The sequence below is a fragment of the Aptenodytes patagonicus genome, chromosome 12 (assembly GCF_965638725.1).
Source record: "Aptenodytes patagonicus chromosome 12, bAptPat1.pri.cur, whole genome shotgun sequence".
Taxonomy (NCBI): Eukaryota; Metazoa; Chordata; class Aves; order Sphenisciformes; family Spheniscidae; genus Aptenodytes; species Aptenodytes patagonicus.
Genome location: NC_134960.1, coordinates 7,773,283 through 7,845,371, shown reverse-complemented (window position 1 = coordinate 7,845,371; position 72,089 = coordinate 7,773,283).

Sequence of the window (72,089 nt, the reverse complement as noted above, 5' to 3'; positions counted from 1 at the left end):
AGGAGTCATATGTCACATTAAAAGGCTAAGAGAAATCTAGCAGAAGGAAATTAAAGCCCTTTTTTTTTTTTACTTTAATGAGAAAATTCAACAATCATGATTTTTTCTGCTGTAGTTTGTGTTTCCTATCAACTTATTTAAGGAAAGTCATGTTAGGCTATCTTACTTCCAGGTTATACTTAATTTGGATAATTCCGAGCATGCTAGTGATTACTTTAGGCAATTTAGCATCTAACTTGAATGATCAGTCCAGCTAGGATCCCTGCAGAGTTTAATGCGAAGAGAGTCATACTCCTTCAGGTGACAATTCACTGAAAACACCCAACCTTCCTGTCCTTAGTTCTCTCAGACAACGTTTTTTCTCTGCTAACTGGTTTTGAAGACTAGGCTCCAAGGCCTTCCCAAAAGTTCCCCCTCTGACACTAGAATTGTTCTTGCATAGTTCATCGGGAAATAACCATGCAACATCAGAAACATGCAGTAAAAATACTCCTACTGCCCACATTACTCTGATTTCCACAGCACGCAGTTAAATATAAACCAGCATTTCTGAAGTAACATTGTGGGTGCTGTCCCCAAGATATTCTTCCATCAATAAGGACACATGATCATAAATTAAATGAAGTACGCTCCATGGCAACCATAATGAACAACATCACTTCAAATGCTGCCAAAATGGCAACACCTCAAATTTAATATTGCAATACGTTATCTGTTAATTAAGGAGCAAGGGCTAGTTTCAAAGGGGAACCACTAAGGTTTTAAAAATATGCCAAAGATAATGTATTCCATGCATTGCTAATTATGTAGGCATCTTTTAAAACAAGCCAGAATTAAATATGTATCGGATCCACCCCCAGTATAAGGGAATAATTGAATTTCTTACAAAATTTCGGCACAATAAGAGGCATTGCATGGACTGCACGTTCTGTGCTACATTACACACTGTGGTGGAAATGGGCTTCCATGCTGCAGTTGACTCAATGGGAAGGCTGCTGCCAATTAACACTCTTAATACATGTTAATTTAAGATTTCCCTTTTCCAACTAATTGATATCTGATTAAACTCAGAATAGTTTTTTTAAAGTGTTCATTAAATAGCTAAAATTTCCCCACAAGTTTTGTGTTTTATATAAGGCCACAATCACAAAATATGTAGCTCATGTAATTTCCAAATCATTATAGAGTAATTGGACTTATCAGTTACATGCTAATTAAACTTCAGCTGAATGCTCTTTCTGCAATCAATTGACATCGGATAGATGCATGGTACCCATCTCATTACGTTTAAATGGAATAGCTAAGGCATTTAAAATATAGCGTGGCAGGCAGAGCATAAAAGCATGTGTATTCTGTTATGCAGACAGCACCTGCAGCTCTTACAGCTATAACAGAGACAAAAATCCAGCAAAATACCCAGAGCAACCAGACATCAGAGCAGGCTTCAAAATGGTTCCCAAAGTCTGGATTAACACAGGTATTTTGCCTGCACTGTGCTCTGTTCTTCCCTTATTATATTGTCACTAATAATGAACTTGACAGGGTTTATAGCTACTTTAGTGTACCCACATTCCACCAAAGTTCACAGTGTCCCAAGAACATGATTTACATTCACTGGCAGATTGTACATACATCAGAATATGGGGCAATCTATTTTTGGAGACCTACTAAACTAGCTGTTGTCTGCATGCTGCTCCTGCCACCCAATAGTTTAGAACTCGTAATTTCCACGGGAAATAAATCATTCATGAAGAAAAGAAACAAGGGAGGAAGCACTGATGCTTCCAAATTTGGATGTGCTTTCCTCACCTGGTGACATATTTTGACAGTATGATAAGGACAGGAAGATTTGGTGATGATGGGGAAAAAAAAAGACTTATGTCCACTATGAGATTCACTGGCTTTTGACCGGGACTAACATGATTGGATGAAGGAATTTTGGGGACACAAGGTGATGGCAATTGTAAATGTTCTTCGTAGTTAATGAGAAGGAGATAAAAACCATGAGAAAACATCAGCTGTTTTAATGACTTTTTCAAGCTTTCTATCTGCTAGCACTTCTTTTCTCTGGGACTGTGCTTAGTATCACTTCTCTCTGCTGGATTTGGTTTTGGTGGCTGGAATCAATAAAAATTCAAAGCAATTATCTTTCAGGGAAAGGGAAGGGAAAAGAAAAAGAAATGTAAGCAGCCTCCCCTTTTTGGTGCTCTCAGGGAGTCAAGTCTTTACTCCTCTCTCTTGAAGGAGAAAAAACCTGCTGAGCTGCATGGGAGGTTTGCCTGAATACAAATTGTGGGATTTGATCCTAAAGCTTATTAAATGGGCTGGAGTAGAGCTCTGCTGTGTCCCAGATGCACAGCTGCGAGCAACGCTGCCGCTCCCCCCAGCCCACGGATCAGTCGAACTCCAATCTGGGAACATCGGGCAGCACGCGGTGTGCACCCAGAGCACGTCCTCTGTTCCTCGCCGTGGGAGCCTGCACCAAAATAAGCAGATAAAACCTAGGAAACATATAGATTTCTAACCCACAGGGACCAAGGCAGTGCCCAGAGGGGTTTTCTTGGGTTTTTTTTTTTTTGTTTAGTTTTTATAGAACACAGATTTCTACAAATAAATACTCTGTAGATACTGATTTCTCAAGCTGATATTCCTCTAGTGCTAATTTACAAGCATTTTCTGAGTTCAGAGGTGAAAGCCAAGCTTGAGTTTTACTTTTTTAATGAAAGCCTGAGAATTAGTAGGAAGATCTGGAAAAGATGTCACAGTCAATTATTAATGTGATGCTCTTAAAATACAATTAAACATGGACGAGTATTTGCACTCATTGCAAACAAGTCATCTTAAAATAGTTAATCTGTCTGTTCAAGAGAAAGCTCATTTCTATGACCTATGTGAATAAAATCCTTTAAAAAAATCATCTCTTCCTTTAAAAAAACAACCAACAAAACTAAAGCATGCCTGCAGTTATCATCAACTTCCAGCACAAGGAAGATAATTATTTGCTTGAGATCTAAAAAGCTAAGAGCTTTATGTTTCTTATTAATGCCATAAGACTAATTGTTGAGTCTTACAATGCTGTAACAACAATTACCCTACCTCTCTTTGGGTTTAAAAAAATTCTCCAGACTTTTTGCCTCCAGAACAGCATATCTAAACAAATCCTCTAAAGTCAGCAAGGGTCCAGAGCGGTGGCATCTCTTTGAAAGAAACCACAAGTGTGGAGACTCCGTCTGGAGAAGCTGCTGGTTACGTTTCGGTGCTGCTTTGCCTCTCTGTGACCTTTGGATGTCGGTGGCTTGGGCAGTCCTCGCTCCCAGCTGTTGGGTAGTTGGGTTTAATTGAAGAAATTCTTCTTCTTCAAGCGTACAGAGAAGGTCAGGTAGAAATCTCCTACCCTTCCCCCTTCCTCGCAGCGTCGGTTGCAGAACCAGGGTTATGGAAATTAAGGGAGTCCTTGAGTTTTAAATTGCATCACACTGCTTAAAATTAACATTCACATCCCTGACATACACATCACTGCGGTAGGAACTCCTTTCCTTTTGTTTATATGTTTAAGTGGAAAACAAGATTAGAGCTGACATATACCTTATTATATGATTACCTCTGATTTGGGTGGCAAATCTGCGAAGAGCTACAAAAACAGATAGAATCATATATCACTATTATTATACATGTATTTTCTTTTTATTTTTATTTCAAAATTATTCCCTTAATGGCACACTGATTTTATTTGTGTATTGAATTTGTTTTAATTGTCCCTTGTTTTAATCTTTCAGGAACTATAGCCTTTTAAATCCCTGTGTTTCACTGAGAAGCTCCAAGAATGTCATCCGCTTACAGCTATTGTATGCAATAAGATGTATTGCTGCTATTATTGCAATTATTAGGGGTGTATGTTATGGCGTGAATGTCATTTGATGTATCTTATGGGAACAAAAAAGCAAAATGAAAGCAAGCCTTTTCCCTTTCTGGCACTTTGCCTTTTCCCCGTTTCTTTTCATATAATTTTTCATTCTTTTCAATAATTGATTGTTTTTATTTGGAGGAGGGGAAGATGACATCCCCAGTAACACTGTCATCTTGGACCATTCCATCAAGAGGAACGTGACTCACTTCAAGCCAGCTGGGACCTGGCTAAGTGGGAAGTGGCAAATATTTTAATTTTGAGCTATATAAATCAGTATTTCCTTGGCCTTTTCTATATGTGTGGCATACTTACTTCCTCATGCAACCCTTTGCACTTTTGTATTTGGCAATTAAACCCAACTACAACTGTCTTTAGCAGAGGGGAATTTAGCAAAGCCCCATAAAGAGAAGGTTGACTGACATTTTTCCTGATAAATTGTCATTTTCAATTGTCATACAACAATTGGGACAGAAATTCTCTGCTACAGTTCAGCTTTTACATAAAGCTTCAGCTCAGGCTGTTCACCCCTTTTGGAAGTTAAAAACAGGTAAAATATATTGTTGCAGTCAAGGTAAAATAAACATTAGAACCTTTTCATTGAATATTTTTTCCTTTCTTTCCTCCTGAGGACCATTTTGCAGCTTTCTGTAACAGGTTCCAATACAAATATACATCTTAAATACTGCTTTATACACTGCTTTATACAACTGCATGCGGTTTCCATTGTTATTTAATAAATTGTTCTTTCTAATATGAATTGTCCTGCATTCCCCTAACTTCATTTTCACTTGATACTGTGCTGCTCAGAAATCTGGTTTTGCTAGAATTTTCTAGCATGAGTTAGTTTATAGATTTCTAGCATGAATTTGGGATGAATTTAGGTAATTCTGAGTTGTCCAGCTTTTTAAGGCAGCCCATATGGCCACAAGCAACAGCACGGATTCTCGTTCCAGCCCAGAACGGCTATTTCTCTCTATTCCTACTGATGAGCTTCCTATGACAATTACAAATTACTTCCTTTATCCTTCCTCCTTCCCCCCACCAAGTATAATTTTTACTGCTACACAGTGTATAAAACTGACAATTGTCACAGGATTTAAATTAAAGGTTGTTGCCAACGTTTCACCCTCAAATGAATGTAGCTTTTAATAAATTATATCAAGTCTAGGAGAGGTACCATCGTGATTCACTTTGGAACATCTTGAGTGCTGGGGTATGCCAACAGAAATAATTAACTTCAACAAGGCTCTCTATTAAGATGCAGCATGCACTATTAGAGGAGTTGCAGTTTTGAACAAATGGTTCAACATGTTGGTGTCAAGCGGAAGCGTTCTCCCTCCTCCACCAGCTTGGCAGCCGTTAGACTTCATTATGAGGAGCAAAACATAAAAGTATGCAGACAGGTGCACAGCAGCATTAAGGACTCCATAACAAGGCAGAGCAACAGCTTAGTTTTGCTGTTAAGAGAACAGAGACAGAAAAAGATCATCCAGAGCCATGAAAATGATTCAGGGTGAGCATTAGTTAATAATAATAATAATAAATTTGATAATAAATTTAATGAAAATACTAGCAATTCACAGTATGAGCGCTGCCTCCAAAAAGAAGGGAATTGCCAAAATATACATAGTGATTTGTGTCTGTTGTCTCACATAAGCCTGTGAGGATGTTTAAAAGGAAATTGTGTCTTGAATTGGCAAAGCAACAACTCTGTTTCCCAGCTTAAAAAAAAAAATAATTAAGAGTTTGGCTATTGATATCTAATGCTTAAAGACCTTGATGCTAAATATGTATTCAGAGGCTTAATTCCCACTGAAATCAAACTACCAAAGTCAATCTCAAAGTGTCTCCTGTTTTGGAAGTGAAAAAAAAAAAAACCCTCTGGAAATGTATGGACAGACGCTTAAAACACTCACAAATCACTTAGAAAAAATTCTTGGCATTAATTGGAATTAGGCTTGTTCTTATAAACGAGATTCATCAGAGGGCTTAACACTATTACACTTCAACAGTTAAGCAAGAAGGGACATGGAAGTACTTAGGATGTGTATTAATGATTCAGGCAAGCATTTCCTTGGTGTATATTCCCCAGTGTCTTGAGGAGCAGGCACCGAAGTGGCCTGAAGGACCCTGGCAGTACTCCATGGGAGGGAGCCACACCAGAAGTGCACGTGGTGCACGTACGAGGCAAGATGGGAGAGCCTTCCTCCAAATCATCCATCCCAGAACAAGTCAAAACATCCATTATTTGTATACGCATCCTTGTGAGATGCACGAGACCTCCACAGAGAGCCCAGAAAGTGGTATTAGAAAAGAAACTCTCCTCTCCAGCAACAGCTACGTATACTGAAGTCACACCTGGATATTACAGGAATAGGGGGGAATCAGGGTGCTGTCGTGCTGGGCAGGTGGCAAACAAACTTGAAACTATCTCCACCACGGCCCTAAGCTACATGTGCCACTAACTGGACTGGACACATTTGGACAAAAAAGTTCTTCCTTTCAGCCTGTTTAGTGAGTACCAAACCATAGCATTTCTCTAAGGTTAGTGGGACACTATAAAGCCGACAATCGGCAGTTTTTCATCTGAAATCAGGCAATTGGTCATGCAGGGCACAGGGGCAAAGACCAAACCGGGATGCCTTCTGCTGCCCAGGGGAACATGAATAATAAGATACTAATGATGTTAAGTGCCATGTTTATTTTCCCATTGCAAAGTGACGCTTGCCCATGAAGAATTGCCTTTCTTTAAATAAAGCACCTTTCAAACAAGTTCATTACAAAACCATCTGAACGCCCCTGACAGTCAAGCTGGTGTGTGAGACAATGTCAAATTACTCATCGTGAATAAATTACCAGATTAATATAGTCTCCCTTTTCTCTCTCTTTTTTTTTTCTTCATCATTTGCTCATGTGTTAAATGTAACTCCAGTGAATTTGCCGATTCTCATTGACTAAGTAACCCACATGAATTTTTTTTGAGGTGTATTACTGGAGTACTTTGAGGCTGTGGGTGCAACGAGGGCCTCAGCAAAGGACTGTATAAAAACTATGAACAGAGAATGGGAACAAATCCCCAGCCCCACTAACCCTATAAACTAAATTTCCAAGACAAAAACCATGCCAGGAAGGGAACTGTAAGGTGAGCGATACTTTTGGTTGAGTCAGTGACTAAACCAAAACTAGATTCAGGTCTTCTGGAAGCTGCTAGACTAATAGTACAGGCTAGGAGCAAATTAGGGATGGTAAAAATGGGAGGCGAATAAAGAACCATGACAACATGGATGACTTATTATGCTAGCATTTGAGGACCAGCAGTGAAGAGAAAATCAGGTTGCAGCTAGATTATACTGACTATCTGATTCTCATTCTCCAGATTTTTTGCAAATTCCAATGAGGTGTTGCTCACAGGGGGTATGAGATTTTTCTGTTGCATCCTTTTTACTGAAATGCTCTAAATAAGAGAGTGAAGAAAGATGAAAAGTGTGCCATTAGTGGATAACAAAGGAATAGCTGCGAAAATTATAGCCAATACACCAACCTCCAGTATTCACAAAAATGCAGCAGCAAGAAAGACATGAACAGCAGCAAATGAAAGAAGGGTTGCACACATGCCCCAAAGCTGGTTTTCAAGCAATTTTCACTATATCCTATTCACAGCATTTGGCTTGTTGCCTCTGGGTTTTTCTGTTTCTATTTGTTTTCCTTAAATGAGCAATTAGTCAAATCTGAGTTAATGAAGATTGCTTAGTCATCCAAGGTCTGTAAAACTTTGCCAGGAGTCAGCATCTTTGCAACCTTTGAGATTGAGGGAGTCTGGCACGACAGGATTTGCTGATGGCTTCTCCCATCATCGGAAATCCCATTTATCAGCTCATTTCAGGCATCTTTTGAAATGCAGGAGAGATGAAGAGGGAAGACATTGTCCTGTCAGGGTAGTTCATATCAGTTCCTTTAGACTAAAGATTGAGAGACTTAATCATCTCTGTTTGAGATGACAGTGAAATATCATACTCTCAAATCAATAATGATTGGTGGGGATAGATTAAGAGTATGTCTGAGAAAGGGCTGTTGCTCTCTATATGGCAATTTGGAATTGGGGTTAAGTCCACAGGGAATTATCACACGTCTGGGATAAAAACTGAAAGTGCTGCTCTGATCAATAGGAGTTTGATGGCCTTGAACATTTTCAGGGAAAAAAAAAAAACACCTTTTTCCTCCTATAAGCTCCAACTGCAGAAGGACTGAGACATGCTGGAGAGGGCACGTTTTGAAGTGAAAAGGCAAATGTGGCATCCTGCTCACACCAGCTATTGCTAGTCTTCAGCATGGAAAGGAATCTCCCAGGGAAAGAAGGAAATCCACACGTATTAGACTTCACAGACGTGCAGCAATCAGTTTGTGCAGCAGAACTTCAATGATAGATTTATTATAATAACAGTATCTTTTGACACACATACTCTCAAATAAAGCAAAGGCTTAAGTCTGCCTTGATATCCAAGCCAAAGTTAGCATTAAATATTTTAATTAATATTTTCATTCATATTTAAAAAAAACCAAAACACTTTTGGAGGAAAATGGAGAATGAAAAAATTCCTCCAAACTCTATGAGACTGTCTTCTCTCAGATGTTAGTAACATGGATCAGCTGGCATTTCATTTGGCAAATGTGACTGAACGATCAGACCCCAGAACTGAACGCATGGACCTCTACATAGGAATTAAGAACTAAATTCTCAGACTGAAGGCTATAGCAGATTCCTATTTTTAGTGCATTATTCATGGAGATGTACAACCAAGACACGTGGATTATAGGATTACATGCTTACATCCTCTCTCCTGGGGAGACAGTCTGAACTAAAGTTGATGTAATGTGCCACCTCCTCCTTTCCATTCCACTCTTCAGTCTCTCCATGTCTCCATCTGTTCTGAGGCCATATATTAAGTCACCTTTTGTAGTGCCTCCTCTTGCATAAAGCCTTTCATAAGCTGAAATGTATCTTAAGAAATCAATTAGCTCAAGCAAATTAACCATGTGGTCTTACACCTACCTTCTGCATTTACTCCTACCGTCTCCATTTATCTCCTAACTTTTCATGAGGCCAGTGTCTCTTTCCTGCCGTGCAATCACCGATCTCCCGAAACAATTTTGGAAATCCTGTATCACAGGCCAGGATGATGCAGAATGTAGTCAGGGACTTTTCAATTCTGTGAAAAGGAGAACCTTTCTACTTTGGAGGCCTAAACAGATTGTGGTCTATCCTCAGTGTCTGGCAGTTCAAATACCTCCATCACACAGGTTAGCAGTTAACCTATTTTGGGGCCAGATTCCAAAACAATACCAAGTACTAATTTACTTTTTAGTTCTGGGATATTTTCCTCCACATCAAGGAAGAGTTAAATATTTTTGTACTCTATGTCCTAAGGACTAGTAAATTTGTACAAGAATAAAGTTCTTTCCTTCTGATTTCTCCTTTTCGATGTACAGTGCTAAAGCAGCTCCGTTCTAGGATTCTCTCTCCCTGACTGGGATCATCTGTGCTGGACACTATCTAAAGCAGCAAGGTTTTGATGTAAAAAACATGCCTCTTACCTCTTTTTGTTAGCCAGAGGCATGGTGATTACAGATTAATCATAGGTTGTTAAATATACCAACTAATACCTGTAATGAACAGACAATCAATGTGCAATCTGCATTTTCAAGAAAAACAAGAGTCAGTGTCAGCCCTGTGGTAATTCATGGTAGAGGTTTCTTTGTCTTTTTTCTCCCCACCCCCCCTTGTTTTATCAGGGAATAGGAAGAAAACAAGCACAAGCTTCCAGCTTTATACTCAGAACAGTGCATTTTCCATCTCTCCTCTTTTACAGTTACCTGAGCCTAAGAGTTTAGCAAGGTCTTACCTCCTACCAACAGAGTCTTTTCAATTATTTTGCAAAATAATGTCCAAAATCTGCAGACCTCTCAATTTGCAGCAACAAACGTGCCCATTTCTAGGTTCACCTAACACTGTCAAACAACCACAAATATTAGGAGCTACTATTCTCATAGCAGCTAATTTATTGGTTATGTGTCATCCTTATGGGCTATGCCATCCACAAATACATCTTGGAGGGCAAACTGAATTTAACCTGATTTCATACACAAGGAGATATTTGCTGAAGAGGGATACAGTCCCTAATCCACTGGCTTTAGTTGTATACAGCAAGTGACTCTTTCCAGTACATTTTTTGGCAAGTCTTTGCTGTGTGAGCCATTTCTAGAAACCCAGACCATTTCTTATAGAAGCTGCTCTCTAAAAACTGCAAGGGCCAAGGGATGATGAGGTACTACGGGCATTGTAAGGGACCTTTGGGAAAACACAAATCAAGCCTTTCTTCAGCCACCAGACACACGTACAACCATAAAACTGAGACAACATTTTAAAATGTTACCCCGTCAACAGGGAACGCAAAGTTAGAAGAGTTCTTTCACAAGTCAGCTCCTTCAGATTCACTGGTTTCGACTTTTATTTATTTCTTTTTTTGCTATCCTGTTGCAGCTGGATACAAGCCTCGTAGTTAAAGCATTCTCTGGGGCAGCAGTACCAAAAAAAATTAACTGAGCAAAGCTGCTATCCAGTGGACAGGAGATGGATAGCAATGTGTTCTGCTCATCTGCTAAGCACCCTCTGAGGCTGGGATAACAGCAGCAGGACTAAACTGGCCTCTTCTCCAGCGGCAGGTGTTTGCAGAGCTTTTGCGAGTTTTGGGAAATGAAATGTATTTTCTGAGAGCTCACAATGAAATCATACAAAGAAAGGCTCTTATTATACTGTCATCCTATATATCACACCAGGTTTAGCAATGGAGCACTTCTCTTGTGCCTCCAGAACAGCAATATTTTTCTGATGCATCTTATATTTTAAAATGCCCTCCTTAATCATAGCTTCACATAAGAAGTAAATCTCCAAAATTCATACATAGTGCAATTTAAAAGTGTCAAGCCAATGGTGCCCAAAATTCCGATACAAGCAGACTCTAGAGCTAATGAATAGCTCTACCCTCTCATCAAGCCACAGGAACTGTGGTTGTCATGCAGCTGAAATGCAGGTGAACGCGTTCCTGTTTTTCTCCCATCTCACAGGACACTCCAGCCCACCCTCCCAAAAAAACAAAAAACCCAAAGAGACAAGGGGGAACACAGAGCAGGCTCCCACACCCTAGATGAAAAGAAGCGAGGGGAGCCAGCAGCAGACCCAGTGTAGTTGGTCTGCTACGTCCGATTTGGGACAGGATTTGGGACCTCTCTGTTAAAAAAAAGTACTTGCAGCAGCTGGAAGCAAAGATGCTTTGAAAAAGAAAATGGTTTTCTTCTCCCAAGACCTGGTCCCAGATCTCCTGGTTTTATTTGATCTACCCAAATAAAAAGGCATTGCTGATATACCATGAAATGCAGATGAATGATAGAGGTTTGTTCACAATTCCTAATAATAAGGATGAGTTCCTTTCTGGCATTAAGTGATATTAAACTAAACCATAAAAGCTTTAGCCCCTATTTTCTCAGTATATTACCTTTGATTATTTCATTTTCACTTCTGAATCACAAGCCCAAAGGAATTATCATCCCAGCACAGTGCTAGGCTCTAATCCAGCGTCTCATTTCTAGCAGAAGCAAGAAACAGAGAAAGATGCAAAATCTCAGCTGCAAGCTCTTCTGAGCTCTTCCTCCAGAGGTTTCCACTGAGCCCTCAAAGCTATGGAGGGGTCTGCCTGAAGCCTAGTAATTTATAATCCTGCCTACACACTGTTTTTATTGTCATCATACCTTGAATATTTTTATTTGTATCTATTCACTGTTCATGTCAAAAGTTCTTAAGTTCTTCCTCATTTTTGAGATTTGGAGAGAGGACTTTTGAATATCAAAAGGCTCAGAAATTTAAAGACACTTCTGTCAATCTTGGCAGGCCCAGTAAAATTGAGAAAGAAAATTAGAGTTTTATACTTCCTTTACTGGAGAAGGAGGAAAGAGGATGAAGGATAAAGATTTCTTCTTGTTGGAGCTTCCTTTGAGGTAGCTAATTCATGCATTTGCAGGAAAATTGAAAAGCTTACTTTCAACAGTTTGCTACAGCAACCCTTTGCCTCTCTCCTTTTCCCTCAAGTAGGAAATCTGGAAATACAAACACAGAAAATGCTTAGTGAAACTTTCAAAAGGTAGAAGGGGTCTTGTGGTGAGAAACAAAGTTTATGACACCGTTTGAAGTCTCACTGGAAAGCACTCCTTCCTCTGCTGGGCAGAAAAAGCTTTTAAGACGCCTGTGTTAGCATGGCAGCTAGAGCCTTGTATAAAAAACAACCATGTTTTTTCATGAGCATATCTGCTTCTTGCACAGAGAGGAAATAAAATAGAGGGGCACTAAGCCACTGGAGAGTGCAAGGCGGTTAATGGAGGATGTCCTAAGGAGAAAGCATGCACGAACATATCACTGAAACGACTGAGTATCTGTAAACTTCCTCACTTCCAGCTTCCGTAACAGCTAAACGTGCCAGAATCCACAATGCGCGTGTCCTCACCACACCCTGGAAATCACTATTGACACCTGGCAGATGAGAAACCCAAGCCCACATATGCTGAGGGCTAGATTTTTCAAAAAGGTAAAATCACAGCAGGGAACTGAAGGCAGTCCCTTGCATCCTAAGCGTATTTTTTCTCGTGTACCAGTCAGTCATTTTGTGAGCTCTGATTTATTCCTATTAGAAAAACAAAACACAGCAAAAGAAAGCCCAAACCAAGCATTCATCTCATATTGATCCAAATTCTTTCACTTAACTGATAATTTCACTCCTTCAGAGAAAATGCGTTTCTGTCCAGGCTTCAGCTACAATGCTCCAAGAGATGTATTCTAAACATATATTCTAAAAGTTGTCATATGCCTCCGCCTCTTCTATTTAGAGAAAATGGAAAAAGCAAAAAAGCTAATAGAAGAGGAGCTGAGTATTTCAGAAATTTGTATTCTGCTTCTGCAAACCCAAGGGAATTCAACAATTCAGCTAAAAATGGGTAGTCATTTGTTTTTGGTGTTCTTCATTTGCAAATCTCTGGAATATTTTGAGCTTTAATCATATCTCTAAAAGGAGACATTTTCTGCATTGTGATTCACTGGATCACAAGGGCATCGTCTACACTTGGACAAAGGCTTTTCATGATGGAAGTCTCTAACCAGTATCATCGCCTAAAATATGCATGTGCTCTTAGGTGAGTGGAGCACAACACACTATTATAGTCACCATGATTTCAGGTTAGGATATCAGTTAATTGCCATACATATTATTTTACTTCCTACATTATGTCAGGAAAGTATATAGAAAGGTGTTAACAACATCTGGGGCTGTATTAATAAGCTTAAAGTCTGGGGGGAGGCAGAGCCTCCAGCATCACTAATGGAATTTTAAAAGCAACCCATGAAGTATGTGTCTTCAGTGTGCTAAAGATGATCAAGATGAACAACCTTCTATGCTGGAATTTTCCTTTTTTAAAAAAAAAAAAATTACTCAAATGGCTGAGTAATTTCTTCACTGAATTTTTTCAATTTCATGGATATCTCAAATGTATACACATCAATCGTAAATAACGGTAGGTTCAGTATGCAAAAAGAAAGAGGATGGGAAAACTGAGAATTCAAAGTTATTAATTCCTAAAAGAAAGTACTGAATAAAGAATTATACGTTCCAAAAAGATAAAGCAAAAAAACCCCTATGGAATCCTCCAAGTCCTGGTGGAGTCCTTGAAGAATAAAGATAAAAGATACAGACAAAGAATAGTCCCATTCTTTGGATTATGTTAACTAAATCATGGTTCCATGTTTGAATCTGAAAATTTACTTGAAATGGAACATTAATTTCTCTAATAAAATAACGAGAAGAAACTGAAACAATATTATAGTCAATGACATTCTCTCCTGACCACACAGGTACATTTCCTTCTTTTCTTTTCATTCCTGTAAGGAGCACAAGCTTTCTGCAAAGTAAATCAAAACTGCCAGTTCCTTTGAGTGACTGGGAAGGAAGGGTACAATGGAAAGAAGAAGAATATGCTGACTATATTGTATTCAATATTCAATCCAAAATTTACTGGAAGAGGATTTCCAGTGCTCCTCACTTACATGAACTACTCTAAGAAAAAAGAATTTAGGGTGAGCAAGTTGATTTTATTGGAGTCTTTTCCAGTGCATTACACTGTAATAGAATGCTCATTCATTTACAGAGAAACACGTTTCCTGGGCTCAGTTTCAAAGGAGGTCGTGCTTCCAATAATTAAATTGTGTACAGAAGGCAGTCACTTAAATTCCACACTGTTAATTTTATGCAAAACAGAACCCTATTGATTTCCTGCACTTTCCCAGCCTTCAGCTGAAGTTACATGCATCCCATCAAGAATATGAAACAGATTTTTCCATTAACTGGAAGTCTAAAGAATGGTGCATGATGTTTGAGCCTACAATATGCCCGTGTATTAGAAGAAGCAAGGAGAAAACAGGAATGGGGCTGTTTACTACAGATCTTATGCTTCCAGCCATAGAGTTTATTCGGTAATCTGCTTGGGAACTCACCCTGGCATATTTCTCCTTACTCAGTCTATGCAATTCCCTCAAAGTGTTCAGCAATGCAAACATTGCCAAATATAAGTCTTCATTCTTTTTTCTTGCGTGGAAATTTTAATGATCTCTAGAGCCATTTCTTCTAACTCATCTCTCTCTCTCTCGGTAATATGTTGTCACTACCACTAGAATGAAGTGCCACTACACAAATGGCCAGCTGAAGAACGTACAAGATGTTACGTGATTAGAAGAAACAAGCACACTGGCTGCAGCAGTCTCCCAGGTGTTCAGGACTGCAGACCCTATTGTGACCGGCGCTTTGGGTCTGTACCCCATTCTGTGACATGCCAAGGCAATGGAAAAAACCAGTGCAAGAAGACCAGATTACTCTGCCTCCCCCTGCAGAGTTCAGCAGTGATAGCTCCCGGATGATTAGGATGGAGCTTGTTTGCACAGTAAAGTCCGCTCAAGTCAAGGGAAATATTTCAGTTATTTGAAGTGGGTTGTAGATTGGAGTTATAATCGAAGCTCCCTTTCTCGGTGTTATTGCAACATGAATGCTGACCCATTGCAGCAACCATGAGCAGAGCCCTTACTAACTGCAATTATTTAAAATTATTGAAATGCATCACCCCATGGAAGTAATTTCTCTTCTCTTCTAGGACATCATTTATTTGTAAATCATTCATGGTGGGTCTCTGTGTTGCAAACATCACAAATGAGTTCTGTTTCTCATAATACAGTCATCTGACAGCTATTCAAAATGGAAAATAAAAATTTAAGGTTAGAAGAACCAATGTAATTATCTCCTTCCTTTCCCCAAACTCAAACAAATGTGAACAGTAAAGAATACTGAAATAAATGTTTTAAAACACATCTTTTTCTCCTAAGAAAAGCACAAGGTATTTGTTCAGTTATACACAAATTCCATGAGAGGTTACACATGCTTCACAAGAGATTACCTTTGCAGCCAGAGCTGCAATGCAACAAATTTGCTAAATCACATTTCAGGCATTTCAAATGGAAAACCTGCAGAGACTGTCCAACTTCTGTAGCAATTCAGAAATGATGCCATGAACAGATCAGCTTTCTAATGGAGAAGACAGGGGCCTATGCCATATATACACACACAAATCTGACTGAAAAAGCGTCTTAAATCACATGCTCTTTTATGGGTATGTTTAAGAATGAAGACAGTTCATCTGCCATGAAATAACCTGTGAGCTGAATCGGGTGGGACACGTCGTCAGGGTCAAGTAAAAGTTATTCTTTTACCAATCTCAGGTTAAAACACAGGAAGCAGAGTTTTTTTGGGGTCTTTTTGTTGTTGTTTTTAAGGGCAGCTATAAAAAGCCTAGACAAATGTTGTCTCCCTGCAATATCTGATGATATAGCAAGGACTGAATGTGCAATCCTACATTTGACTCTTGTCTTTGAAAAAAGTTGTTTTTTCTTCCTCATGGGCTGATTAGAGTGATACCATTATACTTCAAATCCAATCTATACAATCAGCGTCAGCAAGAAGACTTGTTTAACTTACCAAAATCTCTTTAGGCTACCCAGAAGTGACTTGATTACAATGCATAAATATATTCAGAGGGAGAAGATATCAAGTGGTAAATGACTATTCAATATATCATAAAGGCACAGTAACAACCACTGGATGAAAGATAAAGCCTGACTCATTCGAATTACAGTAGGGTACTAATTATTTAATGACTACAAGGAAAACTGCTGGCATAGGCTGGCTAGGGAGTTTGTTACCATCACCTTTGTAGATATTAATAAGGACTGATTGGACCAACATCCAGCAGCAATTGTTTAGGAGGAGCTGTTTCTGCCTTGGGGTAGGAAGGAGGGCTTGTGTTACCCTCCTGACATCCCTTCCAGCCCTCCTTTCTGTTATGAAATCAGCAGAGAAAGCTGTAGGACTCCCAGTAATGGTAATGGCCAGCAGCATGCAGAAAGGTCAGAGCAGCATGCCTGCTCACCTCAAAATCCACTATATTTGCATAACTGGAATAAGATCAGTGCTAGCCTCTTTGAACTCTATAGCCAGCAGGATTTGATAAATAACAGGAAAGACATTAAAAAATAGGAAGAGTGTTTTCCCAGAAACACTGCAAGATGTTTTTAGATAGTGACAACTGCAAGACAAGGCTGGAGAATCGGTGCCCTTGGATTTTGTCTGTTGCTGGGCCTGGGGGAGCATCTCTAGAAAGCTGAATTTCAGGAATTGAGCTTGAACTTCTAGCTCCTGTTCATTTCTGTGAACAAAAATCAGGATGATGAATGGAAAGTGGCTACTCTCACGTTGACAAGCCCTGCTGAAAGCACACCCTGCTGTAGAGAAAATGCTGGAACCGGTGTTCAGTTTGTATGCAAAACTTGCATCTTCTGTCCAAAGAGAGCAGACTATAAGGATGCTATTGCTCATGACCTCTGTGAAGGGTACCTGGTTTCTATGTAAAATGGCAATTCAGACATAAAGGCAAGTTTCAATAGTCCCAAATATACATTCTTCTTCCTCAACTGTTCATGACCAGAAAATAATACCACAGGTGACTGCACTCCTCCACTATCCATCTTGACCTCCATTTGACACGCTCAGCCACTTACAGATTCTTTCACAGCAGTCACTATAAATCCATCCCATTGGGAAAGTGAGGAATAAATCATGTAACTTCATCTCTTCCCATTCAAATATTCATTTGCATTATTTATAGATAATGAGATTACAGAGACTTCTTTCCTCCTCTCATGCGTGCTGTCCTGTCAAAATTGGTGCTGCTCTAGTTAGTGCTCTTCATTTATTGCACTGGAACTGAAGATCAACATTTCTCCTTTTAGTCTGCATTCTCTAGGGTGAAGACTTGAATATGGAAAATGAAAGAATCACTAGTCATAACCTTAAAATGGGATTAATTTCATCTGTACTTAAAATACTGAGAAATCTTTTGCAATGCTGGGAGTGAAATTACTGATCCTGATGAGACATTGGACAAAAGCACAGCTCAAAATGCTCTGTCTGCTTCAATGTCTTGGGGCTGCAAGCTCTGCTGTGCATTGCAAGCTCTTGGCTAAGCCGAAGTAAAAAAAAAAAAACAACAAAAAACCAAAACACCAAAACAAACCAACCCTGTGCTTTAAAAACCCACAGAACAGCATTGCAAGCATTACTGAAAAAGGGTAGAATCACAAAAAAAAAAAAAGTTGATGATACTTTAGATACTAGAACAGGTTTTCTGAGCACGAGGTGTATGTGGAGTTCTGAGCTCCACTGAAAACCTAGTCTGTGTTTGTCCATGTTTACTGGGATCTCATTGTTCAGTTAAGCACCTGCCTTATTCCTTTAAACCTCAGGTCACTTTTTCGATACAGGGAAGCAGTATCTAATTTGGTCCACAGAGAGCAGATTTATAGCAAGTTTCATAGACTTCAAAGTTCAAGGCAGAGTCAGGAGTTGAACCAAGGTATACCACAACTGAGCTCACGGCCAATCACCAGTCCCATCTTCACACCCTTGAGGACCAATAAATTTTGAAATCTTCAAAATATCTGACCCCAGTGGAAGAAATAGAATTGAAAGTCCAAGCCCGAACTTTGAAAAACAAAAAACCCACACAAAACCCTAGAAGTGATGTGTGAGGTTGTTTAGCAAGTCGCTTACTTCAGGGAAAAAGACACAGAGAAAATACGGCTTGTCAAATATTGCAAACTTGGAAATCTAGATTGAAAACACGAGGTTGTATGTGACCCAGAGCCGGTGTGCAGTCCATCCAGATTCAGTCATGTGGCAGTGGGCCACTTGCCTGATTAGCACCTGATACCCCCAATTTTAACGCTCGCTCACCCCCCAGGTTCCTAACAGCAGTGGTTTCAATCTTTTTCACAATGCGCCACTCTCTCATCTTATGCTAGATGTTTCAAAGTCTTACCTAGCTTCCAGCAACGTTATACCAGCAGTAATAGTGAGAGGTGGGCGAATCTCCTTTCTAGTATCATTTCTCCCACGTAACAATTTAAACTGTGCTTTCAAGAACTGTGTGTGTCGGTGAAAACTCAAGTCACAGGAGTACCAGCCAAGAGGAAGCTGAAGCGGGATGCTCAGGTGCAGAACTAAATTCATTTTTAAAAGGCTGAGCAAGTATTTTAGGGAATAGTTTTATGAATTTACCCAGACTCTACAAAGACTGTCAAGATTTGCAGTAGAATTTAGTTTGAAAATAATGAACTGAAATATCAGCCCTGCCTAAAGTGTTCTCCTAAACCCCCTTATCCAATAACTTCCTCCAGGCTCCTCACTTTTCTCCCAATAGCTGCAGAAAACATTCTGTATAAAAAGCGCATACATGGACAGAATCCATGACTTGCAGAGATTAGGAATTACTTTTTTAAAGCCTTGCAACCCTCCACATTCATGGCAGAGTATATGAAAAAATAACATTCCTTGCAATGACTGTGCTACTGCTCATGAAAAACATCTTTCCTGATCACTGACATGGCAGATATGCAGCTGACATCTGCTCAGCAGTTTAAGATTGCTTTGCTGACACATAAAATTGAATTTCACTGTGAAATCAAGATGATATCATTGGCTATTATAATAAGTTGTTAAAGCCCATGGTAATACTTTTCCGTCTTTTTCAGTCAAGTGGTTATCTTTTTGCTCTCCTCTTTCCCTCCAAGTCACTAGTTGTGAGTTTATCTTCTCAACAAAACACTCATAGAAAAAGTATTTTTGTTGTGTTTTTAAACTGCTGTTGCTTTCAATAAAACTAATTAACATCTTGCAGTAAACCAGTTCCCTAGGTCTCCTTAGATTTCAAATGAAGCTGACCTATGCACAACAGGGTCTTCACTTCAGATTGAATGTGCTCGTTAGTGTCTTCTAATAAATGAGACTACCAGGTGGTGCTGTTCATTCCACCTCCCAGAAGGTGCTGCAGGGGAGGAGGGTGGAATTGGGACAACTATTTGATTTAAAGCGTGCCCCATACCTGTGCTCTTTTTCCCCATTCAGCAACAATTAAAAGCTGAGAAAGACTGAGGAAAAATACTTGAGAGGCTTAGAGCTCTAGGACATTCCTGCTCAAAAATTGGGCTGAAGCACAGAGGCGCTGGTGAGCAGTACGAAGTCCCCCAGCATCCCCCTACCCCAGGCACACACATGCCTTGAGGATGACGGTTTTTACCCTCAACTCTGTAGTGTCACAGGCCAACATGTTCCCACAGAGCAGAGAAGTAGCTGAGAGGAGAGTTGTTCTTACATTACACCTACTCAAGGCTGTACGTAGCCCATCATTACTCAGATGAAGGAGAACTAATTAAGCTGCCTGTCAGTTAATACAATCAGAGTTCAAACCTCTTTAGACCTCCTAAAAGGAGAATAGAAGTTGAGGAGGTAAGATTTCTCATACTTAATTGTTCTTCAGCATAGTCAATACAGTCAGATTCCCAGTAAAGAAAACACCCCCACACAGCATTTCCAAAGGTGCTAATCTTCTGCCTTTACAGATAACCCAGGTTACCTGAGAAATTAATAAGACATTATTAACACCAGAAACACCCAAAGCATTTTCAGGTGAGGTAGGAGCGTGGAAACCCCTCAAGCTTCAGCAACAAAGGTTACTGAATGGGCTTCTGCAATGGAAAAGTGAAGGTCAGAGCCAGGGCAACAGCATACCTGAGGAAGACCAGCTACAGTCTAATAACTTACCTTTTCTGTAAGAGATTTGTGTAACTCCAGAGAAAGCATTTGGAAGTTTAACACTTAAGAGCTGTTCAGAAGACAGCCAGAGAACATTTCTGAATAGCTTGAAAAGAAAAAAAAAAAAAAAATAAAAAAAAGAGCCCCTGGTGAAATAACTCAGTAGCTGCTCTAAGCACCATCTGTTCATTCCTTGCTAGCCTTTGTGCTACTCGCTCTATTTGGACCAAAAGCTGCTCATAGCCGGATTTCTTGTTTCTACAGACTGTCCAGCTCAAAGAAGACCCCTAACAAAAGATCCCATCTATAAACTCTCATCTGATGAAAATGAATATCCATCTTTCTAACCTAAATACCAGCAGCTGCACTTCTTTCTCCTGAGAGCTCCCCATGCAATCCCTGTTAAATTAAACTAGAAAAATGCTCACTCATTCTTTTTTAAAGTAGCAGATTACCCATAATTCCCTCCCTAGGAATTCACTTTTTCTTCCCCTTAGAAAAGGGCTCAGTCAAGTAATATCTAAAAAGAGACCACTTAGAGACTTGCCATGCAGGATTAAAAAGTAAATAAAAGTAAACTCCTAGTAAAAATGCCTCCTTTAATTTCCTCAGTGACGACACAAGGCCTGCAACAAGATGGGTACCCAGTTACTAAACTACATTTCCCAAGAGGCCACAGGTCTCAGATCAAATTTCACACCTAATTTCCTGCTATAAAAGGCTTTGTGGCCAGCTAAGGCTTTTTATGGATGATTTAGGAGAGTGGTGATGTCATTCTGTAGACTGCTATTATTACTTAGGTGAGTAAAAGACAGTAGCTTCTAAAAAGTTGCTTTTTTTTTTTTTTTTAGGGGTCTATAATCTTATTTAGTATTCTTGCTTTCTCTGGAGTTGATAATTTAGCCTTTTATTTTAAAAGCTTTTTATTCTTATTTATAAGAAGGTAATTTTAAGTTAAATCTTTAGGTTAGTATAACTAAAACTTTCTGGTTTTCAGTCTTTAGTAGTATAGGGTTTGAATTGTACTGAAATTCACAGTTAGGCTCTGGTATGAAGGAATCAAGCAGCAAAACTTGCATTCCAAGAAGAAAAATCTCCAAGCTCTTTACAAACCAGTGCACGTGCCTCTCTTGCTTCAGGCTGCTGATCAAATTATGGTCTGGGTTAGCTAAGGATTCAGAGGCTCGTGTATTTCTCAGAGTCTGCTTGTAAATATAGTTAGCATCTGCATTTGAAAAACACTAGCAGATTCATTAAATGCTGTAATAAAAGGAGGAAGAAAACTGAAGCTAAATAGAAAAGCTTTTAATTAACATCAGAGTATTATCTTTTCCATAAGGTACGTGTAAGGAGCTTGTTTGTTTTTAAAGTTGCAGTAATGTTTTGAGTGTCCACTTTATCTATTCTATTTTTTTTCAGGAGAGTGAAGGTGGGTATTTTTTCTGAGTAACGGCTAGTTTCTCTGCATTTGAATTTGCTGCTTGGAAGAAAAAAAAAGGCATTTAAAGTCTTTAGGACTAGGCTTATGTTCTCAAAGATACTTTGGTGCTCACAGAATCAAATATTAATACTCTGAGCTTTTAGGCCCTAAATATGAAGGCAGATGATATCTTGAAATCACACTACTTAGACTTTTGCACTTGAAGTTTTTTGTACCATAGAGAGATTTACTATTACAACTGATAAAGAAATGCAAGCACGCAATTAGAGTTAGTTTTCACCGAAGGCTTCATAACAGCAATCTACCTCCTATGTTCTGTATTGTTTAACAAAGCATCTGCTGGGAGATTTTGTGCGTGGAGGTCAGGTATATTTATCAGTATAGTCTGATTTAAATACGTGGTGTTGTGCTGTGATCTACTCAATTATAAACGCAGAACTCTGATATAAAAACACAGCTCCTCCTAAAGAACTAATATCTAGGCTCTAATTTAACTGTTAAGCACTTCCAAATATACACACTTAATTAAAACATCAGGGAAACCTCCTGTAGACTGCAAACAAGGATCCTCTGCATTTTTTCCCCCAAATGCCCCTTTCTGCCCTTGAAACTTATTTCTCCACATAACAAAGCAAGCATTTTAGTGCTGCTGGTTTTACTGATCCAAGGGGGAACTTGGATTGGCCAAGGATGTTTTAATTTTCCTCTGCAAGGATGGAGGATGCTGCTGCTTCTGTCCTTATTGCTCCTATAGCTTTGAAGAAACAGGGGAGCAGAGAGGGACTCTTAAGATGTGGCAGCCACCTCTGCTGCTGGCGGGCCCTGCCGTGCCCTGAGCGAGCAGACCAGCAGCCTGGGCTGGGGGGGACGGGACATGCTCACGTGAGCCAGGGCAGTGCATGGGCATACGCTGTCAGAAATGAATGCTAATTGCCCTGGCATCGACAGCCCAGTAAAGCTGATTGTTTTTTAATTTCTTGGCACTGGGAGTCCAGCTGCGTGCTGTACAAATTGAGCGACATTACCCAGGTATGGCTCAGGCTGTTTAGCGATGCCAGTGGCTCTGCTGCGCAGGGAGATTTCCACTGGTGCTGCCCAGGTTGCTCCTTTCTACATCATTACCTCCCTGCCAGCACCTGGCTGTCCTCAGGAGCTGGGGGTTAGTCTTCCTGAGAGATGGGCTTTTGTGGAGAACAGCACAGCAAATTGGGCCTTATTTCTTTTTTTTTTCTGCCTCTTTGGGGCTTTGCTCATCCCTTCAGCTTATGGCGTTTCCAGCCAAGTGTTTGTTGCAGGAATTGGTGGATAATGGAAATGCTATATGGGGAACCAAGGGGAGAAAGGCAAGTTCGGGGGAGGCTAGCCATTGCTTACTGTTCCAGTTATAGTCAGAGCAGGGAAATATTCAGGAGGTGGAGCTCACAACACACAGCCAGTAGTAAGAGAGGATGGCAAACTGCAGTATTGCCTTTCAGTGAGATAAATAATAATACAGGCAAGTTGTCCTTTCCGTCTGTCTTCCTCATGGTTTGTTAAAACATTGTAGGTGGGCAGAACATAATACCCTGTCTGCACAGCACCTTGCCCTGGGTTAGCACAATGCAAATCGTTCTATGTAAAGTTGACAGAGAAATAGAGCTGCATGTCTACAATTAACACCTACTTGGAGGTTAGCTTAATTCTAAGTTACGATAAACTCTACTTACTCTTAGCTCAGTTAACTGTGGAGAAAGAGTTATAGAGTCACTTTAAGGCATTTAGAAATGTTTCCAGGGAACTAAAAGTCACCTTCTCTGTTGTACATTGAAACCTCGATGGGTGTTGTAGAAAATAAAACACCATTTATTAAGTGTGGGTTTTCTTTCTTTCCCCTTTCCTTTCCTTTCTCTATTCTGCTGGCTAAGCAGCTCATGTCACTTACATTTCTCAGTTGGAGAAATATGAATTGAGATTATTTGTATTGTTTGAACGGAGTTGAAAACCCAGGATCAATTGTAGGAGTGGGTAGCTGGATATACAGCTAGCAGAAAGGGCCTGGAGCTGGCATGACAGGGTAGGACTGCTAGCCAAGCAGGTCTGGCTCTGCCAGTTCTGAGTGTTTTACTAACTTGTCTAAATCAGGAACATGGATTTTACCTTTTGTTGAGATGCAGTTCTGCTCAGTGAACTTGTGTCTCATAAATCTATCAGATGTTTTAAATTAGTGATCTTCAACTTTTGCTGATTTAATTGCTGAAAGCTTCCTAAAGAAGGCACGGGTGCTGTATTGTGACTTGAGGCCTGATGGGCAATAGGTATGTTCCTGCTGTTTTACTACTTGCATACCCTCAGAATTAGGGCAGGGATTTCAACGAGTCACCAGAGTATAGGTAAAAGCACAGTCCCTAATAATGTAGAGGAGGTATTTAGAGTATTTGGTATTTTGTAGGCATCAGCAACTACAAAAACAAGTCATATAAGAAATGTGGGATCCTGTGAACCTGTTTTGGTCATTTTCAGGTGACCACTTGAGCTTTCCAATGACTGCCTACATCTCTAAGTCTTTTAAAGTTCCAAGTTTAAAATCTGGAAAACTTAGTCTAAGTTTTCTTAATGTCTTGAGCTTTTGATGCCTGTGGAGATGACAAAGACATTGACACAACTTTTGTTCAAACTTATCGCATGTGGCTATGAGATAATCCTTCTGAGCTAAAATACTTGCAGTGCTGCTGTGCATTTTTAACATTGCTATGACTTCACTTTTAGAGCATTTCCATGACAATCTTTCTAGAAGTAGAAAGGACTGAGGAAGAAGGAAAAAAAAAAATTAGGAAAATGCAATTTGAAAGGGCCCTTGGGAGGTCTCTAGTCCAACCTCCTTCTCCAAACAGGATCAGCTGTGGGAACAGATGAGGTTTCTCTGGGTTTACCCAGCTGGGTCTTTAAACCCCCAAAGATGAAGGCTGTACAAACACTCTGGGCAACCTGCTCCATGGCTTGACCATCCTCAAAGTGAAGGAGGTTTTCTTTCCATTCAGTCTGAACCACTTTTGTTTCAATTTATGTCCATTGTCTCTTAGCCTCTCACCAGTTGTGGGGGACCTCCCCAATCTTCATGACCTTTCAAAAATCCTAATGGCTGGCTGGGGTATCCCTGCAGCGCAGCAAGGCAAGGCTGGAGCACGGGCACAGTCTGCACACCAGCAAATGTCATGCAGCTTGTGTGGCGCTGGAGAGAATGTGCCCTGTGCTCCCCCCTGCCCTCCCTGGGATGCCCTGTGCAAGGCAGCACCCAAGCATGGAGGCACTGCCCTGCACCCCAGAGAAGCTCCCAAGGCAGCTGCACCTTGGCAGGGCCATCACAGGGCATTGCTGCAAAAACAGAGCTCCTGCCCCGAGTGCCACCTCTCCTGCCGTGACCCAGCTCTGGACACCAAGCAAGGCAGCATGGCCCCAGCTTCTGCTCCAGCCTCATATGAGGCTTTCCACTTCTGGTCTGGGGCTAACAGGGCACTCCTGGGACCAGTAGCTGGGATGCAGGAGTCCAGCCTGCCCAGGGCACCAGGGAGCCCCAAAACACCAGCCCAGCAGCGGGGACCACCGGAGGGCACAGGCTGCAGTCTGCCTTCCCCTCTCCACGGCTTTCCTCGCTGCCCAGAGACGGTGCCCCACTTTGTGGGTTTTGAGGACCAGTAAGTGACATTTCCCCTAGAAGCAGGTTGCCTTTCATGGAAAGTTGGAGATTTACCGTGATAACCAGAAAGCAAGTTCTGCTGAGGCAAAACCCAAAGGAATTTTAGGCTAGGCTAACTGCATGTGTGATTTTGTGTATCCTAAGTGAAAAGTCAAATGCTTTCTGGGAACAGAGCAGATTTCTGACCCGCAGCAATCTGTATGCACTGCAAACTGAATTGCCTGGGCATTGCAGGAATATTTGAAACCTGTGTATGAATGGCCGTGAGGTGAGGCTACGGCAGCTGTAAAAAGTCTATTTTGGCATTTGGCGATCTCCCAAACATAAATAGCCAAATAACTCATCCATCTCCAGGGTCAGGAATGGCTGTGCTGGTTAGCCTCAGCTTAAACCTTGTGAGTTTAATTTGGCTTTATAGCCAAATACAACCAGTCTGAGGTCAGCCAAGGCACTGGCTGTTTGGGGTTTTTTGGTTTGTTTTTTTTTTTTTAGAAAACTCACTGGAATCCATTTGCAATGACAGATGCCATGGAGTGCATCTGCCTGATCGGTCACCACTGATAATATAGCTGGAGATAGCTCAGTGAGCCTCTTCATCATGAATTTCCATTTTCTTTTATAGTCTTAGAATATTCTAACTGCCTTTATATTGGAAATCATACTGTATTTTTATTTCTATTTTGCTGGTTTTTGAACACTACCATTTTTAAGGGGTTGTTATTTTTTCCCTTTCCTAAGTTCAGCTCCTTACTCCTTAGCAAAGAAAGTATAACTAAATTAACAAATTAAAAACGTTTTTTTACCTTGTCATTCATATGACTTGGGGAAGCGCTAAGCTACAGATACCTTTGGTTTTTGTGTGTGTGAACCTGCAACCAAAATCAACCACTTTCCTGTATTTGAATTTTTTTTTTGCATTGCTTATTCAGAAAAAGACACTTAAACATTTAGAGTCAGTAAATGTTGTAAAGCAGATAGCTAGCTGTGCAGTGATTTTTTTTTTTTTTTTCCCCCTGCTTTTCATATTTTTATATTTGGCATTACTTGGAAAGGGCATTCTTCTTTTCTTACAGAGAGTATGAAATTGGGTTATAACTTTTCTTTGCTGAACTCCCATTCCTAACCATATTAATTTTGGATACATCCTTATGTTCACCAGATATTGTTCCTCTAGGTCATCACTAACTTTGGTCCATCTGACAAACTTATCTTCGGAGAAGCTGAGAAATAAGATTAAATAGGCTTGGTTCAGTTTGGCAAGCAGCAGCAGATTTGCATTTGCTTTGCACTGGTGTGTTAGCTTTCCACGCTCAGTGGTATAGCCACTCCTTGTGCAAACCTCCCCCTGCTTTCATTCACAGTCTGAGATAAACAGATGTTTGGCAAGACGTTTAGCATCTGAAATGATTAGTCTGCTCAGATTCTTGCTCCTGCTTTATACTGCATGGTGTGTTTTGGTTTGGTTTTTTTTTTTTCCAGTCGTGTTATGAAAAGAACAACTTCAGTGTCCCATTGTGAGTTTCTCATATTCAAGCTGACAGCTTATGCACAACAATAGGGTAGTGAACAATGGTCCATCAGAGCTACCAAGAGCAGGAAGCAATTTAAGATGTATTGGGTAATGAAGAGCAAATGTACTCTCGTCACTGCAACTACATGGAAGCTGTTTTAAAATTTTATGACAAATCATCTGCAACAGTCCAGCTGCAAAAGAAATATCTTGTGGAAGAGCAGAAATTGAAAGCTTTCATTCATCAGTAGTGTCTCTTTGATGGCCTCTTTCATTTTTTCAGATTTAGTGAGATAAGTGAATATAGTCCACATGCCAAGGTCAATGGTACACTTCTTCCCTGTAGTAGCTACACTAAATCATTATGTTTGTGTGGGTAAGCATTGGTCTCTGTCACACCAAATACCAAGAACACAGGATTTTTTCTTAGATCTCTGCATCAGACATATATAATATTTCAGTAAAGTGTATCTGCAGAGTGAACAGTTTTCTGGTTCAAAGATCCTTGAGTTGTAGAGGAAGCTTTCCCTTCTTCCCTTGGCTTTGCATGAGGCCTTGTATGCTGAAGTAGATCTGTAATTTATTAAAGATAACACACACTATTAGTGTTTAGGGCCAGACAAAGACCACATTGATTTGGTCTGTAGGCTAAATCAATGCCATGCAGGCTTGAAGAACATTAAGCCTCATTATTCTAATTATGCAGCTAAAGTGATGGGGTGTTTAAGAGTGTAACGGATAAGTTAGAAAGCAAACCAAGGAGCAGGATCTCTTTGGTTTGTGAAAGGACTGAAAAAAGGACAACCGAGATGAGAACATGCAGATTGGAAGGTATCAGGTAAAATAGTGTAGTAACAATTGGGGCTTGTGTGCATACCTGGTATAGATAATTAACTAATTCAGAAATGTTTGATAGACAAATGATAGACTAATCGATAGGAAAGTGCATGATCTGACATCTGAGAAAGTGATTATATGTGTATGAAAGAACTGATGACTTATGTTGTTTGGACCTGGTTGCTGGATATCTTGTTATGTTTCGAACTAACTCACTAGTGAATAACTGAGCTCATTACTCATTGAACTAATTCACCTGAGTGGTGAATTTGGACTTGAACTGTGGCTGTTGGTGGGAACAGGCCAAGAGAAACAAGGACTGATGGCTGAGATGCTGTGGAGTTCTTTGCATTAATGTTGGCTAATGGGGAAAGAGCTAGTTATGGAAAAATGAAGTGAGGCATGGTGCTTGTAGTAAAGGCGAGGGGAAGTGAAGCCTCTTGTGGAAGGAGCAGCTGCAAAGCAAATTTGACCTAATCTTAGGCTGTTCTGCTGTGTGCCTTACTAGTAAAGGAAAAGAGTCTTGCTTGGAGCACATCTGGGAAATTTATGTTTACTTGGCAGCCACAGAGGTGTAATAGTTGAGGAATAGGAAGATGCAGTTATTTTACTTAAAGAATTCATAAGGCTGCTAGAATATCATGCACAGCATTTTTCTGGGGGCTGGGGACGGAAGAAGAATCTATATAATCTTCCATTACAGTTTCTGATGGAAAGGTGTCTCAGTCTCAGCATAGACAGAGGGAAAAATCACTCTTTGGCTTGTTAACAAAAACCAATAACATCCCTTTCTACTGCAAACCTTTCTGGTTTGAGGGAACAATGTTTTCTAGAATTAATGCAACTATGCTGGTTTGAAAAGTACGTTACAAGCCACAGTAGCTTTCCCACTGCATTCTGTTTTGTGTCTCTTCTATTGTATTTTAATGTTTCTCTGAAATGAGCAAGCTGTATCTTTTCCTTGTTTCAGTGTACAAACAAGTATATTGTGTCAGGGCACTAAATACAATGTATTTACAGCAACCATTATTAGCAAATCAGATTAAATGTGCCATGATGCTTTGATTCTTGGTTTAATCAAGCACTTCAGATATTTTTCAAAAAGCAGGAATAGATCTCAATTATGTAATTATTGTATTCTTCCCTAGAATTTTAAGGAAAAGCACTTTTTTTTTTTCAAATCTTGGTAGAAAAAAAAAATAGGAATATTGTTCAGAGCTTCTATACAAGCTCTTTCTTCTTGTTCCTTGCTGTCGCTTCTGTATGGTTCATACATTTTAAGTAGTAGAATAAGAATGTAAATCTCTGGATATGTGCTTTATTCGTATAGCCAAATAAATAAATGAATTGCCCTAAAAACTGGAAGTGCCCCTTGAGATTCACTCAGCCATTCACAACCCAAGTTCGACAGGCAATCATTTAGCCAAACCATCTATAACTTTTATTTGAAAAACAAGGACAATTAAAAATAGGATGAGGCATTTTGGTCATGAATTATTCTGATCAGAAATGTAACTAGATTTTTGTTTCCAATGCCTAAATGAAATATCTCCCTGTATATCCAGTGAGTTTCATTGCAGCTTCAGTTTTATTACCTCACTTTGAGAGATTTAAACCTTTTCTTGGAAATGCATTGCTCTTCAGAAAGTAGAAATAAAAATGAAATACAATAATATTTTTTTTGGGGTGTGGGGAGAATAACAGGAGAGAAAGAACCAACTTTTGTATTTAAGATGACTAAACCTTTACATCATTATTTTGTTGAGATGCTCTTAGCGTTGTAGCAGCCTTTTTGAAAACTCTGGAAGGACAAAGCTTAGAGGCTACAGATGTGCCTCAGCTTTGTGCCATAGTACCCCCTTCCCACCTCATCAGCATTACTAGCGTGGCGGTTGCTATGGTGGGTTCCTTGGAGGGTCCAGGTGACCCATGAGAAAAGTTGCTGCCTAGGACTGTAAGGAGACGGGCTTTCAGCAACACCAGAGGAGCTGCAGGAACAGCTTTGGCCTTGTGTGCTGGTGGAGGTCTGGGCACTGCTGGAGCAGCTTCCTTGGCTGCACTGGGCAGAGAAAGTGTCAGTGTGGAGCAGGCAGCCTCTCTTCTCAACTGCGCCCAAGAACCATGTATGGTTCCACATCCCATCCTGGACGTGTGGGAGAGAACTTTTCTGTTACCAGAAGAAAAGAGATGGACTGAATTCCTTCTCCTTTCCGCCCCAAGACCCAGTGCCTAACCTCAGGGATGCACCTCCATGCTTTGAAGCCTCTTGGGTTAAAGACCAACATCTCCTGGGATGAGGGAAAAGAAGCAGAGCTGCATCAGGCCAAGTTCCTTCTAGTTATTCTTCAGCAGCAGGCATAAAACAAGTGATTCCTCTTTTATACTCATATTGCTGTCAATGAACTGAGCCCCCATGGCTGAAGCAGGGAGGAGAGCACTGGCACTGAGGCCCCAGGGGAGCGGTAGGGCTTTGATACGGCTCCAGTGTGTTGGAGATGGAAATGTGCTAGCTAGGAAGAGAAATCTTGCTGCAGCTGAGTATTAATAGGTCCAGCATGATTCTTTCCCATGAAAGCCACCTTCCAAAAAACTTAAGAATAGTGTTTGAGTTTTGAGTAACCTGGAAAATGTTGCTCTTCACTCTTCCTTCCCTTTCTTGCTCCAATTTTCATCAGTGTCTGGACACTTATAAATCCAGACTATTTTGTGCATGAAGGGTAAAGATTAATGCTTCAGAATAGGTTTATCTTTTTAACAGTGCTGTTGAAGGCTGAAGCATGTTACCCACAGTTTAAAAAAATTGCATCACAGATATTTTCTGTCTGAAAATGAATTTGCTCCTTTGAAATGTGGATAGAAATAAAATTAGTGTGTTGGTAGATAAAGGTATATTTTTTTTTTTTTTAGCCTGCTGTATTGAATTTGTGCAGGATGATGACTTAAAATGTAACTAAAAAAAAAAGGAAAAAAGAAAAGTGAAAACAGAAAAAAGAAAGCAAGCTAAGGATTGAGATGTAAAGACAGTAACAGAGAACAGCGAAGAATTCCGGCAATCAAACTTGACAGTAGAATTTAGATGCAAATGACACAAGGTCAGACTTTAAAAATTACTGGCACCCAGCTGTCATGTGTGTTTTGCTTTTGGGAGTCTAACAATTGACATAGAAAATGATGGGGGAAAAGTAAATTGATCCTTCTGCACACTAGTGTTGCAACTTGTATGACAGACAGCTCTGAGAACAAAAAAAAGGGATTCCAAATATGAAGTAATAGAAAACTTTTTCTTCTGTTAGTACCTATGGAAAGTTATAGGAGTGGAATAGTTTATAACAGCTTATGTACATGGCAAACATTTGATTGAAATTGAGGTTTCAGTTTCAAGGAAGATAGATTTTCACCTACTAATTGTTTTTATTTAAATAAGAAAAGACCTGGAGGGGAATATAAAGTCTTAATCTACAGAGGCATTTCCAAGACAGATGACTTTGTAGTTAAACTCACAGGAAATGAAAAGTCAGTGGGAATTGGACCTGAAGCACATGAATAGACAAAGGGAGAAGACTAAGTAAAGGAAATCAAATGACACTAAAAGAAACAGTACCACCTTACAGGAAGATACCTAATCCCTGTGTATTTTGTAAACAGAGTGCCTGCAGAGGTTTCTTCAACCACCACAAAGACAGAACTTCTCTTGAAAATATTACCCTAAGCACTGACTGTACAATACCACAGATCTGACTGCAGTGTGCTGGGGATATGCACTAGCCAATGTCATAGACCGCCTGTATTTTCACAGGTATATGCTATGGGTTATGTGCATAGGTATTTAAGACAAGGGCAGATTTATCCCAGAAACCTTCATCTACCAGCTCTCTGCTGCTTATTTCCTGCAATGGCTTCCACTTCCCAAGATCTTCTCCTTCCTTTTCTTCTGTGGGCTATCTGAACGTTTTCATGTAATGGGGCTTTTCAGAGCAGCTGGTTATCTGAGGCACTGATGAGATGTGTGAAAATATGATGCCTAGCTCGGGGACCAGAGTCAGTCAAGCTACAGCAGCATGAAACCCAGCACGCAGCTCATTTACCCTGCCTTGTCAGTGAGTTTGGCAGCCTGCTCTAATCTCTGTGCTGCTGCATCTAGACTGCTGCTGGTACCCAAACTTGTTAAAGGTTTGCGTGGTTGTTTCTGCACTATGCAGAAGCCGATCTTCAGCACACCCTGACCTTCCCTGTTATGCTTTTAACTCATGTAAATACTTCAGAAATTTTTTCTCTCAGCCTTTTCCTGAAGAAATGGTGCTCAGACAACACAAGGGTAAGGTGCTACTCACCAAAGCTCAGGTCGAGACAAACTGAAAGTACCAAGAGACCTTGTTCTGTTTTTTGTTTCTTTTAAAGGATTCGTCAAAAAGCTGGCGATCAGCACACCCCAGGGAACTCCTGTCTTCCTGAAAGGTTTGAGTCAGGCTGGCCATGAGTCAAACTGGTGGGTGCAGGATGAGTAGTGCTTTCAAGCCTGATGCTGTCATTAACTGATCTCTTCTGATTTAAATGGTTAGCAAGCAAACAGAACTAAGTAAGAGGTTTTCTTTCGCCTCTCAAACTCACGCAGTACAGCCTCTGACAGAACTGTACATGCATGTGCACACACAGGCACATGCAAAAGAAATGCAAATGTCCATCACAGCTGAAAAATCAGGCTTAAACCAGACCTAATTATGTGATCACCGAGAGGAACAAAAAAGAGCATTACTTGTTATGACTTTAGTTTTTTGAAGGCTCACTGCCTTAAATAAAATAAAATAACATCACTGAAGATGGTGATAGTAAACTGCGTATGTGGAGGAGACTTCCCAAGAGCCAGATAACTGCAGAAAACATTGTCAGTGAATAAGAAATGCAAATTCTTCTGGTCACAAGGGAAAACCTTTTCACCCTAATTTGAGGATGAGCAGTTTTGCAGCTATGTAGTTGTTTCTTGCTCTTACACAGATACTGCTCTATGCCTGATCTTATTAATACTGACAGTAGAAATCTTAAGCATATGTTTCCTATTTTGGACTCTCTTTTCCTTACGGGATGGGAGGTCACCCCAGCAATAAAGCCTTTAGTTGAAAAATTGTTTAATACATTGTCATAAGTGTATAAGCAGCTTTGGGGGGGGGGGGGGGGGTATTGAATGTTAAGTTGCTAATTGATTTTACAGATTAGTAACGGGTCTCGTATTACAGAGTGAGGCGGATGTCATGTAAAATCAACCCTGTTCCACAGAGAAGAGCAAGGTTTTAGAAAGTTTCCATGGAAGATGCTAACTCCAGGCTACTGCTTTAGAGATGCTTTGGGAAAACCTTTGCTAAGGCTCTCCTTAGTGTGAGCAACAGGGATTGTAACCGATGCTCCAAATCCTCCTTTGAATCAGTGCATGTAGAAACTGAAACCTGTTGTCTTGAGGTTGACCTTTGGAAGAATGTCTAAAGAACAGGACTTAAAGGCTTTCCCCAGTCCAAGGTCTATTACAGACCTCTTATTTTGGAAGAATTACACTTAAATTTCTAAAAGGTGTCACCCAAACCAGGGACTGTTTAGCAATAATGTCTCCTTACTATACACAGAGCTACTTTGCCACTTGCTCTTCTGCTCAGCTGCCTGGTCTCAGTTATAGCTGTCTCGGCACAGATGGCTTCCTGAAATATTGATCTAAGCCTTTCTTCAGTTATCTTACTCACTTTAACTCCCTTTTGCCCCCAGATATTTCTCAAATAGACAATGAGCCCTGACAGCAGGGCTATGCTACCGCTGGGTTTCAGTAGCAGTACTGAGGCCAAACACGCTGTCCCTGCACATCCTAATTGCAGCTGGGGCCACAGGTAGAGCTAGCAGCAGGTATGCCATGTAGAGAAAACATCACATATGGCCTGGGCTCCAGATGCAGGCCTCATTTCTATTCCATTTTTGCTCCTTGGCAGGAACTCCGGACTGATGCCAAGCCCACAGGCCAGTTCAAGATTGCCCCCATATCGTGTGATGCAGAGGTAAATAAGATTTGTCAAAAATACATGCGTGGGAGGTTTCAGACAACTCCTAGAAGCCAGCAGCTCAGGTTTACATAGACAAAGCTTGGGACAGCAGCCAGCCACGCCATCTGCACTGGGATGGTGCATGGCCAGCAGTTGTGCCCGTGCTCCGCTGAGAAGCCCCTTCTTGCAGCACCTACCCCTGCCCACAGCCTGGGCCAGCTGCCTGCAACCTGGCACCGGCAAACGCGAGTGCTGGGAAAATACTGCCTGCTAGCTCTGATGGTCTTAACGTGTAGCGTAGAAAGCTCTCCTGTGGCTATGTATTTAAGGTCTGCAGAAAGCCTTAATGTGTCAAAAGCAGCATAAATGCAAGTATTTTTATTATTGTGCACATGAGGCCAAGTTCTGATAGTCACTTAAGAGATTTCATTCTGCTTTACGAAGCACACTTGGTGTCAAAAAGTGTAATAAAAAACCAAAGTCCTACTATAATATCTAATACTGCCACTAAACAGATTTTTTTTGTTGTTGTTGTTAAAAAAGAGAAGGAAGACCTTAATCTGCTTGAAATGCAGAGCACAGTTGGCTGCTAATTGTAGAAACAAATAACAGATGCATGCAATCTCCCTCTATCTCACTTTCCTTTTTACTTTCAAAACTAATATATTTTTCTTTCTTTTATGCAATCCATTCTGCTGACCTGCTCAGGCACAGGTCTCTGCTTGGAAAGCGAGCCCAATTGACAGCAAACCTTCTGCTTCCAGATCCATAAATCTTCTCCCATAAGTGCTTGGATATTGGTTCAGAAAGCGGGCAATGAAATAAAAATAACAACAGAAAAGCATCTTGAGTGGTTTGAAAAAAATCCTCCACTGAATGCAAAATAATAATAGTAAGAAAAATAAACTGAACAAAAATAAAGGTATTGAAAATTAATTCTCCTGTCCCTCTCAGCTCCAACTGGGGAAATGTATTTTTCAGCTCCATCATGCAAGTATTTCCTCTGTGGAGAAGTCCAAAAGGATTTCAAGTGGAGAATTAAATAGTCTTCTACAAGCTGCTTGGATCTACTATAAAATTATATCCTTTCTGTAGAAATGTTGGGGGTTTTTTTTTCAAATTTCTTACCAAGCCAGAGCTAAAGCTGAAACCGTACTTCAAAATGGGATTTGGGGTTCCTCCTACTCTCTCCCCTTTCTTTAAATAGCGCTCGTAGCTGAGGAGCAATTAGGAAGGTGAAGTTGGCCGCTGCTTCCCACTGCCCCCAGCGGGGCTGCAGCTGCAGTCGCGTTGGGCTCGGCGGCAGCCTCGGGGACCTCTGAATTTGTCACCCAGGCGCCCGGAGCCGTTCCCTGTATTCCTGAGCGCCACCTGCTGCCGCTTTTGAAATGGCAGCCTGAGCTGCCGTCGCCGGGAAGCGGGGCCGGGGGAGCGCGGGAGCAAACCCGCCGCCCGGCCCGGGTGTGCGGGCGGCCGGGCGGGCAGTGGCGCGGCGGGGTCCGACCTCGCAGCCCCGGCTTCTGGGGCGACCGGTGGGCTTGAATGTGTCAGCGCCGCGTTAATATGCGGACACCGGTGTTTTTCCCAGTCACGGGCGCAACGCAGAATGTCATGGCCGTAGCCCAAGCAGCAAAGGGGCCACGTGCAGGTATTAAATACCTGCTGCTCTGCGTCGTGCTCCGTGCTGGGAGCTCTTTGTAGGAAGCAAACAGAAATGGAAAGGTTTACTGCTTTATTCACTTAAATTAGAAACCTAGGAGGCTTAGAAAGAAGGCAGTGCTCACGTAGCTTGAGAAGGTACAAAGCAAATAATTGGCTAACGCAGAACTTTATATTTGAGATTCTCAGCTAGATAGGTATCCCAAATACCTGTCTGCCTGCCTGCCCGCCTGTCTATCACCATTGTATCCTGGGAATATATAGTCAACAACAGAACAACTTATCATGCCTTCTCTCTTCTTGTAATAATCTCAGTAATTTACTGGGGCTGTATATTAAAAAGTCTTTCCCTACCGCTAGGCATTTGCATACATCCATCAGGCAGCTTGTGTATGTGGGATGGTAGATGATCTAATACTGCCAAGAAGGCTTAAGATGTGGATAAATGTTTTTGTAAGGATTGTTAATACTGTCATGCCAAGAGTAGAGAGGCCAAAGACTTGTCCTAGACATAATGGCTGGCTGAAGAATTCCTAGGAACATCACTGTCTGGGGGAGGGAAATATCATCTTATTTAGGAAAGATTTTAGGAAAACAAATATCTAGTCATGCAGAATGGAATTTCACTCTGATTGTTTTTAATCCATATACCAAATCAAGTTTCTTGAGTGATTTTCCCAATGCAGCTGCAGTTTGAACCTCCAAATGTTACAAAGTCAAATATTTGTGTGTCTGTTCTGCCAGGACACCGGCCCGAATGAGATGTGTGCATGCCCTGGAGGAGCTGTTCTGCATACAGGATGGCAATAGGGGATACCAGGAATGGGAGTAGGAGGATAGGTACCTGTGGCTGGGACAGAAATAAATTCAAGAAGCACTAACAGTCTGTGGAGGTGAAAAACAAGTAGATGAATATTAAATACTGGTAATGATTTAAATTTTGTGATGAAATTACTTTTGCTGATATGAAGTTTCTCAACTACAGTTTGAGTACAGATGTCTCTTGGCCTCTTTGGGGGAAAAAAGAAGTGTAAAATGTTAGTAGATGAAAAAATGTCATTAACTTACAGCCATACCTAGTCAAGCATATTTTTATTGATACAAGCCCTGAAGATTCAGGAAATCGGCAGAAAGCCAAAATCACACCACTGGAGTTGCGTTCTTTGCAATCCCTGTGTGTACCCCTCTCTGACGTCCCAGATCTCCTCGATCCTCCTTTACAATCCACCTCACAGCCAGGCACAAGCCATAAGCCCAAATCCAACTGGACCCAAATACATTAACTTAACTCAGACCTCAAATGTTTTCCTGGAGCAAAGTGGTGTCAATGCTTCCAGGCTTTGAGGCAGGGAGCATCTTCTACTCCATGTCTATGGTGCATTTATTACAGAGGTTTTTAATGCTTTGAGAATGCAAACAAGTAATAGTGATTTAAGAGATGTATGTCTATTGCTAATGTGCTTTACCTAAGTCAGAGTTCCAGTTGTTTGTCTGAGTGGGATCCGCAGCAGGTCCCTGTGTTAATTAATTCAATATTACAAGATAGGACAGAGAAATATATACAATTCTCTACTACACTCCACAAGAATTTCCCAGAAGAAAGTTTTACTAAACTGATTCTTATGCTAGTAACCAACAGAAAGAATTGTAAGGAATCTGAGCCTCCTTATCGATGAATTTAACATTATAAGCAACTACTTTTTCAATAAAATATTTACTTTTCCTACCTCAGCACTGAGAGAGATTTTGAATTACAATAAGAGCCTGGTGCTTACGCCCGCCTCTGCAGTTTCATTTGCAGCACAAGGCGTGCGAGTGACTTGCCTGCAGACATGCTGTGAGTTAGGAGCTCAGCTGGGGCCAGAGGCACCCACATTCTTTGCTCTATCTTTTTAATCAGTGGGCCTTCTCTTCTCCAGGCCATTGCCCAAACACGTCAGGATTTAATTCCTTAACAAAGAGGAATAATTTAGATTGTTTCACTCACAGAAGTGTGGAAGCTAAATTCTTGCTGTGGAAGCTGGAGTTTCTGTTGGGATTAAAGGAGCTTGGCCAATTCTCCCCTAAAGATCTAACCTACTGCCTCTTGCTGCTGTATTATTTTTGTCATGGAAAATTCATGTTTCCAGTTGGCTTTGGCTTAGTGAATGGCTGTTGAACTAAAAGCATTTTTTAACATGCCACTTTGCTCTTCCCTATCCACAGTCCAATGTGTCTCAATTTCCATTTCAAATACAGCTCAGATCTGTCTAATCTTTTGCTTCTTCAACATTTTCAAGGAACTGTAAATTCCACAATTTAATTAATGGGTCAAAGAGGCTGAGCCTTCTTCATGCAAAATAGAACCTTGCAGTGATTAATTAAAATTGCTATCACTGTTCCTACTTGCTAGATAGACTTGAGCATGGCATATTCTGCTAAGGACATTACAGAGTGCAAAACAAAGTGTGCTAAACTTAGAGAAGCAAAGGGAAATGTGATTATTACAAATGGGGAAACATATTTTTCCAGTATGCAGAGACCAATTTTTAAAGGACACTGTCAAGAGTTATGGTGTAGTTAAATTTGATCAGCCTTAATATTCACTCTCTTATGCTGCGCTAGCAGGTGTCTCTGGGGTTCAGATAGCTTTTAACCACATGGCATTTTACCCTTAAAAATAGAGGAGGAACAAAAGTAATACTTACGTAAACTCTGTGAAGCAGCAGTGCATCATACAGTCTCCACTGGCTCTTGTAGAAGCAGCTAAGCAATGAGAACTAATTTCCAGAATTATGTTGACGTGTTTTGGGTATGCAGAAGGCAGCAAACAAATGAAAGAACATTAATTTGAGATGCCATCAGACATATTAGGGAGAAATCTTCTAGTGTGTTGGAGAGGCAAGAGTCTTTCATTTGTCACTTACTTTAGACATTACTTACGAAACTCTAAGATGCTGCATGACTGAAAAAAAAATATTCAGAAGAACCTGAATCTGAGGACGAACATGTTGGTCTCTCCTAGCTTCTTTGCTTGGTCATTTAGGAGCATAGGTATCGTGTGCTTGGTTCTTTTTAATGCAAACTTCAGCTTTTGTGGAGTGATAGCATTGTAATTACCGTCATGATTTGGCTAATCTGTGTTTAGGGGACTTGGGTTTTTGCCTTGATTCTCTGTATATGTCATAGCCACAATATCCCAGTGCCTGAAGAAGGATAAATCTAAATGCATTATCTGTTTTCCTATCAAGATTAATTACCTGTTTTCCTATCAAGGAGATGTTCAGTTTGCAACTAGGGACCTAAGGCCAAAACCTCAACAGATGCTTGCATAGAGAAATGAAGCTAGAATATTGTCCTAGTGACGTAGCTCTGGAGGTGACCTCACGTCAGGGACTCCCTCGCTGGGAATGTCGCTTCACTCTGCTCCCAGTGGCTCAGCTCTGCCCCAGCTCACTCCAGTTCTGCACTGGAGTCAAGTGCTCTGAGCTGGTCGTGAGCCTATAGCAACATTGTCTTTTAAGAATGATACTTAAGCAGCCCTTGAAGCAGACTCCATGCTGTAAATCTGAACGTGCCACTTCGTGACCAAGGGGTGGTTTTCAGCACACGCGGGACTCACTCTGCCAGGGCTAAGGTCACACTCAATTTATTAATACATTAATATGGACCATCTGTATCATGGCTGTCATGTTGGAAGGGGAGAGGGATGAAGCACATCCATTCCATGGGCTTCTCTCCCCACCTAGTATAGAAGGCATGCTTAGAAAAACCTAATCTTAACCACTCTCTTGGGTGAAATTACAGGTTTAGGAGAGCTTCTACCTATGTTCAGGGCAGCAAGTGTAGAAATACTCATGCCGGGGTAGTGTGATAGGAGGCACAAGATGCTGAAAGAGTAACGCTCACCAATACTTCTAACGCTTCACTTCTAAATGCCTTGTGCAGCTTGTCATTTGTGACTGCAGCCAGCAAGAAGTATTAAAGACTTTCTCCCGTTCACTGTATGGGAAAGTAGGATGTTTCCACTGTGTATAGTGAAGGAAGCCCTGTGCAGAAATCTTAGAGTGCTCTTGGGGGTGTGATAGCTCCAAGTTGGTGTGGTGTGGGAATGCCAATGTAGCAGCTAGGAATGAGGGGAGCCAGCAAAATGGAAGATTTTGAGTTATTCTCAATGGAACAGATCTGTCACTTACTGTGTGATTTAGTCTCTTGTGCCTTTCGCTCTAGAAAATCCAGTCATTTCACTCTTCAAAAGCCTTTTCTCGAGCTCCCGACGAGAGGATTCCCTGGGAGAAACAGCAGGTGAAGTTCCGGCAGTGGATAAAAAAAGTCGTTTCCCTTTGTGCATTTTAGAAACCTCAACTTAACCTGTTTTCCTTCTTTCATCCATACGCACACGTCCTACTGCTAGCAGATCCACCCTTCGGTTAAAAGTTTAAATGCTGATCAGCATGAGTTGACCTTAATCACCAGGTAAAGGCCACTGACAAACAGCTTTCCCAGTATGGATCCTGTATATACTTTTCCCTCTCCACGCTGCCTTTGAATTTGGAATTAACCCCCGGAGCCCCCCACTAGCGTGAGATCCAAACCTCACTAGCGCTGCCACCTGCTAAATGACTTAACAGCACACCCCAAGCTGCCGACCAACAGCAGAAGGTGCCATCGGATTTGTGACTCAACTCCTCCTCCAGGCCACGGTCTCCCCGTGTTATATGTATTCCCCTTCGCTGCTTGATGCCGAGTCCTGGGCTCTGGCTGCGAGAGCAGCGAGCGCTCGAGCTCCACAGCCTGCGAGCGCAGGGATGCTGGGGTGCTGGGGGGAGCGGCGGTGGGTGGCTGCCCTCGGCGCAGCACAGACAAAGCGCGGAGGCCGGTTCCCTGCAGCAGCCGGCAGCAATTGCCATGACAACCAGCAAGCTGATTACTCAATTACAGTGTTCCTTTTAAAAAGTGACATAAAGCCAAGGGACAACACATCCTCGGCTTCCCGTGGTGCTTGATTTTCAAAGTGCCGAGCTATGTTTAACTTTTTAATATACCATGTGATTATGTTTGCCAACCTAGTTCTGGATCTCTTTTATTATTATTATTATTATTATCATTATTATTTTATCCCCATGTTCTTTGAAACGCCGAAAGAGTAAAAAGCTACTTAAAACATACAGTTTTTCTTGTTGCAGGAAAACATGCAGGTGCAATCAACGCCCAGTGTAAAAGCCTTACTGGCATGGGAGGACTGTGACAGATGCACACTGGGGAGAGTGCTGGAGCCATGACCGGTTTAGCAAAATGTGCCAAACCTGCGCCAAGAAACCTTAACGGAGCTAGTCATGCTGCAGTCTCTGAAACCGAGTTGTCTCTTCGTGCTATGCATCCTTTTCATACCTAACATGCTCCTGGAGGTACCACCATGCTGTTCTCAGAGCTGATGCATTTTTCATCCTTTTGTGTGAGTGTAGGTTACTGGATATTTTACCACAACAGAAGGGGAAAAGCTGCGCATACACCTGTAATATTGGGTTTCATTGTTTTTTTAGATCAGTTAAGATTTATAACACCAGCTGTGCACGAACTGAGGAATTCCTTTGTTTTTCATAGGGATGTAACTGCCGGTATAGCACCTTGAGGGTCTGGTCAAGGTCTTCATCGTGTTGGACATGATAGAGGTGGACAGTGAGAGACATCCTGTACCAAGCAAAATAGACCAGCCAGGCTAATGCCAGGGAGGAAAATAGAAGCACAGAAATAGAAAGTAGCTTTACTGCTGACCTTGCCTGGATTCATAGGATCATAGAATAGTTTAGGTTGAAAAGGTCATCTGGTCAAGCCTTCACTCAAAGCAGGGCCAAATTCAAGGTTAGATATAGTTTCAAAGTTAGTAGGCCTTTTCCAGCCAGGGAAGAGGACAGCTCAGCCTTTTCCAGCCAAGTCTGGAGTATCTCCTTGGATGGAAATGCCCCAGGCTCTCCAGGCCCCTGTTTCAGGGTTTAACCACCCTCTCTGTCTAGTATCTTTCCTGCACAGTGATGCTCTGCTGTAGATCTGCTGTAGCAGATCATGGGAACATCTATACATGACTTCTCACGGACAACGTTCCACAATGAAACTGTTTTCACATCTTCTACCTCCCAAATTGGGTAGTCAGCGTGAAACAACTCTTGGATGCTGGAGGAAGCTGTCCCAAAACAGTAGCGTTATTTACAGTGCTCACTCATGATTCAGGTAAAGAGCAAGACATAAGATTTTAAACCCATAACTTGTAAAGGACTGGGTGCTACTTGTTCTGTTCTGAGGTAATGTCTGGGTTTGTTAGAAAAGTTTTTACAAGCAATTTTCACTTCTCTCTGAAGCTGCTGAGAGGTTCAGGTTGCAAGTAGACTGTGACTCTGCAGAGACAGATTAGCAGGATTACTGTCACCATTCCAACAAGTTCTTGACAATATTTTCTTCCCCGCTTCCTTTTTCCTCTCTGAGTTTGGATCAGCTCCCCGGACAGGAGACCAAACACTTCAGCTCTCATGACCTCAGACTGAGGATTCACTTACTACATCCTAAGGAGGAACCTCCTCATAGTCATGTTTTCAACACTAATGCTGTAGGAAAAGAAAGGCCTGAAGATGTATTTGCTGAGCAGTGGTATGGCACGGAATCCCAAGGTGTTGATTTCTTACAATATTCAGTCTCTCAATATACTTGATTATACGTAAGAGGGATTCATTTTTCAAAACTACATCATTTTAATTAATAAGGAGAGACAAAACCCCTCTTTCAATCACGTATTGGTCTCTTATGGATGGGGAGGTAAGGCTGTCAAATCTGCACATGGGTGGATTGGTTTCTCAAGCACAGATTTCCCTGTGTGGGGAAGGAGGTAGGCTGGCTCAAAGAGTTCAAGCTATGGATGAAAATTCACTTGTAGGAAAGAAGTTCCTCCCCAGCCACTTCTTTTCCACTTTGGTCACTTTGGAGTAAGGCCACCTCTCCTCAGGCTGCTGCTGGAAAAGAGGCATTGTTTAAATCTCAGCCTTCTGGATTTCATAGCACACTTCAAAGGTGTTCTCTGTATTGCTTGTCCTTCAGTGTTCTCCTCCATGGGATCCAGCTGAAAGCATAGCATTTAAATTTAGCACTGGCTCCAGCCAGACTGATGTGAGATATGCAGAGTTAATGACTGGTGAGTCATCTGCTGAGGTTTCACCTGAGAGGGGGAGCTACTGAGACAAAAATTCTGAGCATGGCTGCTTTAACAAAGATCAAGGCTTGTTCCTGTGAGCTCTTGGTCACTACAAGGCCATATCGGTTCTCCTCTCAACACCCAAATACACACACACAGTGAATGCACAGGTCTTTTCTTTAAGCATGTCTTGCTTGAGTGCTGGTCTTGGGAAGGAAAATCAGCCAGGGTGGAGAATCTGCTGTTTCTGGTGAACATTAGACTGTGTCAGTGACATCTAGATGATGATCTAGGTCCACTGTGAAGCTCTAGAAGTTCCTAAATCACAGATTGCGAGGAGCTAGGAGAGTTTACCCAGGAAAAGATCATTCCATCTTTGTTGTCCTCTTTCCCCTAAGCACTCACTGTTGACCACTGTCAGAGATGGGGTAAGGCTAGCCTATTTACCCAGGATATTACTGGGGCAGAGCTGAGCAGCAGGTGCTCTGCAGGAGAAAGCTGAGAGCTCCTTTAGTTTACCAGAGTGGAAGAAGCTTCCCCATCCCTTCCCAAAGGCAGAGCTGTAACCCAAGGTCCAAGCCATTCAATGAATGCTACAGAAGACAGATGGGTGTATGACCCTTTCCGATTCCCCCAGATCCTCTTAAATTGATTTGTGTGGAGTATAAACAGCAACAACATGTTGAGGGGAATGGAAAAGCAGGACAAATGAACTGTTCCTATGCATGTATTTACTCGTGCCATGTCCCTCTTCAACAGTTTCAAGCTAAACCATAGTCCTCCTCAGTGAAATGATTGATTAAAAAGTGCCTGATTATTTCAGCGTTATTTGCTTTGCAAGCTGCATGTGGTATTTTATTTCAAAGCTATGAAAATATAATCTGATTCTCCAAGCCATGGGACAGAGTAGCTGAAGATATGGTTTTCTAGTCATCTCATTTCAGTAAGTGATAGAGTTGTCAACCCGGTGCCGTGCAGATGAGGGAGCTGGCCTGCAAGCCATCTGTGTGAGATGGTGCAAGATGTGACTTGCGCAGGTGTTTGTCAAGAAGGTAGGGACAAGTTCAGAACACCAAATTGCTGCTTTCTGCTCTTCATTTAATGAGTCAGCTTCCCAGCCAAGCACGCTCTCGAAAGCGGAGGTAGAAGGGATCAGCAGGAATATTATCTGAGCCGTGCTACAATCCATTTCCTGCGCCCACTTGTTACAAAGGAGCAGAGGTGTCCTGGTCACATATGGACATAGGGAGTAAATAGAGTGGGATGGAGGTATAGGACAGCTAACCCACAATTAGCATTTCTCCCCTTAGCCCTGACCACATGAATCCATTGTTTGTTCCTTCAGAATATACATTATATTGTGCACAAACACATATGCTGTGCTTGTAGAGATTACTATCAGCAATAGGAACCATCTTTTTTGTGAACTTTGCATTCCCAAGCACAGAGTGTTACCTCATGCCAGTGCCCTACTAGAGAGATGAGAGAGTGACGGTGCAAGTGCCCTGATTCTGAACCTGCAGGTTTTTCTTTCCACCTTCTTACTGCTGCTTTTATTCTATTTCACTGCAGAGCCAGAAAGTTTGGGACCTAACCCAAACTGACCTAATCTAACCGGCTGTAACTTTGAAGCTTGATCTAGCTTTAAATTTGGCCCTTTGTGAGGGGGTTGGACCAAGTGGCTTCCAGAGGTCTCGTCCAGCCTTAGTGGTTCTGGACTTCTGTGGCTTCTGCAGAGGAGAGATAACATAGCAGCCGTGGTTCCAGTGAGATTCGTGCCGTGTTTTTCATTTATCCACTTCAATATTGAGAAAGGCAGAAAATACCATTAATCTCCTTTTTAACATGGGGGGCTGTGAGGGCAGAGTCCAGGGAGCTGAGGTGAGTAGCCATAATGCACTTAAGTCAGTGGTCAGCCAGGAATATAGCGAAGGTAAGCCTGCCAGATGGTTCTGCGTAGCCTTAGCATCCAGCTGCTATTCTGCTTTTCTGGACACCCAAATACACAGAGCAAAGCTTATCCAGGGATTTGTGCCACAGACCCAACCTCATTTCTGTGCATGCACTTGATCTGTCTAAATAAGTCTACTCTCTGAAGTCAGTAGAGACAAATGGGAATCTCAAAAAGATGACAGATCTACAGTGAGGTGGAGGACCTTCACTGACTTTTGGGGCCTTATAGGATGCATAGGTGCTTGATCTGGGTGTTTAAAGTATGATGCAGGCAAAAATAATCTTGCTATTTAAGACAGCTGTGCACAACTGTAACTTGTCCCTTTGCCTTCTTTTCCTTAAAAAGTCACAAAACCAGAGCTGGGAAACCAAATCTCACTAATAATGGGCAAGTGCATATATGCTCCAAAACACAGGTATGTAACTAATGTGTATGATCTGCAGTGTAATGTATATGATCTGCAGTGTTTGAAATGGGCTGTGTATAACAGGGTGCCATCCTGTCTCCTCTCAGAGCCACAGACACTGATAAGGGCATTTTTCAAAGCACTGGCAGCAAGCTAAAGAGGATTCAGGCTGGGATAGCTAAACTTCCATTTGATATATGTTTACACCATTATACATCAGGAACGCACTTTCTTTCAATTGGTTAGTTGAACAAGAGCAGTCCTCAGATGTGATGTATCTTTTGTGAGGAGACTAAAGTTGTTTCCTCGCTCTTGGTCCTGCCTTTATCCTTTCCCTTCACCCTCAGTGGTAGCTTCTTCTTGCTGTGTGAAGATACCAAATTAAACAGAGCCATCCCTTCCCTTTCTCCTACCTCTATTTATTTTGAAAATGGTAATGATGAATCACTTAGGGGATCCATTTTGTGTGCAACAGGGCTGTGCATTTGCAAGTTTTCTCAGCGCATCATTATTTTCTCTCATGGTCATAAAGCCATGCTTCTGAAGACGTCTCCTGGGGATTATAAACCATGATGCTGGATGAGATGAGCAGAGGCCTCAATTTTCATTTATTCTCTCTGGTTTTTGTTTTATTTATGTATTTTTTAGAAACTGGAGTTTAGACAGTTTAATAGACTGGAAAAATAATTGAGGGAAAGATCCAACTATCTTCCCCCCGTCTAGGGACACACGAGCCATTTCATTAGAGACATACATGGTAAGGAAGTTTGCACTGTTGTCATTAGTGCTTTTGTTTTGTGATAACCATTGTAAAGGCAGAATTCAAAGAGGAGAAGTGACACCTGCTTTCACCTGTGATAGCCTTGGAGTGAAACGGGACTGCTGTCAGGTAACACAGACAGGTACCCAGGAGGCTGAACGACTCATGCAACTCATGCTACAGAGTAGCTGTCAGTGCAGCTTGCAGTGGATGCACGCTTGCATCCCCCAAGCGTGAGGTGTGGCTGCATGGAGGTGGTCAGGAGCAAGGATCAATGGCAGCACTGGAGGGACCACAAACATGGGTCAGCAGCCACGTTTGTCAGCATGCTGTCACACAGCACAGCACAGCGCTTCACAAGCCCTCAAAACAGCTGAGAGATACCTCAGTCATCTTCTACTTGATTTTAACTTTCCATCCTCCTTCAAACCCCACCTCCCATTTCTTGATCTGTGAGCTCAAACACATCCACAAGTCATTAAAATCCTCTCCTTAGTCTACAACAAGTACACTGTTTTTCAGTCAGTCTCTACTCCTCATGATGTCCATTATGGATTGGGATCTGGAGTCAGGCTTGGCTCTCCTGGTTTATTAAATGAACCAGTCAGCTAGCCCTTGTATCAGTGGTACTCAGGTGCTGAATTTCAATCCAACATCTAGTCCATTGGGTGTTGAAAGACCAACACTTTCATACACTCACTGAAATTGAGATTTGGCTTTACTATATAGTTTATGATCAAGGGAACAGAGCCAATGACTAATTTATTTTACCAAATAAGTCTTTAGTCTTTTCTTTTTATACATCCATGTTTAATTTCTGTAATATATATTGATCTTATGTGCATGTAATATATATTATTATTATTTCCATTAAAAAAGAGTGTGATTACTATATAGTGCTTTCCAGCATTTATATCATCCTTGCCCTTCTCCAGGTGAAGACAGTACAGAACATCTACTTGCAAAATTCCTGCAGCCCCAATTTCCCATCATTTTCCCTAATTCAAATGCTATCAAAACAAAGTACAGTCAGATCCCTGAAAATGGGAAGTCAGAAAATACAGCCCTGGTTGAGGGTGTTGAGTTTCATTTTACAGCCTATATATTAATTTGTGCTGTGTTGGGACATTTCCTCTGCTCTTGTTAAATCATTATTAGCAGCAAATGCCCTTTACAAACCTGCACAACAATCCTGTCAAAGACAACAGATATTAGCAAATACTGATGCCCTGACCTGTGTAATGTTCTGTGGTTCGGTTCCCAAAACTGCAAATCAACTGTCCCTCATAAGCTCTCCATTACAGCTTCAGTAATTTCTGAAGCGAATGAAGAATCAACAACAGCCACTCCTAATTAGCAGACTTTTCTCCTAGGTTGTCATAAAACAAGGGTAGGGAAAACAAAAAGGATTTTCATCTGTTCAGTAGGAGCCTCACACAAGTATCTATTGACTTATAGGACCTACACATGAACCCACACCTACTGTGCTAGGTGCTGCACAAACACACAGTCTCTTGCTGGTGGAGTAATTTAGACCTCAAGAGTGCATCAACAGATAGTTACTTAAATAGACGCAAACCCCTAGAACTGGATGGATCTACAGAAAAGAAGGCCCTGCCTCCAGTGAGCATGAGAGTGTTGAGATCAGTCTTGTCTTTCCAGTTGTTTTATTCTATTTTTGTTACATTGTGAGAATACAAATAAAGATGGATCAAAGGTGAGAGTTCTGCTTCTCCATCCAGTTTTTAATATATAAAGCTGAACAGGAACACTTAATCAAAATGCTTCATCTGTGTCAACACTTCTGATGGCTTGAGATGGCACCACTAATGCATGGACATCCATCATGCCTCTGTAACAGCAAGATACCCCAAGGAATAATTTAGGGGCCTTCTCCCAGGAATATTGCTCTGTGTAAAGTCAGTATTTTATCCACTTGTCCAATGGGAATATTGCTTATGACAGTTTTATACAGCTGTGGTATTACTGCTATTTATCTTCAAACCCCTCTGATGATGCTGTGTCCTCATGTTGCCCTATATGCATAAGCAATCTTGGCCTCTACTTCCATTCCTTAGAATAGAGAGGGAGGAGAAGGTCAAATCTGTGACCCTGGGGAGAATGTCTTTGCAATCAACTTTTAGAAACGGAGACAAGATGCTTTGGAAGATGTCTTTGCTACCCTGTACATATTTTCCACAGCACCAGTTCAGCTACAATGGAGTGATCTAGATCCCAGACAGGCTAGTATCTTCCCAAGACTGTCAGCTGAGTTCCTTTGGCAGGACCTTTGAGTTTAGCTCATCAGTTATTCAAGTCTCTGTGCATGTAGCTATTAAAGCTGGATTTTCTTCATCGTAGAAGTAGTCTGAGTTTGCGAAGATGCAAGTGTAGAGGTTGCTAAACCTCTTTAACTGATGTCAGTGTTTGGGAAGGGTATTCAGCATCTACTGTAAAGCGACCTCTCCAACAGAGTCTACCAATGTTTTGGGAACAATGGGGGTTTTTATTCCTTTTGCTATATTTATATTTGCTATATTTGCAACTACTTACACAAGTATGAGAGTCCTTATCCAATGCTAAAATGTGGTCTCCATGTTTTAGAAAATGTTCAGTGTTTTCTTGCTGTTTCTAAATTATCCATCTCAAATTAAGGGTGATCTTCCAGTGATTCACTTCCAGGTTTTGATAGTCTATTTTCTGCCTACTGAGTTACTTCAGAGAGAGCAGGGAAAACAGGATTTTTAATAAAATAAATATGCAATACTTAAATATGCTAGAACAACATACTTTACAGCTATGCCCCCTGCCTTCCGCTGGGAATGTGGTCCTCTGATAACATGGCAATAAGATACAGAAGTTGAGATCTACCTTTGCAAAACTATGAGGAATTAGGTTGCTCCAGGAATCCTCCAGTCCTGACAGACTGACATGAGATCCCTTCCTTGCGGGTTCTTTCTGCAACTAACTTTACCACAGCTGCTTCTTGGTAGGTTCCACTACAAATGCCAGTACTTTGCAGATTGAGGGGAAGGAGAAAAAGATGGTTATAAGTAAGGGGGGGAGGGGAAAATAAGGAAATATTTCCTCTTCTTTAATGATAACTTCATTATATCTTCTCATTACAGTAATTGCAGGTTTAACTAAAGATTTTCCCATTGTGCAAGCTCTGGAGAAGCTGGAAATTTAATAAACAGAATAATACCAAATGATGGAGGCAAAAGGTGAAATTACCACTTGGATACATTTCTTTCAGCTAAACTATGCAGGATGAAGGGGTCACTCAGCAGAGATAATTGCTAATTAAGCTCAGAGGGACAAGCAGCCAGCCAGGCAAACATCCTTGTGTTGCACTGGGCTGCCAATTGATTACAACTTCAGCCCTTGATTAAACTTCAGAAATGATTAATTGATTAATACTTACACACTTGCCAAAATGGACAAGAAGGAGGGGATACCGAAGTGAAGGCATTGCATTCACCTCCAGGCGATCTTCAAAGCATGAAAACTTTGCAGTTTTGTCATGGTCCCATTTATGGTTATTTCATTAATGTCAGTAGAGGAGCAGGATGAGCTCATGGCTCAGGTACCGAAAAGGGAATCAAATAACGTGAGTTCAGTGCTGGCTCTGCAAAAGATTTGCTCTCACTAGAAGGCACTTAACCTCTCTCTTCTTTAATTCATTATCTGTAAAGTGACAATGAAAGATTTTTTTCTACAAATACCCCTGGGCAGGGTTTCTTGCAGCACAGATCCATACACAAGACAGATTTGAGGCTGAGGGGGACCTTCTGAAACTTTCAAACTCAGCAATCAATGAACATGCAACTGTTGGTAAGATGTGAAGACATGGAGATAAATTGTAACAGTATTGATTTACAGATTTTAAGACCAGGGAGTACGATCAAGTCTGAAACTGCCTCAAAACATAGACCACAATTTAATTTCAGCAACAAACTGGCTGGTAAGAAAGATGTCATTACCAAACAATTTATTTAAACCAGAAACCTTTCATACCTTTTTTTTTTTTTTTTTTTAATCTGGTGCTTTTGTGTGGATTCCTGGAAGCATGAATGTAAGCTAAGATAGACCATCATTGAGAACAAATATTCCATTATGTTTCACTTGCTTCTCTATGTAAATATCATTACATAGTATTTATTTACTTATTTATGTGAGATTTGTTAGTAACAACCATTTGAAGTTCTAAGCACCTCTTCAGCTTTTTTAAACTATCGAAAATGTGGAGTTCCATCACAATATCTCTCAAAGCCATAGTTAGAGCACTTTTTGTCCTAAACACACCTACACCCAAATTGTTCTATCTCTTCACAATAAAAACCTGTAATGAATAGCATGCATTATTCCTCTTTCTGAACTTGCTTAAGGAATCATTGCTATCTTACATAAATTCCAGTTTTCCGCTATTAAAAAGCAATGCACTGAGGTTTAAATATTGCTCCCCCAGCTGGAAAAGTACATTTACTTTGCAAGGGGTTAACGTGTGCTTACAATTAAATACTGAAACATTCATTAGTATGTTCTGGCTAGTGGATAATTCTGCCTAGTCATGTTCAAAGAGCATCACTATGTTCAAAGAGCTTCACTGTTATTAAGTAGACAGATGCAGTCAGCAGTCCTGTGGAGGGAGTGTTAAAATGAGACCCCTGATTAGACGGTGACTCACAAGAAACCCTTGGGGAGAATGCTTGAAAGTGATATAATCACCATAGAGAGTTTGGGTGTATAACAATAGGGTAGACACAAAGCATCATCGTCCCCAGTGAAAGCTGTATTCAAGGTGAAGCTTTTGCTTGCAGACTGGATCCCAGCTGCAAGGCAGCATAAGCATCTTGACAGCTGGATGACACAGAATGACGAAAATCATTTAAACTCATCTTACGCATATACCTTTTCATTTATGTCTGAACCTCATAAGTTGCATTGTCTATATTGTCCTGCCAGTAAGGTGATTTCAGGGCAAGTGGCAAATAATAAGGTGTTTGGATACTAAAATCTGATTTATTACTGGCCTTTTGATGTACCGCAGGACTATGTGTGGGAATGCCAGAACATCCCAGGGAGCTGGTAACTACTTCTAAGCAATGCAGAGCTCCAGCTCCCCAGATAAGGAGGAACACATCCGTGTGTGATAACGCACGCCTCTATCACCACCAGTACCCTTCAGTCCATAGCCAGGGAAAAGGGATTATCCAAGGATTAAGTGTGGTTCAGTCCTTCAGATGCTGGTGTGGCTGGACTGTGAGGGCAGACTGGAGGGGGAGACCTCACAGTAAAGCCTCATCTCTCTCCTGTTTAAAACAAGGGCTCTTTGCTCCAGGACTGCTGACCAGGGCAATCTCCTTCCTTCCAACACGTCAGGCTTAGTCTGGGAGTTTGTGCTGCTGGGTTTTGCCTGCACCTCTCACCTGCAGGTTTTCCAGCTTCCACTGCTCTAACTCCAACTCAAATTCCCTCTTCAGTTGCAACTCATAGTTGTAAGCACTTTGCAGTGATTTTGTAGCATATAAAATCTCTGGAAAATCACCACCTAAAGTTGAATGAGGTTTACAGCCACATCCCTAGGGAAGGGATTACCCAGTAATGTCTTCAGCTAGACAGTTTCTTGGACTATGGGGAAAATGTCCCTTTTTGATGCAGTATATGTTAAAGGACTCTGAAAACAATCACTTTCTTCTGAGCAGAGCTACAGGTATACATGTGCTAGAAACCAACACTGTGAACTTTGAATCAAAGATTTTCTTTCAGGGAGACTGATGTCCTTATTTAAGAAAACTGTGTAGAAAATTAAAGTGAAAGTAATTTTCAACAGAGGATAAGAATCAGTGAGAAATAAATCCAATTTGGTGACAACTGGTCGTTCAGTACCTGAATGAGTTCAGAGCAGGTCTGTATTATATGGCTCTCTGGAAAGCTACTCAACCCAGTACCAACTGCTCTGAATCAGGAATAGTTCCCTTCCCATCTCCATGTAAGAAGAGCGTACGAACTGGATCCTTCTCTCTTTAAACATGGGAATTCGCTCTTGTGTCATGCTGGCTGCAGAAGGCATTTACAGCATCGTGCATGTGTTTTTGGAAAAATGCAAGGAGCAGAGCCCATAGCAATGGAAAGGCAAAGGGTCTCCCCATCGCAGGCTGAGTGCAGAAGACAGGAAAATATTTTACTGTGAGGGCATGGTGCAGAGGTGCCGGTTTCCAATGTTCATTCTAGCTCTGGAAGCAACACAGATTGTGCATCCTTGGTTTTCAGGACCCAAATAGGTATGTCTTTGTGGTGGTGTACTGGTCGGTACGCCCCATACCAGCCTTCTCACACCTGGCTCAGGTGAATTTATAATGAAAAAAAAAAAATGATCCCGACATTCCAATACACATTTCTAACTTTCAGCAGCAAGATCCTTTAGGTGAGCTTGGGAAAACGTGTCTCAGTGCTACCCTCAGGAGGAGCCGTTCAGCCCCCTTGTTTCTTTCCCTCTTAGTGAAAGCCGCAGACAAGCACTCAGCAATTTAGTGTGATTTTGTGCCCTAATTACACCGTATTATTCTTCATTATTATCTTTATGAAAAATAGACCTGCTGCAAGTCTAGAATCAGTATTCCTCCTACACTTCTCCTTAAGCTACTTTCCCTGCAGGCACACTATCTCCTTCTCTTTCCCTTGCTCTTTTGCTCTCTGCTTTGCTAGCAGCTTTGTTTTAGACAGGATTTTTTTTCTCCCAGCCAATACTGAATGAAACCCTCTGCTTTTCATGTCCTGTACTGAAAAGGAGAAACCTTCAGCAACAGTTGAGAGCAGCTGAGTGTGAGAGGACAGGTGCAAACGCTCCTGACAAGGCTGCTGAATAAAAGTGGGGGGAAGGAGAAACTTTGCTACCTACCAAAGGATGCTCGTTGGAGAAGAGTCTGCATGTGAGCCATAATGGCATGAATGTAGGTGTGAAAGGGTATTAGTGTGGGAGAGACAGAGGCAAAGAGAGCTCTGCATCGGTGTGTGTTGGAATCTATGGGGAGAGGAGGGAATTTCCTAATTCTGGAATTAGGAGACTCACCGGGCCTTAAACGTTAAAGAGCACAAAGGTTTTAGTAGGAACAGAGATACATTCACTTGATTCACGTCCTCACGTATGGAGCTGCTCATGTGCAGTGGATCTCATGGAAAGCTCTCACCTACAACAGGCATGTAGTGCAGCTGATCTCTCCACGTGCCGTAAACCCAACAAGACGTGGGGGTTTCAGGCTTGCTGCCCATTTCCCACAGCACATGCAATGGGCCTAGCCAGGAATTTCTGATGTCCCCCTTCTGTGTCTGAGCTATTGCACAAACGTAAAAAATCCTCTAATCCTGACTGGAGGGAGTTTCTAGGTGGAAAGAAAATAAAAATGTCCAGGAAACCCAGACACTGCTGGCATTGCCGTGCAGGGCGTGCCAGGTCTGAGCAAGTCTGGGCTCTCTGCCTGGCAGACCGGCTGTACCTGACTTTTTGGACCAGCAGCAGATCTGGTGAGCTACTGTGTTCATTGGCTCTCTTCTAAGATTCACAACTCTCTGGATATTAATAATTGTAGATTCACAGTTGGATACAATTGTTAGTTGTATAAGACATTATTTTCTTCCACTCTCTAGATCCTGTTGTCACCTTTCAATATTTGAGGGGTGCTACCTGTCTGTCTGCACCCCTAAAACCCCCATGTTGCCCCAGCCACACACCTACGAGCTATCCTTCTCACTCAGATTCTGCAAGCATCAGACAACTGAATTACTCAGAGTAATTGCTCCTGCCCTTATCTTGAAGTGTGCTTTGATTTTGCAGAAGGGTTTGTGAATTCAGTGTCCTGTCTGTTATTTTCTATCTATTCTAACTGATGCAATGACAGATAAACAGTTGCTTTTCCCTGCCTGCCCCCCCTCCACCAGAATAGAAGTGTTCAGGGAAAGGGACCATCCTTTTCTGTATCTGGGATGTAGTGCTATAGGCTTCAATTCACCACAGAGCTCCAATGAGCTACTGGAATAGAAAGGATAGACCAATAATAACTTCTGCCAACAGGAAAATCTGAGCCATAAGACAACAATATTTTTTTTTCATAAAGAGGGATTTGCTTTTACAGCCAGGCTGTCACTAGTAGCTGAGCTATAAAGCTAATCTGTAAAGCTAATTTAGGTACATCTGGATGAGCTGGTCACCAAATGTTGCATCTGCAAGATACTGCAGAACTGCTGTTGTTTTTAAAGGAACGCAGCCAAGAGGTTGGGAAGCTTTTGCCATTTTTTCAGCCAAAATTCTGGCATAACAATAGCCCCGTGCCTTTGCAAAACATATGTTAGGAAAGTTAGCAGCATCACTTTCATATTTCTCCCTTGCAATTAGTTTCCTCAATGTAAGTATAACTATGAGAAAAAAGAGCCTTTCCTAAAGGGATATCTGGGTACTTTTCAAATACTATCCCAGAGGGAAGGTGAGTAGCAAATACTGTATTTTCTTTTTCAGACTTCAAATGTCCATCAACCCTTAGAAAAGTATCTTATTTAGCTCATTATTAATAATCCGGCTGTTAGCTTGGATTGCTAAATGAATCCACAGAAAAATAATGTGTGTACTCCAGTTCTTCGATGTTTAGATTCATCCAAGCATTTAAGAACTGTCAAACAAAATACACTGTATTTCAAAGGAATATATTCATTGAAAGATTAAATTAGGTACTGCAGTAAATTAGGTACTGCAGTAAAGCCCCCCATTGCAGTGGAGAGGCATTTCATGCTAACAAATAACTACAGCACTATTATAATGAGACCTAGAGGCATGTGATTTCAATTGACTGCACATCTCTGCTCTGTGAGTGCCTGTATTTTTTTTTTCCAGGCTGATGAAAGAGCAAATAGTGGTTGATATGGAACAGAGTTGTTCTCTTAAACATTTTTGAAAGATTTTGTAGTGTGTCAAAGATTGTCTTCAGAGTAGTTACCCTGACCCGTAACTTTGGATCCCTTTCCATCTACTTCTTTTGAAGCACTGAGAAGTTAAGGTGTCTCTGCATTTCCAAAGATTTGTGCCCAAGAAGTTGTATCTCTCTGTGCTTCCTGACATGCTCCCCAGTTTTCACTTAGCTTTCTCATGTCTTTGTTTGTCTTTTGCCAGCAGGCAGCAAAGCCTAGCTAACCTGTGCCATCAGCTATACTCTTTAACTCTGATTTCTTAAGGTAAAAGTCTATGTCTCACCTCCTGTGAGACTTGGGCACAATCCCTCCTTGTTTGTCCTTTATAAGATGGGATATAATTACTCTTTACCCTTTAAAATGTTGTGTCTTTAAAGGAACAGGACCTCCTTTCTTACCTGTGTTTCAGACCATAAACCAAAGTTCACAGGAAAGCCAAAAGGAAAAAAATCACAGATTTATGGCCAGCTGCAACTGTGCTATCCAAGACGTGAATCTAATGTGGCACTGTTCACACTTGCTTAATATCCAAGATTTAGTTTCTGGCTGAGCCCAGCACGATTGCCCCTCTGTTAATACGCAGGGTCTAGAACAAAAAAAAAAAAACTTAAATGCTGCCGTAGAGCAGGAGACAGCTGTAAGAAATCCAGGATCCAGAACATGCTACATTCAATAATTCAACCACTGAGCACAAGCAAAACAAATATTCCTATGGAAGTAAAAGCTTTCTGACATGGGGTTGCATATTCTGCCATCCTAAATACATTACAAGTGTCTCTGTGGAAAGTATCAAAGATGCTTTATAGTACAAGACAGGTTATGAAGATGGTTCTTTACCCAGTTGGATACAGCAATTTACGTGTAAATGGAGAAGGTTGAATAACAATCACTAAATAATTTATGCAAGGAATCTCTTAAATTTTTTTCCTGCAGCCCTTATTTGATGAATGTCTGTACACGCAGGGACTCCTTTGTGCCTGGCTGTTGTGATGCAGTGAGGATCCAATGATGACATTTTGGAGCTCGATTGCCATTGATTTTGGGTCATTTAGGTCACTGGAAAACTTTCCCTTCCCCTCAGTGAAGTTGAGACCAAAGAGATGCTTTTCAAGATGTACCCTATATGCAGAATGTGTGCACATCTGTATACATCCCGTGGCTGAAATTGGATTTACAAAGTACCAGTATAAACAGAAGTGCCGGTGGTGACTAAGCCGCTGTTCTGGGCCATCTCCTAGCTGTAGAGGATACTAGGTTTCCTTCTGGCAGAGCCAATACAGCACCCAGACGTGCTGTATGTGCATCTGTTTTGTGGCCAAAACCATTGCCTTGTAGGACTGTACAGGTGAGAGAAGCTCTCAGCAGGCTGAGGCTGGATTTCATGCGTTGAATCCAAGTGAGTATGAACAGTATAGTCCTTCCCTGGCAGGAGGTCTGAGTGTTTGCAGCAGCTATATATGCCTTAGTGTTTGTCCACACTTAGCTCTGATAAAGGAGCACAGGAAAGGAAACCAGAAAGGGCATCTAGGATAAATAAGAGATGACCAAAAGTGGACCCTGGCATTCAATATTTCCAACCCTCCTCCCCAGGATATTGTCTAATGGCAATCTCCAGTGTTCCAGTTTGCTTCTGGCTTTATTTTTCCTTGTGCAAACAGTTCAGATTTTTGCCTTTTTAGGATTTTTACACGCCTTTTATTTTTCCTTTTTTTTCAATGTCCATTCTGACTGCATCCCACAGGGCTATCTGGCAAGACCTGAGGTGGGCTAAATACATTTATGGGAACACAGGATAGAGGCTTAGATCTGGAAATGAATGTAATTCTAGCCTTATTTTTCTCTCGATGGGGATTGTTGGGTCTTCCTTGGTGTCCCTAAGGATGCAATTTCTTTTTACCCAAGAGAATTTCCCCTCTCCAAGGTTTTTCATGCTGTAGCCTTTCCTCTTTTAGCTGGGAAGAGACAAAAGAAATTCCCATTCTATCTATGTCAACAGCCACCTTTATTATTTTAGGGACTCCTCTCTCTCTGGGATGAATGGGGTTATATTTGATAAATCAAGGCTTGGTTATTGACTGAAATGCTCTTTTCTAACCATATGATGCTGAGACTGCCAGGCTGTGACCAAAATGGTACACAAATAACTCCAGAGCAGCTGAGCTGCTACAATCCCTGACGGTGGAGAGTGAAAAGAGTCTGGCCCCTGAGGAGGATCAACCACCAAAGCATGTTTAGGCTGTGCTCTGGCATGCATTTGGAAAGGGTGACTGTGTTTACCCGTTTGCGGCAATGGGCTTAGCATCTCTGATACAAACCACCCCGATCTGCAGCTCAGTTCTCTGCAGCATCCCCAAAGCTTTTCTGTAACATCAGAACAAAACAAGATGAACCAGCCACAGTCTGTAGCCACCTAATCGAAAGTTTCTGAGCCTGGCAGGCTCTGTTATCCCGAATCTCTGGTGGAAACAGTATATTCCAAGCTTCCCCCAATTATAGCTACCAGCAGCACAAGCAGCAGCTCTTGCACTCGGGCTTGGTCCTCCCACACACCCGTTCCTCTCTATTTTGTTGCCTCAGGATGGAGTTGCCTGGCAACAGGACTCTGCAGCTTTGGGAGACAAAAGCTATTATTTCTGTCACACAGATGTGCTAATGTGATTATTGACTGCGGGGTGTGTGGGGGGGCACACGACAGGTCAGGTTTCAGATACTCGACAATTCCCAGGCAAGCAGTTTTTAAGGGAGAAAGGCAGAGAACCTGAAAGCAAAGGCAACCGAGGTGGAAGGAGGAGGCAGGTAGCTGCCAGGTACAGCATGGGGTAAGGTAAACGTGCTCATAGATTTTCCAGAAAAACAGTTTCATCCAAAAAAAAAAAACCAATAAAAAGACCGTTTTGGTGTGTTTTAGCAGATGAACTTTTACAGAGTTCCTCCTGGATTCCTGCAGATGGCCTGGATGCAGGCGGCTGCACATAGCTGACCCCAGTACTCAGTCACGTCTCATGGAAGAACTGTCCTGGAATAGAGCCTGTCACCCTGGAACTGCTGGTGATCAAACAACTGGGTGAACAGAAGCTCCCAGGACCTTGCAGATGCTCACCGAGTACCAACCTCCCTGGCTAATCACTTTTATGATGCTGACAAAGATGTTCATTTCACCAGCTTTATGCTAATTTGGGTCAAGACCAAATAGCAAAAAGAAAAAGAAACTTTTTTTTTTTCCCTGCCACCTGTCTTTCAATGTTCACATGTATGTTTGTGTGTTGAGTGGAGGGCAGATAAGGCCACAACTGAGCAATGATCATTTACTGTTTCTAGTTTATTGAGAGTTTGCAGGATTACACTGATGAATTTGCATTTCGAGGTAGCTTTCCATTTATAAGTTACTTTTTAACCAGAACCAAACAAAAAAACCCCCACATTCCTCTGGGTTTCTACTAAGCCTGCTTGTTAATGCTTTTCTCTGGCTGTGCAAGTCTGTGGGAAGAGCTCTGGCTTCTCCTTCCAGGAGGTGCGGGATGCTGGATGCAGTCCCTGTGCCTGGCTGCAACGTTGCAGCTCCGTAAAACTAGACCACCCTGTTGTACTGAGCAAAGCTGCCTCGATATTGCAGGAGTGTTTGATCACTGTCAGATGTTGAAGTGCAGTACATACCTGCTATGCTCATGCCTTCTTTACTGCTGTGGATCGGGAGGTATAACGTGAAGGCATTTTTATTTGTGCGTAAGTCTGGGAACTAGCTGTTTTTCATGGGTTTGCACATATTTGCGTTCAAGTTAGCTTACATGAGGGCAAGGTTTTCATGTCCCATAAACTAGCAGCCTGGGACTGTGGCCCATGCATCAAATATAGGATTTTAGTTGAATTTCTACATGGATCAGTTTTGTTTTTCTAAATCAAAGCCTTTCAACAAAAATCCACGAGGCAAAAATGGTTGCATTTTCTTGATGCTGAAGTTCCAGCCTTATAGCTGCGCATTCACACTGAATTGTATGGTCGACTGTCTTGCAAAGACTCTGTTCTAGGCTATGTACAACTGAGGCTCACCCTGGTCGTTGCCTGGATTTTTCTCCATCATTACTACTTTTTAAACAAATAGGTAATGGATAATGCAACTAAAGTACCCGAGCAAATATCAGTAACAATGAGCAGGGCTGGGTAAAACTAAAAGAATCTCATCTTTCACATCATGTTTGTGCTATTTTGGTGAGTGCAAGGAGTTAGGATCCTTGCAGTGGTACTGGCAGTTTTGTTGCAGTTTCTTCTGCTTGCTATTTTTCTAGCATAAGGTGTGCTGTTCAGTGTAATGAGGCATGACAGAAACCAAAGAAAAAGCCCTCTCGGGGAAAAGGATGGCCCAGTACTATTTCCCCAGCAAAATGGAATTCTAATGACTAGAGCATGAAATGCACTTTTCTGCTCTCTTAAGAGTGAATTAACAGGAGGGAGGTCAAGGCAGTAGTAACAAATGTCCCCCGGTCCATACCTGAAGCTTAACTCACGCCTGGAGCAAAATGCCAATTGAGTGTGTAAAATGTGTGTGTGTGTGTATTGAAGGCAATTATTTCTTTCCACTTTTTCCAGGGAAATTATCTCAAATAGAGACAGGTGAAAAAGTCTTTCGGGGCTGGGAGGTGGCGGGGGGGGAAGGAGATTCCAGTATTTGTCTCCATTCCAGAACAGAATGAAGACTAGACCTTTAAAAGAGCCTGTGAAAAAACAAAATAAGAGGAGCACAACATGACAGATTGCTGGGGTATTCTTTTTGGCTTGTGTTTTGTTTTGGCTTCCCTTTCAATTTGGAGTGACTTGAAAAGATGAAAATCTTTTCACTTTGTTAGAAAAAAATAGACACAAAACACTTTGCCTTGTCTTGAAATGAGATATTTTTCTCCTGAATTTTCAGGTGGGCCGTCAAACCAAATCAAATTGGGAGAGTAACCATATAGTTTATCCAGCCTGAGAGGTAAGTTCAAAAAGACCTCCTGAGATCTGCATATATATGATATATATACATGAGTGCAGCAGTTGAATGGAAATGAGGTACCTTTAAGTGTTACATACTGTAAAGTACCCTGTATGGATGTCTCCAAATCTTAGAGAAATGTAAAAATGATCCTTGCTGTAACTAAACTTCCATCCAGAAGAGGGATTTGGTTTTAATTTTTTTGCTTTTCCCACATAGCTGTAACTGTGGCTTGAGTGCTAGGATCTGAAATAACCTTCAGATCAGTTGTCGGGGTTTACAGTATTGTTGTATGTCTCTGGGAGTTGATAGGTGAAATGGAAAACAATAGAAGAGCTCAATTAAAAATAAAAGAAGGTGGATTTTGAATAAGTTAGAAATTGAAAGTTGGAGCCCTAAGAAGGGAGTAGGAAACATGCCTGCCCTTAATGAAATATTTAAATAGAAGGATTGAACTCAAGACCTGCTTCTATCCAGCAGTGAAAGAAGCTGAGAATCCCTGCTGAAGGGCTGCATCTGTTATGAAAATCATCTTCCAGCCATGGCTTCAGTTTCTTTTGCAAGAAATCAATTTCTTGGTGAAGCTACTTCTCACTTACAGCGTAAGATACAATAATAGACTAGAAGAAAAATGCATTTTTGGCACCTTTTGGCTTAACCTACTTGAAAATGAACTTCTCCAGCCTCCAAAATGAGCAAACTTCTCTGCAAGAAGGGTTGCAAGGGGAAGTCAATCTGTTTGTAGAGCAGTGAAGAAGTGTGATAAATTCGGATCTCAAAATCTTCAGTTTATTACATGGTTCCCACTGAGGCAAACTTCTCATTCTCTTTAATAACCATCGTACTTTGATGGGAATCGAGTACAGGCCTCAGGATTTGTCCATACAGCCTAACAAATCCTAGCAAATATTGATTAAAACTGAAATGAAGCTAACAGGAACAGTAAAAGCTGACTGCCTAATGCAAGTGATTTATTACACAACACTATGTTTTTCTTTTGGCTGGTGTGCATGTAAGCTCCAAATACTAGCCCTGAATTACAGTAATTATTCTGTTCAGCCACTGAACAAATTCTGGCTGATGCAAATACTTCTTACTGAAGGAACTGAGTCACAACGTCACAAATAAACCTTTTTCCAGCTTTAATTGCCTAAAAAAAGGAACATTTGAACGTTATTTCTACTAGCGCCATCTGGTGATTTCCCGCCAAGGGCTTACGCTCCCCAGCCAAATGACAAAGCCAGCCAGCAGTTCATCTACAATGTGTTCTTGTACGTGCTCCCCCAGAAGTTTGTGCAAGTATAAAATACAGGGTGATAATTTCAGCTTTATAAGTATCCACTTACTGCAGAGAAATACGAGCGGAATTTGGTCCTGTATGGCATTAGTGCTCTCTCTGCCTTTACTTATCTCAAGATCTCAGTGCCTTTTCCTAAATCTAACACATAAATATCAGCACATCCTTTTCTGAGGAGCCGTTAACATTCTTGGCAATATAAGCCAGAAAGCCGAGATGAAGAAGAGTGATGCATTCCAGTCCATACAGCAAAGCAGAGCCCAGCTCCCAGTTTTCCGGACCTGTGCTCTTATCACCAAAGCATATTTGCTGTAGTAACCTAATCTCTCCCACTGTTAATTCTGCACTAGTTTCTCTGTTTTGGTAATAAAATCAAGTGTCAGCCTTGCCATGAGGAGAATGTATTGAAAGATATCCTGCTATAAAGCAGCCAGCCGTGTTGTAGCTTTTATTTCATAGGAGTACCAGCCAGCCGTACCTCTTAGCCTCCCTCTGCTCTGCTCTGTGCATAGTTCCCCCACTTCCCGGAGAAGTTTACAGAGAAGTAAGCAGAGAAGTTTACAAGTTCTCTGGGTGTGCAGGTAAGGGAGAGAGGCAGAAACAGCAGTGACAGGATAGAGGAGGCTGCTTTACATCCCCTGCAAGCTCGCAGAAATCAGGAAGGTTGTGCAAAAGGCAAGGATGCATAGAATTTGCCGCTAGGCGTTATATCTATACAGTGCCTTGTATGTAAAGAGTTTGGCCTCCCCCATGGATATCAGTGAAAAAGATGCATTTGTCCAAAGTCAAGCAAAGATACCCCAACCAATGATGACTTCATTGCCTCTTGAAATAAAAAAAATCTCCCTTGCTTGGACCAACATAACATCCTACAGTTGAAGAGATGGAAGATGGTGTAGACACATTGATGTAGGTTTTCCTTTCAGTTCCCTGCTAGGAGGAAATCCCCATCGGACAGGCTGTATGGCATCTCCACACCGGACCAAGGCTAACTACCCTACCGGCTGGATTCAAGGAGCTGGGATTTCTTGTGCGCATCACATGTTCCAGGATGCCCCATACCATCTTCCTCTCCAACTTAATCATAGAAAAGCAAGTTAGAGGAAGGCAATTTTCAACAAGCCCATCAGCATAAAGAGATGTACTGTCTAGACGCCTACCTAGGATCAGTACAAAATTCAGGGTAAGAAATTCAAGGAGAACTCAGCTTATAATAGAAATGTGGAGTAGCAGAAGTTCTGCGTGGATTTCAAGTGTAATTCAGCACATTTTGCCCTGCTGTGGCAGACACATTGTTTTTGCAAGCGTGTAACTGGCATCCTCCCTGTTCTTTTGCCATAAGCTTCACTCCTACAAATTTTCTTCTTTTTTATTCCACTATTCAGCAAAGCAGAGGCATAAAGCATTGCCAGGGATGGTTTTGCAATCCCAAGGCCGATGTTCTAAGATAAGATCAGCTGTTTCAGGCAGTCCCAGCATCACATGTATTTATTTATATTTTAAATGAACACAATGTGTCTATATTGAATGCTGAAGCTTAGATTGTTCTATCCCTTGTGTAGAAGGCTTTGGCGACAATAAATCGTTATATCATTGCATGGGTGATGGTGGAGCTCCAGTAACCTTTTACAGCACATTATTGACCGTCAAAATTACTTCATCTCAGCCAGCTTCCTTCTGTAAGAAGCAGAGCTGGCAAATGGCAATACACCTAACTTACCTCAAGAACCTTGTAAATCACAAAAAGGAATGCCCTTCTCTCGCTCTCTTAAAATCTTTCGCTGTAAGAGAAATTAGTTTTTCTTACTCATCATGCTGTTCTCTTACTTTTTCAAGTTTTGAAAGTGTCCCAAGAGGATTTTTTTTTTAATTTAATTAGAAATTTTCAATGACAAAAAAATTGTATCATTTAGGATGACTGGCAGTATTTTTAAAAGAGCATGGTGAGTTCCTTTTGGATGCAGCATGTTCAAAACCAATGGAAAAGATTCATGTTGGTTCTTTTTCTCTTTTATTTTAATTACATGCAAATCATGGTTCCGTTTTAGATACATGGAAATAAGTTCTCCAAGTGCTTGATTATGTTTAATAGGGGCATGCAAGTCCTATCCGGAGGCTGGAATGCAAGCCATAATACGCAGAAGTAATGGAAGGACTGATATAGAAGCAGAAATTAAGATCATCTTTAGTGTTTCTGCTTTCTTTGATTTTTTTAACCCTACTTATACAAAATGCAGTGCAGTTGGGAAACTTGTTTCTAAGTAAGACACCCTTTTTCTCTTCAGCAGGACAATTCATCTTAAGTAGTTTCAATACATTTTGAAAAATGCAGCGATTTACACACACACACACACACACAAAAAAAAGGAAATGGAAAAGTTTAAGGTTATTTAACACTATTAAAAAAGTTATTCAATATGCAGTTAATGTTTCTCTGCTAAGCATACCTGTGAGTTTAGGTTGTGGATCCCAGGTGTGTGTGTACATACAGTCATGTACAGTTAAGCTCAGTGAAACTCTGACAAACATTGTCCAGTCTAGGGACATTTGCAAAACTGCATTTTTTCATCATCATCATCATCATCATCATCATCATGACAAGGACGTTGTTGTTCCTAAGTCACAAAAATGTGTTCTTACACATTGGTTTGGTAAGCAAGTGGGATTTTCAAGGCCAACCTGATCAGGCCGTACTGGACAGGATTCCATGGCAAAGGTTATTAACATACACATTTAATTCTCCCCACGACCGTCTGGCTGGCTGCTTTTCTCTCCATGCCACAAACCAACTTTGCCATTCTGAGCCTTCTGCTGCTGCAGCTGAACCCTTGCTCACATGTCAGTAGTTCTGCCGTCACCCAGCTCCAAATCAGCAGTAAAGGTATTGTGTTTTGTTCCACATCAAAACAAATCTGAATGGCAAAACTCTGACATCCTTTGTACAATGGAATTCTTGGTTTTCAACCGGCCTCCTCTGGGAGATCAGGATGATCCACTACAGCACGACTTGCCCATTAAGTGGGCAACATGCCTCCCAAGCCTTCTTTTATGGATTGCAGAACTTTAAAAAGTGACAATACAAGTCTTTAACATGTCCCTGATGCAGCATCACTCCAAGGCAAAAGTATTCCTTCAGCTTTTATTCCAAGTGATCTGCCAGGGTGCTGTTTGGGAAGGGATCTGACTGGTGAGTGCAACTCCATGTAAGCTCAAGGCATGCAGTGATTAAGTATTAAAAAGAGAAAGCCTTCCTCATTCCAATTGCATTTTGTGGTTTATGCTCATTTTTAGCCAGTAGCCTCCAAACACTAATTCAAGAGAATGGTCCTTCCCAAAAGGGTGTAGGCAGGCCATGAATAAATGCCCACTTGCTGTTTGCAATGCTAAGTGGTATTTCCCAAGGAGACCATTCGGTAGCAGCACAGGGACTCAGCTAATTGCCCCTGTCTTCTATAATAAAGCAACTCTCCTAATCTGGAGAGAAGCTCTCAGGCCCACAGGAGTGGCCGTTCACATTGGTCATAATTGGGTGGAAGAGGGAGGCCAGCCTAACTGTTCAGCTGTGCCATGTGAAGGCCCCATCCAATTTCACATAATAGCAGCCTGTAGAATCTGAACAACTGAATGCGGAAAAGCTCATTTACATTTTAAATGAACCTGCTGATGCCTTTGGGCAATCTTGATGGTTAATAGCTGTATCAGTAAAACATACCATTCTTTTCTCCCGTCTAAAACAAACAAACAAATACATCTAAGGCATCAAAGCATCTCTTCTCTGGGTAGATGCTTTATCTCTAGTATGAGGTCTGCATTTTAAAGGAGTTCCTAGTGCCTTTAAGCACTTTTAAAGTCCCTAATATAGACAGTGACAGTGGATTTTTTTTTTCTTTCCTCATTAGAAAACTAAAGCAAAACAGCATCACACACACAAAAAAAGTCCTTCACAAAAATCACAGACCCCTTGTCATGATCTCCACAGAAGACAACTACACACTGAATCCTCTTGCAGAGGAAATACAGTTCAATGTCACAGCACTTTCCTTAATACCTCAGTAATCCCTAGAGCTACTTAGAGAATAAATTCCACCAGTAATGGGGAGATGAACTGACTGTTTAGCAGGTTTCCCTCCATGCAACTTGGTTTCTAAACAGGATCATTGTGAAGGGGATTTGACTACAAACACCCATCAGCTACATTAGCTGAGATGAGCAAGCGGAGCTTCGTGTGATTAAACCTTCTCTCAGAGATGCTTTAGTCAATTTACAGCGATTGCCCAGACAGTTGGCTGAAGGTATTTTTATTTGCTGTTCATCCTCACGCTGCGGTTACCTTTGTAGATTGTACTCATCTATCTTCCACTGGCCAAATTTTCACCCTGTATCTTCTCTCCACAGCCCGTATCCTGTTTCCGACTTGCTGCCATTCCCTTCAAGGGCATCTGTGTTGCAGACAAGTCTTAGTGCAGATAAGCATCAAACTACCTTCTGCTTCCTAACATAGTCCATGGCCATGACCAGGAGGGACTGCAGAAATGCTGAGTGAAGATAATGGAAAACTTCACATTTTGCTATTAGTCCAACACTCATAGCAAGCTGGAGAGGAATACTTTTGTGAATGAACGGTTATAGTTACAGATATGGCTTCTCACAGATACAGATGTGGCTAGAACTAGTCAGATGATGGTAGCTATACATCTTACAAAATCACCACTGCCTCCAACCCCCTCGGGGAAGATTTAGACTTAGGCAACATAACACAGATCACCTATAGGCAGACTGAATGGTATCAGATGATGGAGAGGGAATTAAAGGAATTTGTGATGTTTCCTCTGGGGGCAACAACAGCAACAGAGTAGATCAAAACTGAACAGAACAAGTTGCACAGCTCTCCAGACAATTAGATGCTAACAAGTAGGAAAAGGGGATGCCAGCTTGCCAGCCAGGTTACGTGATTCCTTTGAAGGACTCCCTCAGGGCGGGTCCCATCCATTGTGCCAGCTCTCTGGAAACCTGCTGCCATAAATGTCTCCCTCTGAGCATCTGAGGGCGAAGGAAGCATTCTGAAAGATGTTGCTCTGAATTTCTTGTGCCGCAATCAAGTGATTTTTTTCTAGCATTTAGCACTCGAAAGGCAAATGTCAGCACAACCAGTCCAACAGTCGCTGCAGAAGACTGAGCTGACATCCTTTTAAGTGTGTCCAAAGACCACATACAAGCAAGTGTTCTGCCTTATGGTAGAGACACACCATCGCTGTGTGTTGCTGAAATGAGAGGCTTTGGTCAGGCTGCATGACAGGAAACCGAGTGGGAAAATGTTGGCTCCAGTTTCACTTGAGCCTCCCACAGCAGATGGGTCGAACATTTTAATAAGTCTTCTGAGCAGATGAGCTAAATGTTTTAGACCACATAAGTGCTGATTAGAGAGGCCTTGTGTGTGTCCCCATGCTAACATGTCAACTTTGCCAAAGCAAGAAATACAAGGTTGCTGTAGTAACAGAATTGAAATGGCAAGAGAGAAATCAGTGGAGAGCAAGGAAAGACTTTGAAAGAAGAAAACTCAAGCCCATCTCTTGGTTTCTAGTTTTCTATTGAGATGGGCTGAAACAGAATGGGAGCTCAGATGCAGATTTAAGAGGCTAAAATTGATTATACAGCAAATGATAGGTTGCTAAGAGGCAAGGACTGATGGAAGCTAGATGTGTGACCTATAAGGAGAGGGGTTTACAAGAGACATCTCTCCGGACAGTCTTGCAACTTACTTTCCCCCAAAATACATTATTTAGTGAAGATACCATATTGGGAACATCACTGGGAGCCCAGAATGTGCTGGCCTTGAAAACCAACTTTAGCAAGGGAAGAGGGAAATAGTCTGTTTGTTTACTGGAAAGCTCTCCCAGGGCAGCAACACTCTGCAATATTTATTAGGAATAGAGGGAACACATAAAATGTGTATTAATTTGTAAGATGAAGCTTAAATGATTTGCAAAAGTATCGTGTAACACAGTTACCTGTAGCTGGTACTCTGTGACTTGGAGTCCCTTCTTTGTCCCTCTGCATCCTCTGCAGCATGCTCTCCCCAAGCTTGTAGCACTCCACTAGCAGGGACTGACCCAGGCAAGACCACAGCTTTGGGTGTTTTTCCAATTACTACTGATCTGTAGAAGCTCTAACACACCCACCCACAGTCATGAGGATGGTATGGCACTGGGATCCAGGCAGGAGTATTTGTGGGGGTGGATGATGAGAGGACAGAGAAAAACCTATTAGTCACCCACAAACTAGAGCCTTTGATAGGGTGTGATCTGAGAAAACAAAATCCTTGAGGAAGTGAAAGAATATAAAAATTGAACATTGAAAAGGAAGGAAGTAAACATTTTTTCTTTGCTGTTGTCTTTTTTCCCCCATGGGACAGAAACAAATGAGGGACCAAAGCCCCTCGCTGGAGTTATCAGTTAAAGCCAGAAGAAGCACATCAGAATGGAATTAGACCTCAGGGGCCAAATTCGGCATTCAACTGAGAATTGTAAACTATGTTTACATGAAACAATGTTCGCTACTGGAATCTGAGTCCTCACTGAGGCAGGAAACTAAAGACGGATCCACAGAGAGGTTGGGTCAACACATCCATTGGCAAGCAATGGGACTCTGAGGCCAAAATAAAGAGTATTTCACTGGATCACTGCACTCAGGTCTCAGTTGGAGGGAGACATCTTATAACTTCTCCCCCTTGAATCCACAGCCTCTTCCCTTTCCCCTGAGCTCTGCAGAGTTGGTGTCCCTTTTCAGAAGGGAAAAGTTTTCTTCCTCAATTCTCCCTTTCTCTCTCAATTCATTTCTTTATCAGGAAAGTGGAAATTAGAGGAAACGTTCATCTCAGCTGCGGAAATGTTCCTGAGAGTATAATATCACATGCATTTGTCAGCCCTGCTCTCAACAGCTAAAGCAAAGAGGCTTCCATCACTTTTGCTATGGCAACCACTCCATGCACTTTAGTTAAACTTCACTTAACTTCTTTTCCTCTGATGATATTCAGCTGGATTTGTCCTTCCCATGGTCAAAAAGCCTGCAATAGCCACTCTGAATTCTGCCTGCATGGACAGAAATTGAAGGCTAAGCCAGCCCAGCCACTTTGACAGTGCAAACTGCCTAAATTAAAACATCTGCAATGTCTATATCTAGGCAAATAAGTCCAAATTACTTCAATCTTACAGAGGAAGGTTTGTTTATTCATTACACAGAGCAAAATCGTGAGTGCATTTGTAGACACCTGGGCTGCTATCGGCCTTCTTGACACTGCAACGTGAAACTGGCAGCCCACGTTCAGAGCGAGCTGAGAAATCTCACTCTTCCATCTTCCAGACAAACAAAGACAAAGGGAGGAATCAATTTTAAGGTGTCTCCTTCTTTTTTTCGGGGGTGATGAGTCATCAAGGAACCTTCTTCAGAGTTCACCTTCTCCATCCCACTTCTGGTGCAGTCTCTTTCCAGATTTCTGAAGACAGGTAACTCTTCCTGCACTTGAAGCTCAGGCTTGTGTGTCAACCCCCTCCTCCCCATCTGTGCTAGCCCTGTGGTCTGTCTTGTCCACAAAATATTCGTAATCAGGGGATGACTAATGGTATACTGCTGCCAACAGCAAAATACCCCCAAACCTTGCTGTCTTTTTATTTGGTGCCTGTCATCCAGCTTTTGACCTGATCCTTTGGAGCCATCTTACCCAGAGGAGTGTGTAAAATTATCTGGTGAAACAAGAAGGAAATTTGGTCTTTATTTTGTCAGGTAAGAGTTATGAGCTTCTGAGTCCTTCTGTCAACTTTTGAGGCACAAACTAAAAGAAGTGGCATTTCTGTTAATTCCCTTAGAGCCATCTGCATTTATTTCCTGCTTTGTTGCTAACTAATCTGTTTGTACTATTTATACATTTGAACTGTGATGAGTCTGAATCTGATCCTAATTACTTCCCAATAAATCCAGAGTAACCTTGGGGAAATCAGAGGCGTTCCAGGGGAGTTCAGATGCAAGCCTAACCTCCAAAACCTTTCTCCCCAGTGAAATTTCTTTACCTTAGAGGGATCCAGTGAGTGCATGCAGTCAGCTTAAAATCTAGGTATCAAACTCTCTGCAGTGCCTAGATCTAGTCTATTTTACTCTTCTACCTTGTCAGTACTATTAGTCCACTCCCGCACGGAATTTGCCTGGTAGTAAATAGATTTGCCCAGGGTTGCAGGTTGCTTTGCAGCCTTTTTCCTTGTGATATTTGTAAACAGAGACAGACAAACCAAGAGGTAACCTTATATATATAGACATATAGATACAGAAACCATTTCTGCAACTTTATATTAGTGGCTGCTGAGATATTGAGATTCAGTGGCTTTGAGTCCTTAAGCGAGCAACTCTGAATTGTACAGAAATCACTGGAGACGAGAATAGTGTGTGCAGGTGCTGGTGCAGTTTTCTTCCACATGACTTTGCCAGTGCTGAAGGGCTCCTGGTATTCCAGCTCCTGATTCCAAGCAGACACAGTGTCATCTAGAGGAGAAAGTATGGCCATGCATGTTGAGATATAAAGGAATATATTTTTATGGAAATAAATGTCCTGAATGAAACCAGTGTCCATACAGACACAAACTGCAGTTTTCCCTCCCTCATTATCTTTCTGGGTTGTGTGTGTGTGTGTCCATGTGTGCATGGGGCATGACATGAAGGCCTCTTGGGAAACTCCTTTGTGATAAGCCATAAAGAATATCTCACTGATCTGGGTAATTTCTGTCTTTCTATCATCTCCTCCTTATTTCCCTTCTCGGGAGCATGGCAGGCTAACAATAACTTTTGATACTTCAGTGCCCAGTTTGAAATGCTGTAGAAATAGCTTGGATAGTGAATTATTCCTTTGTAATTGGAGACGAGAGCCAGCAGGAGCCAGAAGGAAGATGATTGGCTTGCATTCAGGTTCTCCTTCTAAAGGCCCTACTATTTCTTTTCTTCTACTGTACAGGAAGCAGACAAGCTGTTATTTCTAGTTGTTGAGTACAATAGGGCTTGGAAGAAATGTGTTGGGTTTATATTAACCTCCTGTATTGAAAATCTTGGCAGAGTTAACTCAGTCCTGTACCCTTGCAAGACGCAATAGATAAATGAAGTATTGAGCAGTTCACTGCATGGGAGGTTTTTCAATACTGGTGTAGAATAAAAGCGCTGTTCTGCATGGGCACTTCAGGTAGCATAGAACATCGTGTTGGTTTTGGCCAAAGTTTCCCTTTGCATGTCCCTGCTGTGCAGCCTCTTCCACTTTTGGAGAGCTGCTATAATTTGTCCCCAAAGATGGATATACTTATAAGGCACCCAGACAACTCTCTGGCATTTATATTTCCTAATGATAGGCATTAGGAGAACATTAAACATAGTGGTCCTGGGGTTAGCTGCTTGATTGCGTGTTAGGATTTCATGCTGTGTAGAAGGGGGAAATGAGGAGTAACAATAACACAGCTTTAAAATATGCTCTTCAGTTAAAGGAGTCTAAGAGCAGTTCCGAAAAGGCTGGCATGTGGGAGAGGCATTGACACAAGCCTGGCAGGAAAGGTGATCTCAGTCCAAAGTCGATTCTGCCCAGGTCTTGGAAGATAAGCATCCATGAGCAGGAATAACTTTGCATGAGTGATTTCTTCCACAAGAATTGCAGCTGTCAGACTCATTTTGAGACCATTTCTTCAGACGCAAACAGCTGCCTCCAGGTTTTGGAAACAGCATGTTATTTAGATATTACCTGATAGGAAAAGGGGTTTTAAAGAGCCTTTGTTTAAAAGTATTTGTTTTAACCAAGCCCAGCAATTATAGTCAAAGCTGTCCTAGGACATGCTAGGATCACAGGAGACATACAAAGATCACAAGAACCCCACTTGGTTTAAGAAAAACAATGAAGGATGTGGCACTACTGGTATCAACAAAACCAAACAATAATCAAGGGTATCCCTGACAAAAACATTCTGGGTTACAGAGTTTCAGGATCACCATTAGGGGACACGAAACGTCTTGAATCTGCATGAGCAGAGGAGAAATAGCAATTCCAATTTTCATGCTTCCCATTAATAGAGAGCAAGTCTCAGTTCTTTGTGCCACTAGATCTCACCTCTGCCAGGTACCTGCTTTTGGCAGGCATTGAATTAATGGCATTATATATCATAAGTGAGAGGGCAGGACATATGAGGAACTCAACAATAAGACTAAATTCTTATAAGATCCCCAGGAAATTTTTTTTTTTTTTTCCAGATTAGAAGCCACAGAAGGTTTTGAAAGGTGTGGTTTGGTTCAGAGAGCATGAGTTCTTGCAAGAAGCACCTCAGTTGTTAGCTGACACAAGACCAACTCCAATTTACGTTTAGAGGATGTGAGTAGGAGGTGGTATGGGCATTTCTTTGGCAGAGTTATTAATAGTTGAATTTATAGTAAGATTAGACATAAGGCTGAGAAGTGCTGAACCCCTGCTGATCACTTGCAACTTCAGTTGACATGAGGGGCAGTTTGTAGGATTTCACACCTCTCTGGATTTGATCTTCCAAAACGAAGACTGTATCAGAAGGTTGCATTAAGTATGAGTCATCTTTAAAGAACACGATTTGATGACTGGTTCCTGAGCTGGGAGCTTGTTTGCCCAGACACTAGTTATGCTCTCACTCTGTAGTCAGTGGGATTCAGTCATATACTCCATAATACTTAGACTCCGCAAGAACAGCAGGCTGGACTTACAGTCTTCTACATCTGGTACATCAGTTCATTTTTCTTCAGTATCATCTACCCATCCAGCTATCCCTCTCCTGAGTACACACCGATGGCTTGGAAGAGTCACCCTGTGTTGCCCACTGCACGTAATCATAATTATGCAGGTGATTACTGAGCAATTACGTGCAGTGGGCTACATGCCGTAACTCCTGCAAGCATGCTGGTGTTTTACTAACCAGCACTTTCCTATGCTGTAGTTGTTCAGAGAAAAGTAGATACCTACAGAAGAGATAGGTGAATTGGTTCAGATCCTGATACTCAGAGGCGTCTGACTGGGAAAGACATGAGTATGTTAATAAGAAGAGCTCATGAGGGTGCTTCAGTTGTTATCATGGAGGGGGGAGTATACATATATATTATAATCACGTGTGATCATATTCTAGGATTGGTCTGTTCCTGTAAGTTAGTAGGTACAGCAATCCCATAATGACTTACTGATAGCAAGCTAATTGATAATGGGTTGGGGGTTATGTTTAGCATATG